Source organism: Falco rusticolus, chromosome 2 (assembly GCF_015220075.1).
Source record: "Falco rusticolus isolate bFalRus1 chromosome 2, bFalRus1.pri, whole genome shotgun sequence".
NCBI classification, from domain to species: domain Eukaryota; kingdom Metazoa; phylum Chordata; class Aves; order Falconiformes; family Falconidae; genus Falco; species Falco rusticolus.
In genome coordinates this window covers 84,499,008-84,571,096 of record NC_051188.1, presented here as the reverse complement: position 1 = coordinate 84,571,096, position 72,089 = coordinate 84,499,008, and the positions used below count along the sequence as shown (strand labels likewise).

Here is a 72,089-nt window from a genome sequence, read left to right as displayed (position 1 = left end):
CTTTTACTGCTCCATTGTACACCTTGTTTAATAGCACTCTTTTGAGGGTGGTTCAAGAACTCAGTCTTCTAGCCTTTTCAAAGAAAAGTGGATGAATCACTCTAACACCATAAAAACCTACAGAGAAGACAATTTCCTTCCCCATTCCCAGAAAATCAGTGTGCAGATGACACCAGGAATAGGTATTCTGAGCAGTTACTGACATCTTGGCATTTGAGCTTACTACAGATATTCACAACATATGGGGTCAAATATAATCTTCCCCCCTTCTCTTAACTATTGGATCTATAACAAAGATGTGGTTAAGCCATAGCAGCTTTCTTTTAATCTGGCACTTATAGAACATGCTAAGCAGAAGTAGGATTTGGCTTGTTTCAAGATAGGAAGTGCAAGAAATCCATTGTGTGATATCTTAGTGGGAAATTTTAAAAGTAGATATAGATCTGAAGGTGCAGCCCATGACGCAATGAAATACTCAAGATATTTAAGTTTTACTTTTCTGATACATAGCATGAAAGGGAATTAAAGGTTTGATCTATTCTTTATCGTTGTTGAAGAGACACTAAAGAGAAAGCAAATTTAAGGCCAGAGTGTAGCCTACACTGACAATTAAGGTGATTGATTTTGTGCCATTTGCAAGTACTTATGTTTGAACCCCAAATTATATCTTGAGGTGAGGGGCTTTCATTGACTTTATTCTTGTCTGACAAGGCTGTCCATGTAGCATGACTGATGGCAGTGTGCTGGAAGAAAGGTACAAGCCAGCAGCGACAAAGGGCTTCTGTGCAGAGAAAAGTGATAAAATGCAGCTTTGTGACAGGTTGTATAAATCTGACCATATTTCTAATTTCTTAGCAGCTCTGGCAAGAGGAGTAGCATCAGAACCTGAAGAGAGGATATTGCCCAGTCTTCCTGAAAAAGCTTTGCCAGTGCCACCCACAGCCCTGCTGAAAACCAGCTCTGAAACGCAATCACTCATCTTGCCAAAAGCATCCTTTTTTCCACATTAGTTCAAACCTTCCTTCTCTCTCTCCTTGTCATTAAGGGAACATTACGAGCCTATTCAGCATTTTCTATTGTTCCCAGAAGTGCATTTCTACTACTGAGTTACACAGCAGAAGAAGTACAAGTAGCCACATGCTCATCAACCATCTTAATTTACACTCCCTCCAAAAAAAGCGCGTATCTGAAACCTCATCATTTTCTAAAACAAATTACACATCACTTCTGAGTTATATCAAAATTGAAGCAAAGCTCAGCAGGACTCATCAATTCTCAGCAAAGTCTAAAAGCATAGTGAGAGATTTCTAATGCCTGTTTAATGGTTTGGTTTTTGTTTTTTGGGTTTTTTGATATGCATATGGACTCTAGCATATTTCATCATAAGTAACTAAAGGCAAACTGCAGTTGTCAAAATCAGTGAACAAAGAACATCTTTGTGATATGTTAATGTTTTGTGACAGATTTGTCACTAGCACACAGCGTACTAAATTGTACCATATAATACACAGGCCAAATTGTACCATATAGGAGCTCAACTCCACCGTCATTCTTTGTGTCCCTTCAAGTATCAGGAGAAATCTGTCCTGCTGCTCTGGTGTACAAAGAATTGTCCAGTACCTTGAAATAAAAGTGGAAAAAAAGGGGAAAGAGCTTTCATGGTATTTGTGCATGTATTTCAAAGAAGAATCTGTAATTTTGATTCAAGTTACTGCTCATGAGAATCAGATCCAACTGGAAGTGAAGTTCAGTAGCTCTTCCAAACATTACCTACTCTGCATTTTCCCTTAAAAAAAAAACAAACAAACAAACAAAAAAACCCCAACCCTCAAAAAACCCCAATTACTTTAAAATATCAATGGAACAAAAAGATATAGAGCACATATTTAAAATCAGTGTCTCCACAATCAGCATTCATTCCCAATTGCCTATACTTTGACATGGGAGATCTTGTATTTTCTTTTGGTTTTTTACCTTTAGACTCTTCAAACACTGATGAAAGAGGCTGAGAAGAAGCAATTTCTGCCTGGTGGAGATGTTCCAGCCAGACTCAGTCACAGGAAAAAGGGTACCCCATCTGATGTCCTTCATCTCTTTTCCAGCATCTGGTGCTCGGTCTTCCCAAAAGGATGTTTTTCTCTTCAACTATACCCGAGTGTTGCTACTGCAAAGCATAATCCATTGGGTACCATTCAGATTAGTATTTAAGGTTACAGTAATTTTAGGGTTACACCCCTATCTGTGAAGTGTTGTCCCAAGATGGTAGACAAAATTCCCATCTAGCATGTAACCATTTCTGCCCAAAATTTATTTTTTTAAGTCCATATTCTATAGGCAGTCCTGAAAGTCAAGGTGGGAGGATACATGCACACACATGTCTCTATGGGCACACACAGACGGGATGCAACCTTTCCTACCTGAGATGATCTGTTAAATTGAAGACTGTAGTTTTGTTCTACATTATTAGGTTCATGGAAGAAAAGGTATCATAGCTTAACCCCAGCTGGCAACTAAGCACCGCACAGCTTCTTGCTCACTCCCCTTCCCAGTGGGACATGGGAAAAAATCAGAAGAGTAAAAGTGAAGAAAACGTGTGGGTAGAGATAAAGACAGTTTAATAGGTAAAGCAAAAGCTGTGCGTGCAAGTAAAGCAAAACAAGGAATTCATTTGCTACTTCCCATCAACAGGCAGGTGTTCTGCCATTTCCAGGAAAGCAGGGCTCCATCAGGTGTAATGGTTACTTGGGAAGAAAATAAGATCACTCCTAACATCCCCCCTTCCTTCTCCTCCCGGCTTTATATACTGAGCATGACATTCTATGGTATGGAATATCCCTTCAGCTAGTTCAGGTCAGCTGTCCTGACTCAGCTCCCTCTCAAGTTCTTGTGCACCTGCTCACTGGCAAAGCATAGGAAACTTGAAAATTCTCTGATTTAGAGTAAGCACTACTTAAAAACAACTCAAATATCAGCGTGTTATCAACATTATTTTCATACCAAACCGAAAACATAGCATTGTACCAGCTACTAAGATGAAAATTATCCCAGTCGAAAGCAGGACAAAAGGCTAGGAAGTAGCTATGGTTCGTTTGGGCCAGACAGAGAATATGCTTCACTTTGGTTCAGGACTGTGTAACCTATTCGCACTGATTGTGCAACTTATACTTCACAGATGTAAGCGGCTCTAAAAGCCTCGAAGTCAGAAGAAATCTTTCCACTGACTTTAGTGGCTTTGAATCCAGTTCGTACTCTACAGTACAATCTGTATTTCCTCCTCAGATCAATAAAACGCAGAACGAAATATTCACTATGTAGTGTAATCCATCCTGCTCCAGCTTTGCAGCAGACAAATGAGATGCCCTTTATTGAAGCTCACAATGAATAAATGAGACTTTCTGCAAGTTTTATATGTTCATCAATGTTCATTACTTCTCAATTGATTTTCTAAGGTCTGAAATATTCTTCTACCTGCATTTAATACATGCCCTTACTTTAGTTTCTTTGACTGCAATTGGAAGTCTCCTGGTTCTGATTCCAAGCTGAAAGTTCTCTATTTTTTTTATGTCTATAAGACAAAATAGTGCTAATTGCATCCTTCACTAAAGAAGGGTGGATACCTTATAACTCATCAAGAACTCATCATGAAGAATGAGTAGAGAACTTACGGGTAAAGATTAAAGGGCAGGCCAACATGAAATATACTGCAGTGGGTGTTTGCTACAGGCCACCTAATCAGGAAGAGGAAGCCGATGAGACCTTCTACAGGCAATTGGAGCTAGCCTCACGATCACAGGTCCTGGTTCTCATGGGGGATTTCAACCTCCCTGATACCTGCTGGATAGACAATACAGCTAGGCTCATGCAGTCCAAGAGGTTCCTGCAAGAACATTGATGATAACTTCTTGACACAGGTGGTGGAAGAGCCAATGAGGCAAGGTGTACTTCTACACCAGGGGTCCTCAAACTTTTTAAACAGGGGGCCGGCGCACGGATGAAGTGGCAGGCAGTCATCTGTGGCTGCTTGGGGGGGGGCGGGGGTGGTGGTTCTGTAAATACCGGGGGCCAGACTGAGGACCCTGGGGGGCCGTATCTGGCCCACAGGCCATAGTTTGAGGACCCCTGCCTTATACTCACAAACAAGGAAGGACTGGTTGGGGATGTTAAGGCTGGGGGCAGCCTTGGCTGCAGTGACCATGAGATTGTGGAGGTCAGGATCCTGCATGAAGGAAGGACAGTATGTATGACTTCAACCCTGCACTTCAGGAGAGCTTATTTTGACCTCTTCAAAGACCTGCATTTGGAGGAATCCAATGGGTTAGCGTTCTGGAAAGTAGAGGGGTCCAAGACAGCTGGCTGATATTAAAGCTGCACTTCCTCCAAGCTTAAGATAGCTGCATAAATATCAGTAAGAAAACAAGCAAAGGGAGCAGGAGGCCTGTATGGATGACCAAGAGGCTTCTGGCAAAAGTCTAAAATAAGAAGGAAGTTTACAGGATGTGGGAAAAGGGACAGGGCATTTGGAAGGAATATAGGGATGCTGCCAGAACATGCAGTGAGGCAAAAAGAAAAGCTAAGGTCCATCTGGAATTAGATCTAGCCAGGGGGATCAATAACAAGAAAAAGGGCTTCTTCAAGCACATCAGCAGGAAAAGGATGACTAGGGAAAATGTGGGCCTGCGGCTGAATGACATGGGTGCCCTTGTAAACAAAGGACACAGAGAAGGTGGAGCTACTGAATGCCTTCTTTGCCTCAGTCTTTACTGCCAAGGCTGGCCCCTCGGTTTCTCAGAGCCTGGAGGCAAGAGAGGAAGTCTAGAGAAGACTTTCCTATAGTTGAGGAATATTGGGTTAGAGACCATTTAGAAAAAACTGACACCCACAAACCCATGGGCCCTGAGGGGATGCACCTCCGTGTGTTGAGGGAGCTGGCAGATGTTATTGCCAAACCACTCTCCATCATCTTTGAAAGCTGCTGGAGGACAGGAGAGGTGCCTGATAGTGGAGGAAAACCAATGTCACTCCAGTCTTCAAAAGGGGAAAGAGGGACGACCTAAGAAACAACAGACTGGTCAGCCTCACATCCATCCCTGGAAAAGTGATGGAATAGCTCATTTTGGAGATTACCTTGAAGCATGCGGAGGAAAAGAAGGTCATCAGGAACAGTCAACATGGATTCATTAAGGGGACATCATGCCTGACCAACCTAATGGCCTTCTAAGATGGAACGACTGGCTGGCTAGATGACAGAAGAGTGGTGGGTGTTGTCTACCTTGACCTCAGCAAAGTCTTTGACACTGTCTCCTGTAACATCCTCACAGGTAAGCTCAGGAAGTGTGGGTTAGATGAGTGGGCAGTGAGGTGGACTGAGAACTGACTAAAGGCAGAGCTCCAACAGTTGTAATCAACGGTGCAAAGTCGAGCTGAAGGCCTGTAGCTAGTGGTGTTCCCCGGGGGTCACTGATGGGTCCAGTCCTGTTCAACTTACCTGGATGAAGGGACTCAGCAAGTTTGCTGATGATACCAAACTGGGAGGAGTAGCTGATTCACCAGGAGGCTGCGCTGCCATTCAGTGAGACCTGGACAGGCTGGAGAGTTGGGCAGACAGAAACCTCACGGAGTTCAGTAAAAGCAAGTGTGAGGTCCTGCACCTGGGGAGGGACAACCCCCCCATGCACCAGTACAGGCTGGGGGCTGACCTGCTGGATGGAAGGCAGCTCTGCAGAGAAGGACATGGCAGTTCTGGGGGACAGCAAGTTGCCCATGAGCCAGCAGTGTGCCCTGGTGGCCAAGGTGGCCAGTGGGATCCTGGGGTGCATTAGGAGGATCACGGCCAGCAGGTCGAGGGAGATGATCCTGCCCCTCTGCTCTGCCCTAGTGAGGCCCGACCTGGAGTGCTGTGTCCAGTGCTGGGCTCCCCAGTTCAGGAGAGACAGGGAACTGCTGGAGAGGGTCCAGCAGAGGACTACAAAGGTGATGAGGGACCTGGGGCATCTTCCTCTGGTGGAAAGGCTGAGAGAGCTGGGCCTGATTAGCCTGCAGAAGAGAAGACTGAGAGGGGATCTTATCAATGTCTACAGATATCTTAAGGGCAAGTGTGTCTAGAGGACAGGACCAGGCTCTTTTCAGCTGGGCCCAGAGTCAGGACAAGGGGCAATGGGCACAAACTGCAGCACAGGCAGTTCTGTCTGAGTATGAGGAAGAACTTCTTTACCCTGAGGGTGACCGAGCACCAGAACAGGCTGCCCAGAGAGGCTGTGGATTCTTCTTCCGTGGAGACATTCAAAACCCACGTGGACGTGATTCTGTGCAACCTCTTCAGGTGAACCTGCTTTAGCACAGGGTTGGACCAGATGATCTCAAGACATCCCTTCCAACCCTGACCATTCTGTGATTCTGTGATTCTGTAATGTATAGGCCAATGAGTTTACTGAATTGAATATCTCCAGCAATGAAAAATTTCCAGTATATTACAGAATATTCACAGAAAACAGAATTTGAATCCAACCTTAGGGCTGCATTTTAGAAATCTCTTTTTATGATTTATGTGCTTTGAATCTGGGTATGAAAATGGCAGCAGTATGAGTCACACAGTTAATTGAAATTGTCTTGATATTTCAAAGCCGAACAGTCAGGATGGCTTTTCAGACCAACGTTTAGCTGCAAGAATTACTAATTAATTATTTTGAAGGTTAAGCTAGATTCTACATTTTCATTCACTGTGCAGTTTGTGAGGACTACTGAGTCAGTAGGGTATCAGTAAGGAAAATGACAGGTTTTGATATGAAGTATATGAACCTTTCCGGAGAGTATGTAGTTGCCTGCAGACATTTAAAGACAGTCGTGACAGGTCTTTAAACGTGTGGCTCACACAGCCATTCCTGCCACAGGTTGCAATATCTTCAGGCATCTTACAAGCTCCCAGAGCTGCTGCTTGCTGAGGATTGTGTTTCAGCCAGTCACCCTCCCGGGGGTGCAGAGACCTTGCCTGAGGGAACTACCTGCAAAACACCAGGCTCCTCACCAGCCGTACATTGACACTCCTGGCCCTCCTTTCCTTCGGCTGTGACCAAGCTCAAATCTTTAAGACACATGGGATGTGGCTTCACGCTGACTCCAGGCCTTGTCTTAACCTAAGCAAGAGCCCTGCTGAAATCTAGTGGCTGCACGTTTCAGCCTCTCTAGGGGTGGCTGCAGCAGCCTCCCAGGCGCACAGACACACAGAGACAAAATGTGGGCACACAAGAAGGTGACTGAACATGTGCCCACTCCTTGATGGGAACTGACCATGTGGCAGGAAATGAAGATTTAAGCTGATCATAAGACTACAAGGAAGGAAGACACTGCAAGGTTGAGCCAAAGCCACTGTGAGCAATGCAGAGGCTAGAGGCAGTGTTCAAAGAGAATTTAAGTAATTGCTGCAAAAATTATTGGGGGCTTTAGGAGGTCAGACTATGTCAGAATAGTTTACTCTTGCTTCAGACTGTCTGATTTTTGCTTTTTAACATTTTCCAGGGCTTCTGGTTCATCTGGCCCAGAAAGCAGATTTTATTTGGGACTGGCAAAAGCAGCAATGAAGAGACTATCTATTCTTTTAAGTAAGGGATAGCAATACAGAGACTGATGGCACAACAGTGTGGTGCCTTGGCCGCAGCAATGCAGCTCCTTCCAGTTCTCCCTTGTCTGCTTGCTGGTGCTCAGCCCTACTGGGCTGTCGCTGAAATGGTCTGGGCTGAGAATAATTGCATCCCAACCACTTCAGTGTGTAGTGCACCACTTCTATGACTGAAATTTATCATGCAGTGCTGGAAAAATATTGTATTACAACAATGGAAATTGTGGACATAGGTATGGCAAGCGGGAACAAGAAGCCAACTGTAGAGCACCCTGTATCATTACACCTTCAGAAACAAAATCTGCCTCAAAAAAACAAGGAAGACCAGAGGCCCATTTTGCATATTTTCTCTTTTAGCCTGAAATGAATTTTTCTCTTCAGATGGTGACTAGTTAATACCAAGTAAATGTCAATAAAGGTAGCTAGAATGCTTTCTGGAGCAGCCAATCTACATACAAGTCATCCTTTTCTCTTCATCCAGTACTGCTCTGCTTAGAGAACAAATCTCATGGCCATCTTAATTATGAAGCTTTGACTGGAAACCCACAGTACAGAGGGACTGGAAGTTTTCAGGGGCTCGCCTTTGGTGTTGGCTTAGTGCTAGCACACTAGAGTCCTAGTGTCAGCTGGAATTTTAAGCTATGATGAATATACAAGTTACTATAAAAACATTAATTTCAGTAATAATAGTACCCTTATTCTGACTGACCTCAATACAAGTCCCAAAGATACCAGAGGAAAATTTTTAAACAGTGCTGTTTTGTCCTGAAAATAAACTCCCACCGATACTAAAAATACATCCAGCATAAGGCTGTAGCATAATGGTCAACAGTTTCTAGCATTGCTTTGTGAATCATTTTGCTATGCTGCTGACTCCTAAAAGTGAGACCAAATTAATTTTAATTTTACTTAATTTTGCTTGGAAAGGATTTTCAATATAAGGTTTGGAGTTTTGTTTTGTTTGTTTGTTTTCCTCTTTTTTTTTTTTTTCTTTTTTCTTTTTTTCTTTAAAGCACTGCTGTTTCAGTTTTTGCTGGCAAATAGTGCTGAATAGTCATTCAATTTGTTTGCCAGAGTTAAGGTCACTGAAGCTTTAGTTTTACAAAGAACACTATTTTTCTGTTTCTCTGTTAATCTTGGCCTGAAAAGACCACACATTACCCTTCCCAATTGAACAGTTTAGCCTTTGTTCCTTTGTTTGGGTTATACTATTAATCTGCTAGGTTGATAGCAAAAATGTGTGAACTGCTAGTGTGCCCGATGATTGACAGGCAATTAGCAGGTTCTAGAGAACCCTGCTTTGAATTCTGCAGATATGTGACTGCACTGGGAGGCAAAGGCTGCTGATCTGACTTTTTTGTAAACTTTCGCTGCAATACTAAAAATGGGATCTTTAAAAGAACTAGTGTAACTGTTCTCAGGAGCTGGGGCTGCAGGAGACCCACAAAATTGAATCAAAGGTGTGGAGAGCTTCACTGCAAGCAAATAATTAACCTGTATCTATTCAGATCTCTCAGAAAACAAGGTTTGCAAAGCAGCATTTTACCTGATGAGCAAGAAAACTTCCTAATTAAAATACAAAATTGAGAAAACATTACTCTCAATTTGCCAGTTTTTGTGGGAAAGATGTTTAGCCCATGAATAATGAAACTTTTGGGCTTGCTAGGTTTTTTGTGAGGTTCCCATTGTTTTCTCCCTGTCCTTTATTTCTTACTAAGATGGCCATCTACTTTGTCTTTTGTTAAGCTCTGCTAAAAAATAAGTGTTAACAGCATCCTAGAACAGTGTCCCTACACTCCCCATTGTTATATATTCTGATTTTGTAAGTTTATACATTGAAAGCATGAATGAGTGCTTAATGGTATTCCAGTTCTCTGTTTATAGAATAAGTCTAGAATATGAGAGTTACATATCCTTGCCTGCCAACATTAAGCTTTTTGCACAGGCAAAATCTTCTCAGGAAATAAAATATAATCTTCAGCGTGGGAGTGTAGCTCCTTTATTACAGGCACACATGCACCAGAGCACTGCCCACTTAGTGACAATTTCAAGGACTTGGTCAACCACCACCAGGATAGCTGGTTACACCTTCACTTATTCACATCTTGTGCACATAAATCTTCAATGAGGCAAGCAGGGAAAAACCAGATACTCCTTAGTTGACAGTTACTTTGACAGTGTGAGCAGCTGGTCAAAGCACTTCGGTAGCAGTGGTGCTGGGCTGCACACCCCTCTGATTTGGAGTTGTTGCCCACAAAAATGCACAGGTCCAAGTATAACTGCCGGGAGGGAGAGCTTGTAAGAAAATTGAAATGGCTCCTTCCCAGCCCCCCTTCCCACATCTGCTGCAAAGACTTTTGTATAGACACAGAACAGTCAAAATCTAGGGGATTTTAGCTTTTGTCCACCAGACTTGAGAATCACAAGCTGCAAATAGCATCAAATGCACTTTGCCAGGATGAAGGTATGAACTGAGTGTAGTTTGGATTTGTACCTTCGGTTCCCAAGAGAACTGGCATTTTAAAACCTGAGGCCGAAACCACCATGTTGTCACACTCCTACAGCTTTAAAAACAACCATAAAAATAAGCATGTTAAAATTACAAGATGTTTGGTTGGGAGTATAATGGGCATTGCACTTCAGTCAGGTAAGGGTTGTTTTCAAACAAATGGAGTGCAATCTGTTCACGCTTATGCTCCTCAGAATATCTTTGCCTGTTCCTTTTGCAAGTTGCATGATCTTTTCTGTTAAAATGTCCATGTGTTAAAAATTCAGAATATTTCAGTAGTTTGTCCTTTAATTCATCAGCTGCAAAGCTTTTCGGATGTTCTGCAGGGAAAATAGTTTTCTCCGGCTAGGACTTCTTATTTCATTACATGAATCCCTTTTGGCTTTCCCTCAAGCAAATTTTATTGATGTAATAATTTAAGTTGCTTCCAATTAGTCCTTGGAAATTAGGTATTCTAAACATTTCCATTAGAAAGTCTCGATATTAGTTTAACAAGTACTTTGTTATATAGCTTTACAGCAGGCATACTTACTTCAAAAGATGATAAACAGGAAAAATCCTGAAATAAATATTTCTTTTCTTGCAGCATCAAGGGGAGAAATGGGAACAGATAGAAACAAAGTTTGTATGTGTAGGAAAGAGGGTCCATATTTCTCAGTTGCTATTAATTTCACTTTTTCTCAGACATTTTCATTACTGAGCCAGCAGCTGATAGAGCTGAAATTAGTCCCCCCACAGTCCTGTTATTCCAAGATGAGTATAATATTCAGCCTTGCTTTCCTATTCTCTTAGCTTCCAAATGGCTCAGATCGGAAAAAGAAAGCTAAACTGTTGATGAGAAAAATAGATAAGCACTTGAAAGGGGAAAAAAAAGAAACCAAACCCTAAACCAGATGTAGCTGCTAAGAAATTATTTTAAAAGAGTTGAAGCTTCGCACCTGAATACATTTAAGTATTTTCAATAATTCTAATATCATAAAATTACCTGAGAAAAACCACAAATTGTTTTCAATGAAAAGAATTTAAGATAATGGCTTTGATTCTGCCTCCTGTGCTAGCTCTTAGAAGAGCAGCCTGCAGATAAAGGTAAGTATTTTGGCCCGCAGCAGCTTTGAGTCAGAAAATACTGCTCTTATTTAGGAAGGCATTTATGAATTCATTCATCATTGTTATATACCAAGGCTTGTCTGCTACTGCAGAAATTCTTTTGTACCCCACTGTACTGTTATGATTTATCTCAGTTACAGCTGGTTTCATATTCACCAAGAGACACAGCTGTCTGTCTGCATATAGTCTTGAAGTGTGGCAGGACTGAGGACCACCCCGTGTCCTGCCCAGCTAAGTTTCATTGCACAGTGGGCCACATCTCCCTTCAGGACACACTTTTAGTTATGGTGCACAGTACAGTACACAGAGATACTCAGAAGGTACGTAGTGACTAAAGGCACCTACAAGGGCAAAATCACTGCTGAAAGCTTACGTTTGGTTTGAATGTGTTCAGCGTTTGAGTTAACAAAAGCCTCCAAACCTGCTTTGCAGTCCAGCACCTCTCAGGGAATTGAAACTAACTCTACAGAACTTTTGGGAGTCTTGTAGTATATGTCAAGCTTGAAGTTTGGCTCAGACTCAAGTTTCTTCTGCAGGTGGGAAGGTCAATTACCTCTCCCAGGTGTCTCTCACCTTGGTGTGGGACAATGGGCTCCCTGTTTACTGCTCACTCATGCTCTCACTCTCTCTTTGTTCATTTTACCCTAAAATCCAAAAGCTTATTCATGTCAAGAGCGCCTGGTTGACCCCAGGGAAGAGTAGTCTCCTTTCAGATGAGGATTAGATCCCATCCAGAGTGCAAAAGGTAGACGACAGCTCTCCCTGATGCCATGTTGTACCACATCTTCAGCGTGACATAACGTACGTGGCACCACTACAGTAACCACAACTGGATATACAAACCAGTTCTGCTGATTGTCCCAGTACTCACACTTCAGGTGTTTCAGCCATCACTCGTCAGCACCTTTGGCAGAAAGGTGCCGAATTCTTACCTTCCCTCTCATAGGTGAGGGGGAGGAAGACGTAGGGCAGAGGACCTGCTTTGCAGCCAGGAACCAAACCCAACTCCGACACCATTCCTGAAACAAAGTCACCATTCATCTGTCTTGGGATATGCTGCTTCCACCAAGATGAACACATCACCAGTGATAACATGCCCCTGATTCCCATCTGCCAGAACATATGCTGTCTAGCTGTGTCATTTAGATATTGTCTTGCGGTGGCAGGCCTAACATATTCATTCATTTATGTATCAAAACTTACAGTTCAATAGTATGATATCATGGGTTTAAAAAAGCAAGAGAAAATGGACCAAGAAAGGAAGGCAGGAAAAATAAAATAAGCAATAGCAAATGGCAGATCTTGTTGAATACACCTTTTGTGATATTGCTATTACAATTCCAAACTTAGTTGCATATCTGTATTTCACTCACTAACAATTTATACATTCCTCATAGAAGTCACAAGTTTCTAAATACCAATGAAATCAGTCACTCTAAGACTAGGCAATGGCCTACTGGATGGCAGACCCATCTGGTTTGTTGTGGAGGAACCACGTACAAACCACACTTAATGAGACACTGAACTACTTTTTCCCACCTGGTTCCCTGTATCCAGTGTTTTCCTCACAAATCAAAAAACTTGCCATAAGTAGTAATTATACAAAAGACAAATTTCAAACCTCAGCCCTCCTGTAGGCTGCTATGCTTCTTGCATCAAATTCCAGCCACTCGGCTTTTTAGATAACTGGAAGATTTAAAGTTCTCTTAGAAGCTACTGCATGTTGGAAAAGCCCAAGAGCACTGCTTTCCATCAAGAGTGCCAGGAAGTCACTAACACAGCAGAAAAATCTTCCTTATCTCCAAAACCCCACCACACCTACACGTTTATGTACACAAAAATGTTGACTTGGGAAGCACTCCTTCAAGGTACAGAAACAAGCAAGCATTACAACTCCCTGCTCACAGATAGAACACCAAAATACCAACTTAAAAGATTTTGTAAAGTCCCAAACAGTTTTGCTTTGGCAGTGTTTTCCTGAATTTGTACACTGGAGTTTTCAGTGTCACTTGCTGACCTCAGACCATTTGTTTCCACCAACTGTTCTGTGGCTTGCTCATCCTCAAACTGAATTTTGGTAGGAACAAACTTGGGCTCATACACCATATTCCACCCATTTCCTCTTGTTCACATGCCATACATCCAGCCACACTTCATTTGATTCAGCAGCAGAGTGCAGGCTTACTTTTATGGTGGATATGAAACACGTTGTGAGATACCACTCAAGACAGCCAAGCTTGCTGCAATGTCTTTCGTAGACTGAGGGCATGCCAGCTCCCATCAGCATGCTTGGACAGACAAGGTTTGACTAAGGCACCCCCAACCTATGCTGGCAAGCCAGTGGGGCGCTCTGACCGTGTGCCATCGTGTGGCACACAGATCACCTAAAATCTGGGCATTAAGCCCAGGTCAAACCTTTGGAGAATATGCCCTCTAAAGCCACACCCATTACAATCAGAATTTAATGTGGCTTTCAAGAAATATGTCTTCCACTACCTCTGGCTTGCTCCCTCACTCTCCGGTGGCTGTGGATTCACAGTTCCCTGTGAACTTCCTCCCACATTGTACTTGCATTTAAAAAACCCCCAAATCTTCAGATACTCTCCATCCTTCTGCACCCCCACCATATTCACTCTCTGCTCTGAATTCCTTTTCCATTACTTGATTTGCGCTCTGTGTACCCCACCCTTGCGCCTGTACTCCCTCATTACAAAAGTTCACTGAAGCCAAGGCTTCTGCCCTCCACGCCGCTGCCTGCTCACAAGAGGTACCCAGCAATGCAGAGGATGACAGTACGCTACCAAATGGTAGAAACAACTTGTTATCATGGCTTTAGTCATGGTTTTCCATTTTTGCAACACCAGGTTTCAGGTTCAAAAACAGTATCTGGTCTTTTTCAGCATAAAAAAGTAATCCAGCTTTCAGAATCAAAATGGAAAAAAACTATTAGTTATTGGAAATGTGAAAAAGAAACCTGTATATAATGAATAAATTTCCACACTAGAACAAGGTACTCCGTATAGATCCACATTTCAACACATGCCCTTGTTATTTACCACATTAAAAGCACTTTGGTTTTCTGATGTTACAATACCTGTACTTTTATAAAGGCAGTATGGGCTCTGTGACACCCAGACATCTACCCTGTGCTCTGTTCCATGGCCAGGTGAAATGGAAGGGGTTACATCGGCAAGATCCTGCATCTCTCCCCCTGCGTATTTTGGTAAGACTCCTTCAGTATGGTAACTAAATACCAGGCACATTCATTAGCTTAAGCAAACTATTCCTTCTCAGTCTGCCCAACAGAAAACCACGCCAGTTCAGCTGTATACATAATTCTACTCAGAGCAAAACAGGCACATTTGGTTAGTGTAACAATTCTTTTATTTCAGTTACTTTTTCACATAAAACTTTATGTAAGCTACAAAAATCGTGAATGCAGAAATGGTATTAAAACTGCAAACTTATAAGTTTTGATTAAAAAAAAAGAAGTGTCTTTCACTGCTAACAATGACCATTTAAAATGAATCGTATGTTGATGGATTAATTTAATAAACTTACCATACACTTCTCAAAAATAAATAAAGGAAAACGTCAGAAAACCCAATACCATCAACAACATGAAGCATTTAGTTGTCTTTTTTTTTTTCTTTTAAAGACAGAAATTAAATTTCTAGGCACAGTTTGAGGCATTATAGAGGACACAGAGGCAATAGGTTAGTGTGCACTGAGCTGTACAAAAATACAGTCTGAATAAATTACATTGCTAGCCATAAGATTAGACTTCACTTACCAGTCAGTTCATCGCATGTTTAATAATATACAGTTACATGCTAATCCATATATATCATTTATATTTCAAACACATAGGTCTCTCTATATTTGTTTTTAAAATTTACAAAAGCTAAACGAAGTTGTGCAAGAAATCCAGAAGAGGTGCTAGGTACTTGTCAGCACCGGACGGTATACTTTAAGCTTAAAAAATACAAATAACTAGCCCTGCTTGCAAGTTTGCTATACATATATATATTTAATCGCATATATTTGGAAGAAAAACAACGCATTTGTTGAGTGAAAGAATCATCCTCCCAGTGAGATAAAGCCAAACAACAGAAATAATGGGGGCATGACACAAGTACAACGTACAAAATGATTGATTTGTCATACATACACTCAAGACACAGGTATGCATCCTTTTTGTGGCTAGAAAAAAAAAAAACCCCAAAGCAAAAAACACCCCCCAAACAACAGCATAATGTTCTATTTACTTTTAGTCTGAGAAACAGACTGCTTACTAAAATTGGCAATGGTAAGGGGGGGGAGGGGAAATCAGAAACTGCAGTAGCAATGTAAGCTGAAGGCAGGTACCTAAACCCATATGCTAGATGCCCAAATGCAAAGGACCCGAGGAGTCCGAGAGATGGGTCCTAATAGACTTCGTTATCTTCAAAAGGAAAAGCAGGTGTTGAGACTGAAAATCAGATCTCTGACTCAAATATGAAGAACCTTGTCTTTAGGCATTCACATCTCTAAATTTTTTTTGCCTGAATGCCTTTCATATTAACAGTCTGGTGACTTTCAGAGCGCATGCCGTTAATTTGCACAGGCCTTAGGCCTGACAGTTGTGTTCACTCAAACTCTACATAAAGAAAAATGATTTGATAAATTAGTGGATACGATATGGGTTCAGCACTGTACCTTCTTGTCAGCATAGGTAAATTGCCACACAATATCAGCACCAGAACATCGTCCTCCTAGAAAAGTACAGACATCATCTCACAGTGGGCTTCTCTAGCTAACCTAATTCCCATGCCAAAATACCACGTTCTCCATGCTGCTAAATAAAACCAGAACTACACAGCTGTTTAGAAAGATACAGAGTTAACTATCTACTGAATATCCACCTTAAGACAGTCTCAGGAAAAAATGCAACAACTAAACAAACAACAAAGTTACAAACGCTCTGCGGTACCTGTGAAACAAGTGGACATAATTTTTCCTCTCATCCTCTTTGTTCTCCAGGCATTGCCATACAATCCCTTCCAAGTCAAGCTATCATTTTGCTCCACCTAATCTAAATAATCACCACTGGCCCTGGAATCTACCCACCTAATCTAATTAATCACCACTGATACGGAACAGTTTGCCATACTAGTAAAAATTTAACTCCAGAGAGCCCTACAGTTTTGTAAACTGTCTCCATACATCAGCAACACTTTCACAACAACCTCCTCAAAAGGCAGCTGTGTGGTCACACAGTCACTGGAGAACCTCTGTGACCTGCAAACTGTGGCACAAGCATTAACACTGTAGACGCGGTCTTAACTTTGAGTAACTCAGCAGTCTTTTCCGTGGAACCAGCAAAACCATTGGTGTAGAGGTGGATGTGCAACCCCAGCATATCTGCTTTTGCAGAGGTCCACATAGAATATATTTTTAATTTCTCCGTTAAAAAAAATAGTTATTTCTAAAGAGTAGAATTGTATAAAAATATGTTCATAATTAATTGAAACTATCCAAATAAGCAAATTGTAAACAAAAATAAAAGTGATCCCGATTAAATTCATGTGAAAGTTCTTCCTACTTTATCTTGGATTTCATTGCATAAGTACAGGCTTGGGATGTTTTAAGTGGGAAACGTACTAAGCAAGGAGTAATTAGATGTACATAATCATCAGCCAGTCCATTATAAACTCAGCTTTTAAAAACAAGAGATTACCTCCTGAAGTGCTAATGTTTCAATATGGACATGATGGGGTCTCAGCTGTATTCTTGATGATCAGAGACACTCACAACCTAACTAGATTTTTAGAAAAAGGCATTTTGTTTCTTTGCAACAGCCTTAGAAAAGATTTTTTTTTAGTAAGTATTAGACTATACGTGGAATAGCAAGTAGTTATTTTGTCCAGTTCTACGTTAACTTGACGTGAACTTCTAAGCATTTCCCATAACACAGAGTCTGTACAAGGGCACATACAGAAGACAAACCATTTTACGTTTATTCTGTAACATCAACCAAAAGTGGGGTACCAATCCAATGCTTTCAAGAATGTGTACAAAGTTAGTATTTTAACCACTGCATCACAGCTCATACTACAATTTTAAGACAAATCATCTCTCTCTCTCTCTGCATTTATATTTGTATTATATATATTCATTTATACTAACAAATACCTTTCAAAAATATAACTGAACTTGTTCCATATGCACTCTTTTCATGATGATGTTCAGAGGTTAAATGAGTGCTCAGGACAACTGCAATTCATTCAATTCATACATTTTAGATGCCTCATGGACAGATAAGATTTTTTTCTGCTACCCCTTATCTCTATCCTCCCAGCAAAATAGTCAGACCCCAGACAACTTCCAACTACACAGTCAGAAGCACATGTCTCCAGGTTTGGACTTCCTTCAACAATCTGTTACAGCTGGCACAGTGATGTTAATTACCAATTCATGAAATCCTGCGTGACTGGTGGCTTGGTTTTTTGTTTTTTGCCTTTTTAAAATTTTTTTATTATTCTCCCAGAAGACTGTTGAATGCAGATATTAGACAAGTCATTAACCAGTTACATTCACTGCCCTCAACACAGTCACTTACAACTAATTCCTTAAGAGCTTTTTTCGAGCGAGTAACGAGGGGCCAACACAGCCTATTATACAAGATGCCATTGCCTGCTTATCAGACATCTGAATCCTCTATGATACAGGGAAACTTCTAAATGGACCCTATGCCAGCTGCTCCCCTGAAGGCAATAGCAGATGCTGGCATTGCATTCTCATTCCAACTAGTTTTCTCACAATGATCGCCGTCACGTAGATCCTTTTGCTTGTTGTCAGGAAAAATGAAGCTTATGTATCAGCAGCTTGCAGCATCTGCCTATGTATGATCAGCAATCTTAAGTGTTTGCAGTTCTTTTAAATGGTTGTAAAAGCTGGTTATAGTGTTCACACCCAAAAGGCAAAGGCTATTTTATCAACAGAGCAGACTGTTTGGTGCTCCACAAGTGTTCTAAAAAAACTGTGAGTTAGAAAAGATGGAGTAATCCTTTTGTTATTTTTCTTTTTATTAAATGATTCTAGTAATAGTCTTCATAGTTCTTAGGGTTCAGGCAATAAAGAATGGCACCCCCAAATGAAAATATAGTTGCACCCCAAGCCAGGCCATAGCCCCAGTTGAACTCATGGTATATTTTCAAGCTGACCGTTTCAATGAACTTGATTGGATAAAGGACTAAGCTGCACACCTGAAGAACAACTGAAAAAAAAAAAGAAAAAAGAAAAAAGTCAGAAGAAGCCTTAATTCATTTCCATAAAACAAGGAAAACATCACATTACTGAAATTCACATTTTAAATGCTCTCGGTGCATTTTTAGCTTGTAAGTACTGCTCTTTTTTTTTTTTTTTTTTTTTAAAAAAAAAAAAAAGATCACCTTCATTTCATTCACAGAGAACACAGCAGTTCTTAGATATTCCCTGGCTGATAAACAAATGTTATTCCTATGGTATAATGATGATCCTTCAGATGTCCATGAAACTAACAGTGAAAGCAATCTTTTCCCAATTCTTTTCTCTCTCTCCCTTGTATTTTAGTTTGTAGTCATTATTTCTTCCATAATAACAAAACTAACATCAATTGTTCTATCGCTATTATAAATAAGTCAGAACAAGAAGCAAGAACAAACAAATATTAAGAAATATAGCTCAGAATCAAATCATTTACTTAGCCTAGAAATAATTCATTGTAGTAGGCAATACATATTTATGTTCAGTAGACACTCACTGAATTACATATTTCATATGAATTATTGTGTACTGTAATCAGAATTAATGATATTGTTACACAGAATACCAAGGAATCTATAAAGTTTGATCAGCCACTAAACTTCCAACTGGCAAAACATTGCCTTGCATTATGAATTTAGGGGGTGGGTCAGAAATGCTTCATGATGAAAAAAAGCTAATAAAACAGATAAATCCAATGCAGTAAGAAACTTAAAAATTATTACTTTCTACAGCACTCTCTCAGACAGCCAGATCTCCTGCAGCCTGATCCACATGTCTGCAGTGGAATTCAGCAAACCTGTTAATTATTGTGCTACATCAAAAAAAAACCCACATACAGTAACCTGAAAGGGAAAATACACAGATGAAGAAGCCAAATTTTCACAAGAAGATTTCAGTTTCATCAGCAGCCATTCTCCTTTAAATTCAGGAGCAGCGTTAACATCAAATTGGGACAACAGTTTCCAAGGTAAGCAGGTGAAAATTAAGCTGGTTTGAAGACAAGAACAAGCTGTATGATGTAATGATTCTAGGCCTCTAGTTCTGGCATTCACAAAAGACTAAACATCACAGGGACGTACAAAACATCATTTTTACCCCTTAAACACATGAGACAGCCTTATCACTATGCTCCTTTCCAGCATTTAAGATGAGCAGTTTTTAAAGACTTCAACACACGACTGCCTCTGCAAACTACCCTGGCACCCTGATCACAGGCAGGTGGGCAAATCCACCCAGTTAAGCACACGCTTAAGTATTTGCAGGCTTGAGACATACTCTGATGAAAGTTCAATGGTATGCAATATAATGCCGTAACAACTACTTTCTTTAACATTAACTGGGTCATTTTTCACCATTTATTAGGTACTGTAAGAAGAACAAACACTATTTATTATAAGAATTCTTACAAAGCCAGTACTAATATAAAATGCCACTGGGTAACAGAGGAAAGACTGCTTTGGACTACAGAGGCCCTTCTGAAATTACACTGAGAAATTACAGGAAAATAAAATAATGTTAATCATATTCTCCTATTGCTTGAACACTTTGCACACTCAGAATTTTTCTTTTGCCTTTTCTTTCCCACACACGCTCTTTGGTGTTGTCAAACTGGCACTTTTCATTAGCCCTGGTGACTAATGCTCACCTGTCCTCTGGATGGGACTGGTACCGGGAGATGATTTCCAATGTTCATTACAATCTTGGTGACAACACTTTACCAAACCCTCAGTGGAAGTTTCTCCCCACCCCCACCCCACCTCTTTAGCCTACAGACTAGTCTTTGGACTCTTGCTTGAGACTGCAAATCTGATAAATGTTTGGATAGTGGATTTTCTGACATGGATACCAAAATCCACAAGATTTTTTTAACCCTAAAGTTATTGAAGTGTTACTTTGTGTTATTCCATTTTAATATAATTTTTGTCTGTCAGCTCATAAAACACTGCAACACTGCAGAAATTTTGACAGGTATGCAGTGGAAGCACCTACTCTTAGGAAAAGATTATGCCTTCCAATTCTGTATAATGAGAGCATCATTATACCCAAAACTGCCTGAATATATGCTCAGGTTTCAGACACATCTTTAGGACCATTCAAAGTTAAAAAGGATTTCCCAAGGTGAATGGAAACATGCAAGGTTTTTAGTGGCTTCCTGAACTGGGGATGCAGCATCTCTGCTGAGTCAGTACAGGAACCGCTCTGTGTGTGCATGCGCATCAAGTGCCAACCAAGGAAGCTCTCCACCTTCCCTCAATCCAACACATGAAGTATGCTGAATTTTAATCTGCAGATCAGACTTGCCAAAATAAAACAAAAAAGTTGTTATTTTTGAAAATGGTCACGTTGATAAAGCAGCAACACCCACAACAGGTATTTTAGATATTTTTATAGTGAGGGTTTCCTGCTTTTGCTACTACTTGTCCAGCTACACTACTGTAAAACTCCAAAAGTGCTGGCAGCAACTGGACAGTGGAAACAGCCACACTGCATAACACTGTCATCACTTCCCGCTATTTTTGCCTCCTATCATTCTTTCTCCCTGTAGAGTGGGAAGAGACTTGTGTGGCCTAGAAACAACAGTTAGTGAAGTTATGAAAAATGACCAGTATGACCCAAAAAGATGTTAAGACCCATGCTGCCAACTACTGAAACGCTTCCAATGAATTTAAATGAACTAACTCTGTGCTATGTTGACATACTTATGGGAAGTGTAAGCTCTTATCCTTTCCTGTAGAAAAAAAAAAGGCTGCAAAAGGAATCTTAAAAAAATATATTCCACTTCAAAATGCTATTCAAAACAAACTAGTTACCTCAAACTAGATTATTCACTTCAGGTTTAGACCCATTTTTATGACTAGCACTATGATGCTTGCAAGACGATTGCACAGGAACAGGAATACTAGTTTTATTCCATTTACATGAAATACATACAGTTATATGTACCCACCATATTAAACATGCAGAAATCACAGCAAATGCTTTAAAACTAGGAACATATAATTACAGTCATCTTTTTATCTTGTTCAAATGTTTGAGTATAACAGTTTTGCCATCAAAAAAAGACTTATGGTGTGCCTTTCCAATTGGTCTGTATTTGAAAATGGTGGTGCTGACTAGTAAGTTCTGTATTTCTGTTCTCTACACCAGCACTCCTGATTGTTCACATGAGTAAAGCACTTCATTTATAACGAATGGGTGTTGCAGTTTATAAGATTAACACACATGCAACTGCTCTCTAGGAAGTATTTTTGTACTTAATACAACCTGTGCAATTAATTGGAAAGCAGCATGAAGAGAAAGGAGGTCCATGACAATTTTTAAAATATTGCTAGCTCAAGAACAGACCACCCTGCTATACAGGAAGACCAGAAATTTCAGCAGGAGGTCCAGCTGGCCAAATGGGGAGTTTCTCAATGAATGTGCAAGAAAGGGGCATAAACCTGCAGGAAACAAGGATAGACTGACAGGAGTATAAAAGCACTATTTTGATACTTAGATACAAAATCAGGAAGGCTGAAGCCCAGCTGGAGCCCACCATCAAGCATGTACGTTAGTTGCAAAATGAAGTTCAGCAAATATATTCATACAATGATAGACAGGAAAGCCAGTCTAGTGACAGATGATGCAAGTGATGCCTTCTCCAAGACCTCTCAGTGACACGGTTTGGGAAGGTGTCAGCAGTGCAGGAACAATTCAGAGATGACTCAGAGTTGCATCCATAACTATGGAGACAGACAAGATTGATCCAAGGGTGATGTAAGAGTTGGCTAATGTAATTCTGAGCCCCCTTTCATCTATGAAAAATCACAGGGATTGGAAGATATTCAGATGACTGGGAAAATGTTAATATTGTGTCCATCTTTAAAAAGTCTAGAAGTCCACAGAATTATAGGCTGGTCAGCCTCAACTCAGTCCCTGGAGTACATCTTCTTGGAAGTCCACCTCCAAGCACATGCAGAACAAAGTAGCAATCAGTAGTGAATACGGATTCACCAACCAAAGGACAAGGGTCCAGAGGACTGCCAAGATAATCAGAATCCTGAAGCAAATTATCCTTAAGAGAGGATGAGGGAGCTATGTTTGTTTAGACTTATGAAGAGGTGACTAAGGACCAATTTCAAACCAGCCTACAGTTACCTGAAAATGTAGCTGCAATGACGACAGAAAAAAAAAACCCAACCTCTTCTGTATATTGCCAGGCAATGTAAGATAATGGCAAATAACACAAAACTCAGTTTAAGAGATTCAGGTTGGACATCCGGAAAGAAAAATATATTATAAGGAGGGTAGTACGGCACCAGGACAACATGTCTGAGAGGCTGTGGAATCTTCATCCTTGGAATTCTTCAAGACTGGTCCAGGCAAAGCTGCAGCTGATTGACCTAGTGTTAGCGATTGTCCTGCCTCAACAAGAAGGTTGGACTACATGACCTACAGAGTAGCTTTCCTATCAATAGTTCTTTGATGCTGTGACTCTTTTTGACCGCCCTGTAGCAACTTGCATTACATCCTACTGAAGTCAGTCCTACTTTTTCAGACTATTCCATGAATTTCTCAAAATCAAATTCTGTCTTCCAATTATCTGCATTTTTTTTCTAGCTTCACTGTAAAATTTGACAAACAGATTTTTATTCTATCTTCCACATCATTATGAAAATAGGTAATAGCACAGAACTCAGGACGCAGTCCAGCCAGACTGTGCTATGACTCTGTCAGAACAGAAAGATACATCCTCTAAGGATTCTCCAAATATTATCTGCCATAATTTTTTTTACTCTCTCTCGTAATACTTTCACTTAGCCACTGTTTCCCTAGCTTACATGTAAAAGCATCCTGTGAAAAGGGTTAAAAAGCTTACTAACCTCAACAGGTTATTCTTTTAAACATTGTTAAAATTGTTAAAACATAGCCCCAGAACGCAAACAACTTTTACATTATCTTCTTAATTTTCTTTAATGGACTTTCAGCAAATACACTTTCTCTGTCTATCTTTAAATTAAGACTCAGTTAGCACTCAGTTATCAGCCAACTGTATCATGAGACTCATACATTGACAAGTTTGTGAACTTTTGCTTTGAGGATACAGCTTTCAGGGCCAGTTTGGTTCATGAGCACTGAAGATACCCCAGCAAGCATGTAAGCTAGTGAACCCCACTAGACCAAACAGCTGGGAAGAGCTGTATGAGCCAAGGTGGCTCCACACAAGAGTGTTCTGCAACTGTCTCTCTGTAGGCTCCACATTCTTCCATCACCTAAGGTATTCCTGCTTCTCTCCCCGTTATACAGAACCGACAGTATGCATTTTAAACACATTCACATCTGTTGATCACTTGCTGGCTTATTCTCAGTAGCTAGGTTGAATTATTTTTTTTTGTCTCTGCTTTCTTATCTCTTCTAGTCTTAGTCAATCTTTTTCCTCACCTACAGATTTTGCCAACTGAACCCTGAAGCCAAGGAAAAAAAAAAGATAAAAAGAATAAAAACTAGAAAAAAAAATATGCCTAGAGCCAATTGTTTGGACTTTAAAGTGCCTGGATACTACTTTCCCATTTTGTTCTTTCTCCCACACAGCAATGTTTTCTACCTGACACCCACACAGATCAGTAAATGTCTCTGGGCAATTCATCCTGTGTCCTTCTTCCAGAGGCAGCTGGTAGACTCCTAACCAGAGTCATACAGAATATTTGCTCTTGTTGACAGATTCACAGGTCATGGTGGGATTTATCCTCAAAGATCTTCTGTGAAATCCACAGGTGAAGGTTTGAATCCACGGGCAGTTGCACAAGGCAAAAATTCCAGTGCTGCAATCTTAACTTTCCCCTCTTCAGTAGGGGATTCTTTCCATAATTCTTTCAAGATATGCCAGTCCATACTCACCTCTAAAAATAGCTGACATCAACGATAAAATCTGTAGGAAATGACACTAACAATGTCAGCATCAAATCCCAAAAGGATTCTCCTCAGATTTGCCAGATAATGAAGAAGAATGGGGCAGGCTGTCTTGGCCTCATCATCTCTCTTCTTCCTATATGCTTCAGTTCATGGCTATTTCAAATGCACGTGCGCACACACACACAGAGGCAAAGGAAAGAGGTGAACACCACTCATGAGCTAAAGCACCAATATATTTCCCTTTTTGATGCAAGTAAGCATTAAATCCCCCCTACCCCAAATCTTTTGTAATTTTCTGCAGAAGAGAATAGATTAAGCTTTATGCAAAACAGCAGGACTTGGGGAAATTTTTTCTTGGGGAAAGTTGTGGGTTTTTTAGTACAAAGTTAACTATATACTAAATAAGCAATATGGCAAGATAGGCAGCGTATGGCTGAATAATTACTAAGTTACTACATAATGTTATGAGAAATTAAGTCAAAAGCCAAATAAGAAACCACTACAGAAATTCAGTAATCCCATTTCCTTCAAAGTTAACTGCCCAGCACGCTTTATAATCTCAGATATATTACTACATTTTAAAGTAACGGCATCAGTGCCTTTATTCATTCAACCAAGCAAGCAACGAGACACACAGAACAAGAAGATATGATTTCCACTCAGGAAATCTGATCCTAGGTTGCATTCATTTCCTAAAAGCAAATGAAATATAACCTACCCATACCTCTTGAGCAAATAAAAGTGCATCTTGAAGTGCTGCGGCTCAATCAAGGTAAGGTTAGCAGCAGAGGGCAGCAGGAGCCTTCCCCGGAGCTCTACTCTTGTTTCTGAATACCCTGCAAATTCTGCACTCTTTTCATATCCTTGTAAGTGGCTTTTTTTAATACATCACAAAGACTAGGTTCTATTGTCCTCTTCATTATGGGCTATCAGAAGGGGTTAAAGCAGCTGGCTCCAATGCAGATACCAGTGACAGGATGGAGGTAAAACCATGCTTAGTGAATCTCAGGGGAACTGGGAACATGCTAAGCCCCAAAACACCAGAATGTACAAAAGGAAATTATTTGATATTGTAAATGTACCTCACTGGATCAGTCTTATGGACAATTCAGATTCATAGGTCTCCTTTAAGATTCTGTGATAATTTACACAAGCTGTTCCGTTTTCATGTTTTTAAAACCAGATAGGGACTACATGGTGACAACATGTTAAGTTAATAACTAAGTAAGCAAGCTGACACAATGAAATTAATTCCTCATGGCACAGGGGCATATATAAACACCTTGAGCATAATCCTATTTGGGCACTGTTTTTCCTGTTTTAAAATTGTAAAAGAAAGAACGTTAAAATAACAGAAATGGCTTTGCATGAAGAATAAAACCGGGGACATTAAGCAGTACAAAGTCACAGATTAAAAATGGTACTTTGAGATTTATCCCCTGTAGTTTCCCCTGCTGCATGTACTTCACAAAACAATAAATATAATGCAAATAAATGTTTATGAACTAAGAATAGCATGACTGCAAAAATAATCAACGCCATGCAGAACACCAGTATCCTAAAAAACTTCACCAGAATTAACACAGAAGTAAACCAAATGCCTCTGAATTAGTATGCAGAACAAGGCATGTCTTCCTTCACAAAAGTGAAGCTGCTCCCATGAAATTTTTGGGATGGTGCTGGCAATCCGCTTACCTGCAGCAAAGAGCATGACTGCAACTGGTCTGTAGAACCGCCTCCGAGATCCCACGCAGATAGAGATCAACCCAACCAGGAAAGCTATGAGAATAATGGCAGCACCACCCAACAGCAAAGCAAGAGTAGCTATCTGCCAGTCTAGGGGGGGAAAAAAAGAGAGGGGAAAAAAGGAGCAATACAATTTCAGTAAAACAAGCCCACAGGCCTGACAGAAACAGCAGAATATGAGGAACATACAGGCTGCACCAAGGCTCAGGCAAGTAAACAGCTGTGCTTTGGGTTTCTTTTCTCCTCATTAGCGAAACACCTTTATACAACAGATGCAACTCAGGAGCAAAGTGCCACAACCTGCCACACTTTTTCAAGGCTTAGTTGGCCTCATTGGGATTTTGGCTCCAGTAAGACTGAATAATTTGGTCCCCTATTTTTTGTCCAATTTAGAATGAGAAATTGAGGCCGGGTCAGGATTAGCTAGTGCACGTTAGCTGAACCCCAGTCTGTTGTAACTTTCTCACACAGGACAGTGCAAGTCAGACATCTGCTTGAGCTGATTAGGGTGTCATATGAAGGGAAATGCATGGAGGTTCACCATATACACTTGTCACTTGGGAGCTACCAAGGCCACGTAATATGAATAGCAAAACAAAAATAAAAGGAGATGCTCAAAGAAATAATAATCATTAAAAAAATTTCAACAGTGAAAAAAAAAAAAAAAGGTGGAGGTCAAGCCCTTATAAAGGCAGTAACGATCAGTAGATGCAGACCGAGTCAAATCTGAAGTCCATTTTAAAACATTTTATCCTAAAGTGCCAGTTTTTCTTTTCTTCCCCCAAAAGCAACTTCTGGATTTGACCCAGAGTATTTTCTAGTTATTTTCATACATAATGGATGCAATTATAAAAAACATCCTTGCAGTCTTAAATCACATAAAACAAGAAACATTTGCAAGCTGATAGCTATCATGGGTCTATACAAGTTCTAACTGAAGAGCTTCTATAGGTTTTAGAAAGGCATGGGCTTTGCCCTGTCTCTGCAAAACAGTATGTAAGACCTTCTCTCTGTCCAATAACAGGCATCAAGAAAAAGAATCAGATCACTATTTACTGTTTAGTACTACTATTTAGTAGTCCAAGGAAAATTATCTAAAATCAGCTTGTGGGAAAAGGACCTATGTATGCAATGCATCTCTCATCACTTTGAGAATGCTATAGCACTCATATGATATTCAGAATAAAATGTCCAAACGCATTTCATAGTTCAAAGGAAATAAGCATAATCATTTCAAAAATAAATTTTGAGATCTCAAGGTTACTAAAATAGGAACAACAAAAATCCACATTCTCTTCTTGTAAAAAGCAAAAGTCCATGTTTTTTAAAACAGTACATCCAGTTTCAAGAGGGATCTAATCTGCTGAAGATACCAGCAGTGCAGCTGTGGGGTTTGGGAATGGAAGGCTGGCAGCTATTATCACCAAAAAGCCTTCATATACTATATGAAAAAGGATGAAGGAGATTAAAAGAAGAAAGTGAATAGAGAAGCTATAAAAGCATTGCTAAAAAAGGCATGTTTGTGCAAGTACACACATTTATTTTCATTCTTTTTAGAAATCCAGACATGTTGTTTACTTATGTTTTAATTACTAAGTACTCAACCTTCCAAGGTATTTCACCTCGTTTCCTTACTAGACTAAAACCCAAGGCTGGAAACAATCTCTCATTCTCCTACCATCAGCACGCAATCTGTAATGTCAGTTTGCTGTGTGTCCCACTGCTTTACTATTATTGGGATGGAAATACGATTTTAGTTATGGATGGGAGTGTTATGAAGAGTGCTTTTTAATGTTGACATGATCCTTCAGAAACACCAAGTTGTTAGTGTACTGATGATTTAGAAAGTATTCTTCCAATATCAGAGTGCATTACAGATATAAAATACAGAAATAAATAAACAGAATGAACCACTTTGGAACAACATGAAAGGAATCCTTGCACTAGAAAACTACGCAGATACAAAGACTAGACACATAAATCCATATCGTCCCAAAGTTAAAAGCCATAAAAAATTGGCAAAATAAATCAAAGTGCCAGATGGGAAATCTCAGAAACTAAGATTTTTGAAAGCCACTGCAAATAATAAAATATTAAATGTTATCTTTTTATTGATCAGATGCCAAAGTCTAATGCAAACAAAAGGTGTGCAACACTGGAGAAGCAACTAAATGGAGGAAAAAAAAATAAAAAAAATAGTATCCTATTGCTTGCCAAAACCACATTGGCAAGACCACCAAACAACTGAAAGTAAGTAAGGCAAAAATGACATAAACACAGGGTTAGAATACAGTTTAACTTCCAGGACTGATATATCTGTGCATTTTGGAAAGGTTAAAAAATAAACTCCCTTACTATAGTACTGATGTAGGAGGTAAAACGACAAATGAATGTTGGAAGACACCTACACTCCCAACTAAAAAACAACTGACTTAGTTAAACAAAATTGATTTCCTGAGTAAAAGAACCTACTCTGTGATGCTGACAGCAGGACAAAACTGAGACCCTTAATGCTGCTCACTACTAGCTGAGAATTGGGTATTGAATGTTGTGCTCTGGGCCACAACGTCTGGAACTGCCTCTATTTTAGCTCCAGCCTCCACTCCCAGGAGCATACAATGCTACCAGACTTTGCCTCAAGCTGCAGCTGAGAGGGATTCTGGTTAAAGAAAATCACGAAGGTCAGACATGAGTGCACAAAGAATACTGGACTGAATTTTCCTATATTGACTACCATGGAAATTACGTGTCTAAATCTTGTCATCTCAGAAAAACCTTAACTTGCAAGTCTGGTGACAAAATGAAGCTTATGTTGGATTAAGAAAGTAAAATCTTCTGCATTGGCCTTCTACTTAAGAACAATTATTTTTTAAGAAAAAAATCCAGGCCACTGGACTTTATACGAAAGAAAAAGAAACATCCAAAGATTGAATCACTACCTCTGAAGAAAGAACACCCTGTAAGTTAGATAGCTACAACAATGTAACCACATACAGCAAAGGCAGATTTCTACAACAAAAATCTGTAGCGCTCCTCAGACTACCCAGGAGTGATTTATAACACACCACATCAAAATGGGAACAGCAGATTGTTACATAGTGTTACTGGTACACAGAACACAAACATCAAAAGCCTACTTTAGAGCATCCAAAATATGCTTGCACCATTTCTAGGCACGCAGAAATCTTGCAAATAAGTTACTATACTGAGTTCAGGAGCCTCAGCAGTACAGTGAGACTGCTTGTTCTCACAGAGATAGAAACATGCATAAACATGAGCAAAACAGGACCTTATAGACGATGATTATTAGTTTCCTGGATTTAAAACACAATTTGGTTACACTTCAAGAATGCACATCAGTATTTTTCACTGCACATTGCTACAGTTTATTTATATTACATATCTACTACCTAAGAAAAAGTTCGGAACTAGTAAAATTGCACTCCCGCAAATCTTAATACATTTTTAGATTTTAAAAAGCACTGTGATCTCACAGTCATGCCCAATTTAAGTTGTTTTGTTGGTTTATAACTGTAGACTCAACAGAAAGCATAACTTTAGATTTTTTCAGTGTTCCCCCATATTAGCAATATATTAAGAATTACACTGAAAATGCCACCTATCCCTTCCAAACAACTAGAATTAACATATTTTTGACAATCATTAAGTAACTTGAGGCAGATTTCTTAAAAGAAGCCTCACTTAATGTACACTGGTTTTAGGTCTGAAAATCCAAACATGTTTTTGCATTGCACAAGAAGCATGACAATGTCTATAAGCATGGGAAATATATACTGCAGTTCTGACAGTGATGATAGTGTTTGCTTAGTTTTTATTATAACAATCTGCCTATTAGTTTAGGAATGTGGATTGCAATATGTGGAAATTATATAAATACGAACGTAGGTACTCAACACATATTTGGTGTAAAATTTATTAAAATTACCATCTTCAGTTAAAAAAACCCAACAAAACAACAACAACAAAAAAAAGCAAACAACCCCCCAAACCATGATGATAATGTTTCTTTTCAGCTAATTCTTCATACATAAGTCAGTGTCTTTTTTTAAGGATAGCTTGATCTCATTGCCCTTTGGAAATTCAGCCTGTTCTTTAATGATAACAGAAGCACAATGTGTTAATTGCACACTGAAATGTGTGACTCTCCTCCCTTCTTCCCCCCAAATGAAATGACCTGGGGCTTTAAGTGGTATATTCATTTTTAATTAAGAATAGCTATCTGCTCTATTTCTTGGGCAAAATAAAATCAGGAAAAGCCATAAAAGGAGAAAACATCTCACAGTTCTGAAATGTTTAAAAACTAGGTAATTTTTTAACATGAGAATAAGTAACACAAAAGGCAAGCGCTGTCATAGATTTCATGTTTTCAGCAAGTTCCCCCCAAAATAAATATTTTATCTACACGGTATTCTACAGCAAAACAAGCGATGGACATAAAAACATACTGTGGAATATGTGAAACATTTGTGTGTAGGGCTCTTTCAGATAATGCAAGTGAACTGAATTAATCTCTTAAGAAACAATCAAGTATTCCTTTCTTTCATACAATGGTCCTCTACAGAGTCCTCTTCCCACAGAGGCTGAAGTAAGAAAAGGCATGCAGTGTTACATGATGAAGGTAATTCTAGCCACCTTCTAGCATTAAACAGAACCTTGGCAAGAAAACACAACCCTCTTAGTTAAGTTCTTCTGATTCATTGCAAAGCTTCCACTTACCACGTACCTGCTCTCAGCCAATATCCTTAGAAATTGTAATATAGCATTTAAATTCGAGAATAATGAATTTGAAAGAACATGTCAAGTAAAGCATAAAAAGTTGAGGCACCCACACATAAGAAATTAAATATAACCCAGTGAATGTCATAACAATCAACTAAGATGGCTACAGATATTCCTAATTGATTCATATTCAAAACCATTTTAAAGTTTATAAACACTCATCAACTTAGCCATCAGATAGCCCACAAAAAAGCATAGTGACTATATAAAAACATGAAGGTAGAATCTAGTTTCTAGAAGTGCATTTGTCACACAATCAGTAAGATTTCCTCTTTCTTCAGCACGCTCAGATTCACAGGTGTCTGTGGAAGGCCAAGCTCCACTGAATTCAGGGAAAATACAGAGGTGAAATTAGTAGTGCAGTGTCCATTAGATTCTCACATAAGATTATTCCATGGAGAAGTCAGTGCTTTGGAACCTCACCTGAGCCTTAAAGATGGGGTTTAAGGAGCTGCTCAGATGAAGGGAATATTGGCTAAAGCTGGGAAACCCAGTGTCCATAAGTTACTCAGTCCATACTCCTCTGTTCTTGTACAGTCAGCACCACAAATCTGAGACTCTGTAGCATACACTTCTGCAAACTGCAGAGAAGCTCTTCCTAGCAAGACCTATACCAAACCTCCAGTAAGTTGCTCTAGCCACAGCTTTCCACACTGGAGTCTTGTACAAAAATTGCAATGAACAAACATTTTCTGGTCATTGTCAGTTTGCATATATGCTTATTACTGCTGGCTGCTGCACAGACATACTCTGGCTTTTACATTTTCTTTTTATTTTTACGGATTGAGAAAAAGATTTTTCTGAAGTATGAATATTACTTGTGCACGTGGATCCTCAAGTCACTTACGACACTTAAAAAGCATTACCTAAGCTCTGGGAACCAGACAGTTGTGGCTGAATGCATAATTTCCTTAAGACATAATTCAAACACTCTACGCCAAGGCTTTCTTCTGAAAGCCATGAATTTGAACACATGCAATTACTATGTGACATCACAAGTATGTTAAAAAGAAGCTGTTTGTGGTAGAGACAAAACTATTTTCTGCTGCTTCTTCAACAGATTTACGTACTGAGCTTTCCCTAAGAAACTGGTCTTCATCCACACAAAACAGCACGTGGGACAAAGCCCTTGATAAACCAAATCTTGCACAACACAGGTAGGCTTAAGAGTGAGGCATTCCCATACCTCTAATTCCCCAGGATTTGGACAACACCCACACAGAATTTTGAGCATTTTATACTGGGTGCCAAAATCTCTGAATGCATCCCTAAGGAGCCCCTGCTCCACATAAGGCATCAGTCACTTTCTATTTACTGTACCAGACACAGGATGATTTAGTGTTCCTGACGCGCTGAGTGGAGAGTCATTTAGAGCCAGTCAAAGAAAAGAGAATGAGCACAGGGATGTGTGCAAAAAACCCCAGCTAACTGAGGCAAACCCAGGTACGCCTGTGCCTTGCTGAGAAGCAGAACGCTAATGGTAATGATGGCAGCTGACTAATGAAGGAGGAAAGGCAGGCTGCCGCCTTAGCTGCAGTATACCAGGGGCCAGAGGGCTCCTCAGGAACTGCAACATCTTTGCTTCCCAGCTCCAGCCTCGAACCTCTGCTCCCATTTCCCAGAAGAATCTCTTAACCACAAGGGTAGACTGAAACCGCTCTCCTCCTCCATTTGCTAAACCTGTAATGGGAAGAGACAAGCAGGAGATCTGTGAGGTCTGTGAACAAACAGGTACAAGGGAATCCAAATCCAAATCCAAGTCTTGCTTTGAAGTGCCTCTTACCTAACCGGTCCCTTCCAGCCTTCTCGTGCTGTTTATGCACCTTTCCACTGACAAACAAAAACGCTGAGCGTTACTTTAAGGCAGCCCAGATTCAGGGCTTTCTCACCTTTGAGGGAAAACATTCTTAACAGTCACTTACAGAGTTGCATCCCTCTCACCTAGGCTCCTCCTATGGACTTCCTTTTCTCCACAGCAAGATAACCATGATCAGAGGGAAAGAGGCCAGCTCCATTCCAGGCAAGGTAACATCCTGCTGGCAGGATGCTCCAGGCAGTAGGTGTTCCACCACCACCACAGCCCAGGAAGGACACAGTGGAATAATTAGGCAGCTATTGTGCAGACTCCGCTCACTTTTCAATGACAAGCAGAGCTCCCCTGCCTTCCACCCGAAGGTGCCACTGAGCATGCAGGAGACAGACTGGTCCCCAGAGAAGTGAGCAGCACACAAGACAGAAATGGTCTCAATTTGCCAGGATGGTCTCTACAGCACTTTTGCATAAAATACAGACTGCGTTAATCTGCCTGATGTCTCCATTTCAGCTGCTCTGTTCATCAGACCATGTGCAGCCCTGAGACTGCTAGACTCAAACTTTCTGTGCGCTTCCATACCACTGCAAGTTTTATCTCCCCTCCCTACAGGAGATCACACTGAACAACAAAAGCAATAAAAATATGGTAAGCAACTCTGCTGTTGTGCAAAGACAACTGATTTTGCAAGACAACTAGACGGCCTAAAGCCTGAGGGGGTTACAAATGTATAAGCAACTTGAAACATAGCAGGTGCTTGCTCATCTGCCCATTGACACATGTCTCCTGAAGATTAAAGCTTACACTCCCTATTTATACAAAACACATACACTTTGGGGGGGGGGGGGGGGGGGGGGGGAGGTGTACAGAATCACAAAATCATTTAGGTTGGAAAAGACAGCTGCTCTCTGAGCCATGGCCTGCCTTTATTTCTAAAATCACAGAGTAAAATCCTTTAAATGCAGTGTGTCTTCAAATAAAAGAGTTAAGTGGTACCATTATGTAGATCTTTATTTTATTATTTAAAGGCAACATGCATTGCACATCACTTTTGCCAACAGAGGACTTCAAGACAAGCACAGCATTACAGAAAATCATGTAATCTATAATTCATTCACAGAATAGTACAGCATGTACTCAGGCATTTCTTCCATTGAATACACAGCATTCTTCTGAGATTAGCTCACTACTATGGCATTTAATTATTGGATATTCATTCATTCAACAACAACAACAACAAAAAAAAAAAAACCCAAACACAAAACACACACACCCACAACTCTAAGAACCTCACAAAACCCTGGAAATCTTAGAATTATGTCATTAGGAGCAAAGTGTGGGAGATGTGTTACACACGCTTTTCAAGAAAAGCTCACCTTTTCTGGCCTCTTCTATATATACTACTACATTTTAGCAGTCTGAAGAAGGAATAAGTAAACTTCACATTGGAACAGGAATGCAATTATTTCCCACAGTTACTGATGTTCTTCAAGCACACTGGCAATCTTTTCCAATTTTCAAAACTCATTCCATTGTTCCTTGAGAAAAACAATTAGCATTTAAAATAGTTCCAGGAGCACTTCCCATCAAAATGATAGCCTTTATATTATAGAACTGAAACAAGTAAAAACATACAAAGCAATACAGCTGGACAGACTTCACCCCACCTCCTGCTTGTTACCTTGAATCTTACGTGGTCATCTTTGGCCACGGATCAGTAACAGAGGCAAGGTTACCCTCTATGTGATTCTAAATATAAAATCTCATCAAATATTTAAGCTACATATATTATCCCTAACCCAAGCAACATCTTTTAACTTACTGGTGCAAGACTTCTTTATTTAATAAACAAAACTTGAGGCAACAGGATACATAACTGATTTAAAAATTGCAATGAACAACAGCAGTAGCAATAACCCATTATGGCTAAAAGTCTAGCCTGTTGTTTTGTTGTTGGGTTTTGGTTTTTTTTGGGTTTTTTTTTGATAAGGCGTGTGGTGCTCTTGACCTGATCAGATAAACTCACACACACTTTCAGGTATTACACACAAATGTGCTGTAACCATGTCTCTTAGCTGCTTGGAGAAGAGTGTCTAAAATGGTAGCCTCCGTCATACTAAAAGGTCCAGGCTACCTAAACAGGAAGGAGCCTTAGATCTACTGCTCCCACAGAGCATGGCCTTGGGAAGTCTGAGACTAAAATAACTGGTTCCATTTGTAAAAGATGGCGAATACCTTAAAATATTCTATCTGGGGCTACCATAAGGGGTAGTTCACAAATTCAAGGCAATTTGAACACACTGAAGGAACCAGGTAGACATCAGGCATAAACAGAGTATCAGTCATCATAGAATCACAGAATAATTTAGGTTGGGAAAGACCTCTGAAGGTCATCTAGTCCATCTCCCCATGGAAAGCAGGGCCAATCTCCAAGTCAAACTCAACTTCAAAGTTAGCTCAGCTTGCTCAGGTTCTTAAGATGCAGAGTCTGAAGTACTATTGCTTTTGATTGTAAATCCACCTTTCGATAAAGTGTTGGGGATTACTATTAAATAGAGTAATATGCAAAATGACAGACTACAGTTTTCAAAACCAGAAGGAATGTTTTATTAATTCCTCCTTCCATTGCATAAGCCACTTTCTTTAGATTTAGTAAAATTGCATTCGTTCTTATGTTATTTTACAGCAAACTTAACAGCCTCCCTGAGCTTTTTACAAATATGTGTCAACATCAACTCTGAGCAATGATCCAGATCTTCTAATGAGGAAGCTGCTTTTGAGCTAGCAATTTCCCCTTGGAACAATTCCTTATATTCAAAACAAGCAGAAACCACCCAAGACTACTGAACCATGTCAATTCAGATATCTGCATCTAATGTATAATTAAAGGTTAAACCCCTTCAAGTGCTATTGAGTGAGCAGTCTCTGATGCTTTACAAATTAGAACAGGATCATAAGCACAAAACTAGACTCAAGTTGTATTACTGCACTATGTTGTAAGTTAAAGCTTTCTTTATGGTTTGTTCACCACTATGTTTAAACAAATACAGAGAACCTGTTGCACTTATTTCCCTGAGAATGTTTTGTCTTTCAAACATTCATCAAAAATTCTTAAAGAGAACTCAACATTACATAAATAAATATACATGTTGTTAAGTAAGAAAGACATATATCCCTGTTCACCAGAATAAATACATTTAATTGGTATGAAACCATTCAAATGTATTTTTATATACACTGTTTTCACAATATACTGAAATGTTGCAAAGCAGCCATTGTTTTCTATGAATAGCATATACATATTGAAGCCAAAATACACGTTTACCTGCAGATCAGATTTGATGGGACCATTTATGTCTTCCACATCATATTTTTGTATTTTTGATTTAAAGAACTAGAATGGCTGAGGTCCATTGCAGGAATTCAAATTTACTGTTATTAATTCTGTGGGAAGAAAACAACTACCTGTACAGGTACAGACAACCAGGCAGTTGTACATAAGATGCATCTAGTTTTAGGCAGATGCTGTGATAGAAATAAATACTCATACCTAATTCTTAACTCCTGATAAATCTGTAAATGAACCATCAAAAGTTAGACATAATCCACTTCAAATGAAGTATAAAACCAAATATTTTTTTAAAGACAGCAAAGGAACACTCTCAACCCCCTAAGTTTTTTCATTTTAGTTTAGCACATGAGTAAAATACAGCTGACTTAAAGATGACTTGTGCATTAGCCAAGTAAAGCTTTGATCATAGAAAATAATTTTATGCCCAGATAGCTGCTAAAACTGTAAAGCAGCATTGCTGGATCTCAAGATTTTATCATGAAGCTTTCCATACTGGCAACTGTGTTAGTTTTTCAGCTCCTGAAGTTGCTGTTACTGAGAATTTTAGAAGGGGAGATGAGGTATATGCAACAATACCTTTCTAGCTCCTGCAATTACAGGGGGGCAAAACTGAACCGATGATTTACATAGACCCTAAAGACTCAAAAAGAAGAAAAGCAAATTAAGATATTTTATAATCTTCAGATGTCAAAAAATTAATTTGACTCACTATTTTACGTACTTGAAGCATGGATATTGTGAATTACTTACACAACTTTAAAAGCCGTTTGAGAGCAAAGGATTGCTTGCAAGCTATTAAGAAAAAGCCCTCAAAGCAGTGAGTGAATGAATGCAAGCACACATACTCCAAGCAACAGCAACACTTGGTGAAAACTGAGGTATTATTTCCTGCTATAACAGCCAATGTAATCATGCTCTGTACATTTCCTTCTGCTCTCCACTACTAAGTTGCCCTTTTGATAGCAGTGAGGGGTCCTACATCTAATTACAACAAAGGTTTTTAATTAAACCTCAAATATGCTTTAACAGCTTCTAGCATGAGATTGCCCTTGATGGTGCCACTTGAGGTGCTCTCCTTCAAGGGATGATGAAGTAAATCTCTTAAAACCATGGATGAAGATGCCTTTTTCCTGTGTGTACTAGTGCTTTTCACAGCTAGCCAGCTACAAAGCTGCTTGCACCGGTATCAAGCTAAAAGAGCTTTCCCTGTGGGAGCTCTCCACTGTCTCCAAAATATACCACTTGCTAGATTCTCAGTGCGGGAGGAAAGTGCACTTGAAATATTAAGGCAAGCACACAAAATGGTCTCAAATAGAGCCCAATCCAGCTTGGCGAACTTACTGGTAGCCTTCCTATTGACTTTAATGGAAATTGTAACACACTAGCAGAAGGCAAAGGCAGAACAGTACAGTTTCTCGTATTTCAGGTCTCCTCAGTGTGCAGCATTGTGCCAAACACAAGGTAAGTGAAGGGTTTATTCCAGTCACCTCAAGTAAAATGATCGTTTACTTCTTCCCAGTAGCTTGTGAAACCTGGCTCCACTAGACTGGAAAGTATGTGGGGAAAATGAGTAAAGCTAATTCAAGGAACCTGAATAAAACTGGACAGACAGGAATTCTTGCACAGGATAAAAGAAAGCACGAGGAGAGGCCAAGTTTTCAACATGCAGCATCCAACAAAACTACATTTCATTCCTATCCATCCTCACCTATTCATCTTCCACCTTCCCATAAACAGACAGGTGACCAATAAAGCGATGAGAGAGATGAGTGTCCTTTTATGCTGTTCCATAAGCTGTCCTACTTTTCTTTAACGCACTTGTGTGTGCGTGTGTGTGTGTATACATGCATGCGTGCTGGGGAGATGGATTGAGGGGGGAGTCCAATAAATCATGCATGGAGGTGGGAGGGGACTTGAAGCAGGTTCTCATTCAAGCCATCTGAAAAGTCTTTCTGCAATCAAGGGGATACTATTTCAGGAGACAGGGAGAAGGGGCAAAGGATTCACGTTGCTAAGGAGACACTTAGAAGCTGACATTCCTACATAAATTTCCATTTATACTGGGGAAGGAAAAGAAAGCTCTCCAAAGTTTGTGTAGATACCCTGGTAACTGATTGAAACTGACATTTCTTTACAATTTGTTTTGGCATTACATGATTTAAAACAAACCCCCAAACAACCTGCAAATATTACTCCACACAATGACAAGAAAAAAATAAATAGTCACAGCAGCAAAGGAACCTGTGCAATTTCTACTGAAGCAGCGACTAGTTGTTTCCCAGAACCTATACAAGGATTTCTGAGAAGCAAGGAAAAAGGAAAGCACCTAGAATACACAGTCAGCCCCTTGCCTTCCCTTCTTTTTCAAAACAAACATATTGTGCCTGGATTTACCTCGTTAAAAAAAAATACCTTGTCCTTGGATTTACCTTGATTTATCTTGTCTTGTACCTGGATTTACCCAACCGGAGAGCACAGCGATCCAAATGGATGGTTTAGCAATGCAAGTGTGTGTGTCAGGAGGACAGGGATGCAGATAAAAATGGGCTGGGGGTGTGGGAAGAGGCTGGCTTCATTTGTCAGTGTTTCTATTGGGACTCCAGAAGTTGCTATTAGGCATAAAGTAAATAACCCATGAAAACCAAAACAATTATGGTTCTAAAAAAGCAATTTATTGAAAAATATTCAACAGGCAGCTTGTTTATATCATTCACAACCTGGTTTTTAAATACTCCAAGCAACAGTGAAATGGCATTAAAAAAAATATTTTAAAAATCTGTGACCAAAGACCTAGAAAGCGGAAGAATGAATGAGCATCAGAAATCAAAACAGGGAGTGTGGCAAGAAGGCGAAGGAGTATGAAAGCCGATGGGAAGATCGGCACCTGCTAGAGGAAAGACACACACACAAGCACAGCCAGGGGGATGGAGAGCCAGAGCCCAGGCATCCTCACTCGGGACAAAACAGCAATCGGTTTTGGTTTAGGCAGCCCCAACTTTCCCAGACTAGTGGCTTCGGGGGTGGAATTGGAAGACACTTGATTCCCAACAGCTTTTCACTGTATGAGAATAGCTGCCGCACAGAAAAATAATCAAAACTAGTCCGAACTCGGGATCTCTCGTGGAAACACAAAGGCAGACAGAAAATCAGTCCCCCCTCTCGCTCGCAGAAGCCCACCTCGCGTCTGCGCTGCACCCCCGACCACCCGGCAGGCGGAGGGACGCGCCGCGCGCGGGCTGCCCCCTCCAGCACGCCCTGGGCACAGGGGCCGCCGCCGCCCTCGCCCCGAGCCGCCAGGCGGGGGGATGCGGGGCCGGGGCCGCGCAGCGCGGGGGGCAACCACCGGGCCCGGGGAGACAGGGAGGAGGAGGAGGAGGAGGAAGATGGGGAGGGACGCCGCGGCTGGGGAAGGCGAGGGGTGCGGAGGGCGGGAGGACAAAGGTGCCGGAGACTCCCGCGGCGGCGGCCGGAGCCGGGAGCCGGGGCGGCAGCGGGCGAGGCGGGGAGCGCGGAGGGGCAGCGGGGGGCGGCGGGGCAGGGCCCAGGGCACCGCTCCGGAGGAGACAAGGGCGAAGGAGAGGTGGCTCGGGGGGTGCTGGCAGGGCAGCCGGGGCGCGGGGCGGGGGTCTGCCTCGGTGCCCGGGGGGCAGCCGGGGAGCGGGAGGAGGCCGAGGTGGGGGACACGGCAGGAAGGGACGAAGGAGGGACGGGGCAGGGACCAGGCTGGGGGCGGCTGCGCGGCGGGGGTGCCGCCGGCGGAGGGGAGCGGAGCTGGGGGGTTGGGGGTGCCGGGGCAGGCCCCGGGGCAGCCGTGTCTCACCGCTGTGCAGCGTCGACTCGCAGAGCCAGCTGTCCAAGTTGCCGGGCTTGCGGCAGGACTCCCAGAGGGACAGGTAGTACTGGTGGTCCGCCGTCACCCAGGCGGGGCTCAGCACGGCTCCCAGGTCCAGGCACAGCGCCAGAAAGATGCACACCAGCCCCACGAGCTTCAGCGGGGTCAGCACCGAGACGCGCACCTCCTCCATGCCGCTGCCGGCCGAAGCCATGGGGCCCGAGGGGAAAAGCGGAGGAGGAAGAGGACGCGCTGCAGCCGGCCCCGAGGGGAACGGGAGCGAGAGCCCAGCTCCGCGCAGAAGGGGCGGCAAGAGGCAGAAGCAGCGCGACCAGCGCTGACTAACGGCGGGGAGAGGCTCTCGCCGGCAGCGGGCAGCGCCGCTCCCTCCCTCGCCGCGCTCCCGCCCCGGTGTATCAGGTGCAGCAGCTCCCCCTAGCCCCTCCGGCGCCGCCCGGCCCGGCCCGGCGCGCTCCTCCCCCTGCCCGCCCCTGCCGGGGGAGGTGGCGGCCGCGGCCCGGCCCGCGCTCCCCCGGGGAAGGGGCGGGAGCTGCCGCGCCGTGCGGCGGGGGCCCTGCCGGCTCCGCCCCGCCCCGCCGGGCCGAACTTCGCGGAACTTCACCCCCGCCGCAGGCCACGCCGGCCGCCGCTCGCCGGGTCCCCCGAGCGGCCTGACCCCAGCGGCCCGGACCGACTCGGCCGTGCCGCCGCCCTGGGCCGCGCCGCGGGGGCGGGAGGGGGCTCCGGTGCGCCCGGCCGGCCCCTGGTCGTGCGCGGTGTGACCCCGCGCCGGTGGCCGGGCGTCACGCCGGGAAGCGCCGGGCGTCCCGGGCCGGGAGGGCCGCGGGGGCTCGGCAACACGGCCCCGCCCGCCCCTCCCAGCTCCGCCGGAACGCGCCGCGACGGGGAGAGGGGAGAAACGCGAGGCGGCCTGGGGTGCGGGGGCAGCGGTGACTGACCTTGATTCGCTCGCTGAAGTGACATTTACATCGCCAGTTACGGGTGGGAGATTTAAAAAATAATTCGGCCTTTCGTTGTTTGTGCACGGACGTACTTGCAACTCCGCTTCCCTCTCCCGGCAGTGGCGTTTCTGATCCCAAACTAAATCTTAAGGAAGAATAAGCACTTGCCTGGTTTTAATTTAATCTCTGTTTATTTTGCTTAATTAGCATGTTAGATAATAGTAGCGAGCGTGTCACGGGCAAATGTTTTGTTAGTTAGTGAGCACGGGCACAAGTGTAACTCCCCCACCAAAGCAGCTTTCCCTCCCAAGACAGAAACGCACACTGACACCAAGATACAGGATAATGTCCATTAAGGATTATTAAACAAGGAGAGGAGGCAGATTCAACCGACAGATTAACAGTAAGTGCTGCTGCTTTCACTTGAGGGAAAAAATGAGAAAAATCAAGCCAGGAAAGCCATCATCTAGTGAAGAAATGGAAAAATCCATCTGTTCAATAATATCTCTATTAATATAATTTAGCTCCCCCCCCCCCCCCCCCCGCTTCAGTTCTCTTCAGTTCTCTTTCTCGGATCCTGATCTTTCTTCTAACTATAGGAATGTTCTCATTACTTTCAAAAGGTGCAGGATTAAGTTCTAATATTTACACAACTTTCTTCCAAGTTCCATTTCACTCCATTCATACTCCTTTATGGCTGAAACAGAAAGAGAGAATATTATTTACATTGCAAACCCCTCGAAGCACAAACAGCTTTGCTCTTACAGCTGTTCAGAGGAGTTAGCACATGAAGTCTAGCCTTGGTTTCCCAGTGCTAGAGAACGCTTAATGTATCATGCAACAATTTCTCCTTAAGTACTTAGGGTGCCTCCTCTGTTAAAAACACAGTCGAAGCTCAGTGCCCTGACACTGTAGTAGGTGTATCGGAGAGCATATACAAACTCTGTGTTGTTAGCATCAATTAAGGTGTATTTCTAAGGGTTCTTAGCCATAGGTATCTGTGAATCAACTAGCACCAATCTGTCATTAATACTGAGTAAGAAATGCACTTCCTTGACCTGTTACTGCTTGAACTTTTAAGGAAATTGGGTGTTTGTGTTTAGGGTTTCGTGGGTTTTTTCGTTTTGTAGGTTTTTTAATGTCTGGTATTACTTCAGTAGGTGTGTACCAGATTGTGTTAGCCAATTAGTTTGAGTCATGATTCTATTGTCTCCCAATTGTAAATGTTAATTATTGGAAGAACATAGCAAATATAATTTAAAAAATCAGAAAGGATTTTAAAATTGTTAAAAAGCATAGGTGTACCAAGCTAAACACACTATCTTAAAACTGTATGAAATGCAGAATCGTGGTTCTGTTTTAGTATTTCATAAAAACGAGGAGAAAATGTCAACAGTTTACTGGTATATATGAAAACTTGGGATGCTATATACAAAAATAGCACTGGTGCCTGTAGTTAATGTTGCTAGCACTTTCTATGCAAGACTCAAACTTGTTTTTACTTTATTAAACCTTGGCTCTTTGAGCTGAATTTGCCTCTGCAAGATACCTGCCTGAGGTTGATTTTTATTTTTTAAAGTTCCAGCTAAAGTTCAGTCCTATGTAGTCTGAAAAACAGATATTTTCACAGTCTAAAAAAAAAAAAAAACACCAAACAAAAACAAAAACAAAAACAAAAACAAAAAAAAAAACACCAAACAAAAAAGACTTCAACAGGTTTCTCAGTGAGGTTGACATACAGCGCCCCCCAAACACAAACACAAACACAGACACAAGCACAAACACAACTGCAACCTGCACATCACACTGCAGCTTTCTATGCTCCAGAGGTGTGTTTGCATCTTAAATGCTCCAAAGATTTAATCTGTAGTGATTGCACTGCATCTATTTACAGTCTGAAAGAATGGTGTATCAGCAAATGGGTGCTTGGGCATGCTCCAGCCTCTGCCTTCTGGCCACCTGCTGTTCCTGAAGTACCTGGGAGAGCCTGCTCTGGCCATGAAAAGGAACAGGAAGATGCCCACCCACCTCAGAGATGTTCTGCTCAAGCAACACAGGAGAAACGGCCCACGTGGCGAGACCACTTGCTCCTAAGGCACCATCAGACATCAAGAGTTCAAGGGTTAAGGAGGCAGCCTGGGCTTCACAGAGGGCAAGGAGTGCTGAAAGGAAGAATGCAGAAAGCATAAATGCACAAGCAAAGATTAAGTGAACAGAGGTAAAATAGGAAAAGACAGCATGGAAAAGCAGAAATAGCAGAGTTTGTAACAAAGTAACAAGCACCATTGCCTTGGAAATTTGTCTGTGACTTCAGGAGTACTGTGAGCATCTCTTTTCCTTTAGTGAATGGATATGAAATCAACTGGAAAAGTCTCTGCCTTCTCTCCCTGGAGAGTCAGTCCGCAGAAGGAACAGCTACTGAAACTATTAGCTCAAGCAATAAGGATCTCCCCTGTATCACTATGAAGACCTGACCTTTGCTGATGACATAAGTTGCGGGTCAATGTAATTTCACACAATGTGCATTTCCACTGTACAAATTACTAATTTTCGAAATGTCTGAATGACTTACCTGGATTCAGGCTTGGAGCTCATGTTGACAAAATCAATTACAAGGTTGTTCTTGACATGTAAGATATTACAAGCTTGTTAAATTTTCCACAATATCAGGTGCAAAGCACCCAAATTTTTCTTACCATCAGCGGGCAGTTTTGATGAATCTTGATCAGTCTGTACATGAAGTCCCTTTTGGGAAACAGGAAAAAAAAACAAAAACAAAAACATCTCCAAATCTGACAGAGATGTTTATTACTGTTTATGAGAACCCATATGCTAAAGTCATAAAGACCACAGGACTATCCCAAGAGAATTAATACTGTTGTAGTCAATAAAAAGTCAGTATGGAGGTAAAATGCAATAAATAAACAGTAAAGGTTCTATGAAGTACTAACTGCCTGCTGTATTTCCTTGGAGAGGCAGGGATCCTCTGGAAACATAGCTCATGCTCATGTATTAAGTTAGTATGTCACCATTAATGTTATTCCGTACATAGGTAGAAACAGCTGAATTAAATCAGTCTAAATCTTGTAATTTCTAAACTTCTAAGTGCTACACTTACTTTGGAACAACAATATCTTTTAAAGTACAATATATTAGTACATATAACTTCAAATAGAACAATTCTAATTTAAAGTGTTTCCAATTATTAGTATTTTTCTAACATACTTAAGAACGTTAGAAAAGTGAACATTGCAGTAGTTCATTTCTAAAATGACACCCCATTTCTCAACAGAGCTATTTTTCCTTTGGGTATCACCACAGCAGCAGCATTTAACCTTATTTTAGTTGGGTTTTTTTCTCCAGTTTGTGTTTTGACTATTATAACTTTTGTTTTATCCTTTCTTTCTGACTTCTCTATTTTTATTCTGACTCTGTCTCTTGTCCATTGTACCACTACCTGCATAGACCATAAGTTCAAAGCATAATTTAGTCTGGAAGGGGACCTTCAGTGGTCATCTAGGCCAACCTGCTGCTCAAAACAAAGTCTAATCAGACTGGGTTGCTCAGGGACATGTCCACCCGAGGCCTGAACATCTCCAAGGATGGAAATCCCACAGTCTCTCTGGGCCCTGGTGCCACGTTTTTTGAATGCCCTCCTGGTAAAAAAGCTTCTAATATCTAATCAGAATGTATTGTGTTCCAACTTTTCCCTGTTGCCTTGCGTCCCATCACCATGCACCTCTGTGAAGAGTCTGGCACCACTGTTTCTGTGTCCTCTGGTCAGGAAGTACTGAGATCTTGAGCCTTTACCTCTTTGGGCTCAGGAAACCTCTCTCTCTCAGCTTCTTCTCATATATCGAGTGTTCTGAGCATACTCATTGCCCTGTGCAGGACTCTCTCCGGTATGTCAATGTCTTTCCTGCACTGGGGAGCCACAATTCTGGACTGAGCACTCCAGAAATGGTCTTGCAAGTACTGAATAGAGGTGGCAGATCACCCTCCTCAACCTGCTGGTTGCATTCTTGCTAAGACAGCCCAAGATGCTGTTGGCTTTCTTTGCTGCATGGGTACGTTGCTGGATTCTTTTCAGCTTGCTGCCTGCCTTCATCACCAGCTCATTTTGTGCAGAGCTGCTACCCACCTGGTCATACCCCAGTCTGTACTGGTGCATGGTATAATCCTACCCAAGGTACAAGATTTGAATTTTCATTCTTGAACATTCTGAGGTTCCTGCCAGACCTTTACTTCAACCTGTCTTTCAGAATCACAGTCCTACCCTCCAGTGCATTGGCTGCTCCCCCTCCAGCTCAGTGGCGTCTGCAGATTTGCAGAGTAGTCCTCATGCTGTCCTAAGTCAGAACTTCAGCAACTGCATACCTAGTTAAGGGTCCATCCGGGTCAAGGAGCTGAAGAGACTGACCTGGATGTGATAGGCACTGCATAAGGAAAACTGAGGGAGACGAGCCTTTTCCCCCTTCAGTCCGGATCAAGACTCTTACATGAGAGCAGTTACAGGCAGTTGAAGCCCAGTCCCATATGTGCCAAGCTGTCTGATACCTCTATGGTCAATTCTTTGCAGAGTCACTAGGAAGAGCTGTGTGGCAGAGGTCCCCTGAGAAGGTTCCAGCCCTGCAACCTTTAGATGAGTATCTGTGCAAGCAAGATGTTGATTTCTGAGTGACTTCTTCCATTATGCATAGTATCTTAGGACTAGACCCTGCAATAATAGCAGTAGTACTGAGGCAGCAGTTCAGTTATCTTTCCCTGAAGTGGGTTAGGGTCTGAATTATGCATGGGTTGAGGTTGCTGCTGCTAGCACACTTGGTTTTAAATTAGATTCTAAAGCCAAATGGCACCCAAACTGGGAAGTACATCACCACCTAAGAGCTGCTGCATTTTCCTTGACCACAGTGAACCTGTCACAATGCAGCAGAAGAAAACCCTTAGTTTCTCAGTAGTGGTTTAATACTGGCTGGGCCACAAAGTGCACAGTTGCTGAGGAAAAAAAACCCGAGGTAGATACTGAAAAAGCATAAGAAAAGTTTATCTTAGGAAGAATGGAAAATAGTGTTATTTCCATACAAGAAAACAAAATGTAATTTGGAGACTGTGATGAAGCTGAATATGACGTACTGAAGAAAATAAAAAAGGTAAGTAGAAACTACTTCTTGCAACAGGCGGTAGAGATAGCAAGGGAAAATGTGTGGTTAAGCTAGCAACACATAGAAAATTAATGTGACTGATTTATCCAAAACTAAGAAGATGAGCATCATTACTGCGAATTTTAATATCCTTTCTTTCTGCAGTGGCTGGGATTGTAAAAACATTGTCTCCTGATATATCATCACCTCATATGGTCAAATGAGCTACTGCGAAACCTCCCAGACATCATATCTGAGAAAGTGTGTTTTTTCTGCTTGCTGATGCCTGTTGGAATTTCTTTCACAATGTTTTGAATCTTTCCCCAAATCGTTGTCATTTGTACATCTGACTGAGTGCATTTCCTCACTCATATATTTTAACACTTCTCATATGCCCTCGAGCATAAACAGAAATGCATTTTTCATTGGCTGGATTGATGTTGCTGTTTTTTTCATTGTATTTGTAACGTGACATTCGTTTTTGTTTTGTTTTGTGGGTTTTTTTCCTCCTAATACTCCACTTAAAATGGCAAAGTAGAGAGAGCAAGCTGGTTCATTTTATTCTTCTGTATTAAGAGAATGCCTCTAACTGCAGTGTTGAAGCTAATCTAATTAAAGTTAATGACAAAAATCAGCATTTGAAAACTGGGGTACATGGGAATTTACAAAACATGCAAGAAGTGAGGATTTGCGCTGTATCTATGCACCTTGGTTACTTTGTTTAATGTGAAGATCACCTAGAAAGCCATTCCTACCCAGCGTCCGTACTATGGATCCAGCTCCCCTGCTCGTGGGAAGGACAGCCAAGGCTGGAAGTTTCACTGCTGTTCCAGGTGTGAGACTGATCCCAGGCCTGTGCTCCCTCAGGCTTTTACCTTCCTGTGGTCCATTTGGCACGACAAATACCAGGCACAAGATGTCCCCAGCAGCAGAGCAGTCCTGCAGTTCCCTCCTCTGAAGCTCCAGCCCTTTCGTCTCCTTTTGTTTCCTCTCTTTCTGTGTTGCCCTTAAGTAGAAATGCAGATGAGGAAAGGCAGCTAATGCTTGTTGAGGACAATCCTGGAGGCACCCCAACCCCCCCAACCCCCAACCCCCCCCCCCCTCCCCCTTTTTCCCCCTCCTATTAGTAGTCTAGCAAAGCTATTGTTTTATTATTGTATGGGAGAATTACAGTCGTACTCTTTGTACTGCCTTCAAGCAAATATTTCAGATCATTCTCTTAAATGAGGGAAAGTACAGTCTCCTGGCTGGGTTGTTCTTTGGTTGGCTTTTTTTTTTTTTTTTTTTTTTTTTTTTTTTTGTAAGGCTCTAAGTTGTATTTTTGGATACCCTGAGACTCTATAACACATGTTTTAGACTCATCCTATTTCTTGTAATCTCCTCTTCTATCAGATTAACTTCATGCATGTTTAACATTTAAGAAAAAGAAAACTGAGACCTAGCAGTTCCCTTTCCCCCTGCTCCCTCCTCCACATTGTACAGTCACCACTGGGTTTTAGCCAAGAAGTGGTGCTCTGCAGCTCCAGTTGCTTTGTTGTTCATATTAAGACTGCCAGTAAAAGATTTTCATTTGGCTTCTCCCAGTCATGTAAGAAGTAGTAAAAATAAAAGTAAAGGGAAGCTTGCAGTCAGAAATACAGCCAAGAAAGGCTTGCAGTGAGCAGTCTTAAGAACTTAAAATAAATTCTTCAGAGAATCGAAGACAAAACTTCAGCAAATAAGGCAAATTTTTTGAAGATTGAGAAAATAGTGGATGTTAATTAGGACATTTCTTTACATTATTTTTAAGAGTTTTGTTCATCAAAATCCTTCATTTTCAAAACAAAACTACACACAAAATCAGGTTTCAAAATTACTTTAAAACCAGAAAAATGAATTTAAGTTTGAGCCAAAAAAAAAAAAAAAATCTCTCATGGAAAATGACTGTTACCTTTACTTTTAATGTGTGCTTCTGTCCGCTAGCTGGCTAGGTGAATTGCTCAATCCTCTAGTCCACTTAATCTGGGTAATGAATATCCACTGGTAACATCACTGAAAAAACAATGAGTCACTTCTTCTAAATCTGTTTACCACAGTCTTGAGTTTCTTCCTTCACTGGATGTCTCCACATTAAAAAATATGGAAAATGAAGGAGGCTGTCATGGTCTATTGAGAATGTCAAGGCACCTTTGATGTCTTCAATATCCTTGTTCTCTTGAAGTAAAACATTAGTGATGAAATGAGGGACCAAAGAGCTGGAGAAGAATGTGAAATTAGTAGAGACAATAGTACAATGCAACTTACAAAAATTAAATTTGTCATTCAAAAGACAAAACCAGCTCACAACAATGTCCAGTGTATTAAATCTACCTTCACTGAAGCACAAAACATGTAGCAGTCAATCACTGATTGAGAGAAAAGCCATATGTCAAATACAGTATTTGATAGATTGAAGAAAAATCACTTTGACCAGCATGAAAATTAAACCCAGCCCCAGATTCTTTGCATACTCCAAACTCTTATTTATTTGAGTAGATGAATATGTTAGGAATACAGACTAGGTGCAGAACTAGCACTGGTACTAAATATCTCATACCTTTTTGCAGTATCATTTCAGTTTCCTTTCTGCCCTTCACAGCCCCTTGAAACATTTGTGTTTGGGTAGTGTTTTCTAAAAATCAATAAATAAAAAAAATCAAGTTCCTTTTCCATTTCAGGAGTGCAGGGGTGTGTTGAGTTTTTCCCTTTTCTTTTGTCGCTTGCAGAAACATTATGTAATCCCTACAGCTTTATGTTCTTGTGGGACCACAGTGGGATGACAGCCAACTGCTGGCACCAGTGCTGCTGGTTTTGCCCTGCTGCTGGAGTCTTGGCTGTAAGCAGCATATGCAGAGGCACAGTCAGCACAGATGTCTGTGGTATGCCGCTCATTTTAAGATGAACCGTTACAGACCTTTTGCTCCGTGCATCCCTCTGTCTTCAAAATGTGGGTTAGAAATTGCCTTTCTGTTTTCAGTAGGATTCAGCTGTTTGAAGACCTCATCGGTGTGAAGAATGAAGGACCTGATTCACAAATGGATGCAGCCTGAATGCACAAGGAGCATTAGGAAGCGGGGGAGCTGTGTGCTGGGTGCTGGCCTTTGCATGAAGGCAACTGCAGGTTGGCAGTGCAGGTCTGGGGTGTGAGAAGAACGGATTCCTTGGCCATGTTCCACCTTGTGTCTATCTCTAAAAATGGCATTTGGGATCCAAAAACTGACTAGAAACAGTGGCACTATACCAAACCCAAATTGATTCCCAGCACTGAGAAAGAAGGGTGTGAGACAGGAGCTGGTTAGAAGAGTTTGTTCTTCTTTTTAGCTTCCACCAACTCTTATCCCACTATTCTGCCTCCTCCTGAAATAGCGTGCCTGACAGGGAAGTTCTCCGTGTGAATGCCAATGATTTTACAGCAGTGTTGGGTCAGCCTTTCATCTGTAGCAATTCACTTTACATTGTTTTGGGAGAGCACAATGACATAAAGGTATCCTGATATGAAGGAAAAATGATGCCTAGCCTCTTTTGTGCTTTATAGCACCAGTTCCCACTCTGGAAGGAGTGCTCACACACTTCAGGTTAGACATGTCTTCAGTGCCCTGGCAGACGGAGGCAGATGTTTCCCTCTTTGTGCTCCATCTGGCAGAGAACAGGGCTGGAACCAGTCTCGCAGGCTGCCAGAAGGAGGTTAGCAAAAAGCAGAAACTTTTAAACACACAGAATTTGGCCTGACTATTACCAATGAAAATACAAATGAATTTCAAAATATTTACCCATAGTTCTCTACTCCTTGCTATTTTAAGTGATTTACTCCATTTTTTCTAAAAACACCCAAAGTTTTAAATTTATGGTTTGTTTGAGGTTTTTTTGGTTTTGTTTTTTTGGGTTTTTTTTTTTGTTGTTGTTTGTTTGGGGTTTTTTTGAGGTTTTTTTTAAGATTCAGCTTTATGGAAATGGTGTGACATCCTTGAGGTTTGGGATCAGATCCAAACTGTCTGTGCCATAATTATTTCAAACCTTGCTGAATTGTGTGACAGCTTTAGTTTAATGCCAGTATTTCTGTTTAGCACATAAGCATCAGATGGTGCTGTGTGTGAACAAGTGTACATGGACATGATAAACTAGCATCTCTGTATTGACTTGGAATGACTCCATGTCCCTGGCTTCAGAACTATGCAAATTCAGGTTTGTCATACTGAATTTGTCTCCTTCTCCCACTCCAAGAAAGAAACAAGAAGAATGTGAATTTCAAAATATAGTAGCAAAATGTTTGGGGTTTTTTTTTTTTTTTCAAATTGTTTTCTTAATTAAAATCAATGAATTCTGCAGCAAGAACAGTACTTCCCAGTGAAGGTAGGACACAAAAGATTGTTGTGAGAATTAGAAATAGCTATGCAATTTGGAGACAATAATTTCTGTCGAATATTTAGCAGCCTTCCTATCTCAAAGCACTTTAAAATGATGGTTCTGACTTTCACTCTATGCATTGGTTTATTTCTTGTATTGTATTAATAAGCTATATGCATTTGTTCTTGCTGTTGGTGGCTGTTATATTTGCATTTGGGAACTTTAGAAGACAATGTAATGTGTAGCAGGAGTTTAATAAGTTTTTCTGAAAGTTCCTGGATCAGGCTGACCTTTCCTTTCTCTGCCTTTTCCTTGCTTCAGAGCTATGTGGTTTTTCTTCAAAAAGAGAGTACAGAGAAATTAAAAAAAACACAAAAAACAACAGCTTCCAAATCCCTTTGCACTGCTAGCTATGAGGAAAGCTGATGAAAAGTTGAGGAACTAATAGGTAGAAATGCAATGGGAAGGTAAGAAGGCTGGTGTGGAAGCTGAAAAAGGGTGGGGATTAAATGTCAAGGATCCTGAACAGAAATGGTAAAAATAAAAGAAATAGAACATCAGGAATATCTACAAAATGATGAAAAGAATGATTATGTACAAGGAGTTATTCAGAATGTGGAAGAAGCAGCAGCAAGGTTGAATTGCTAAACTGAAACTGCAGAAATGTCAATGCAGTACAATGGGATTTGTAATCCCTATGGAAATGTTAAGAATAATCAATTGTGGAAACTCATGTATTAGTGAATTCAAAGGTTTGTATACCTGATAGTCTATGTGCTATCTGTGATTGACATGGAAAAGATGGATTACACATAAAGACGCAAAAATTTGATGCTCATTTAATAGGCATACGGGATTAAAAAAAAAATAACATTTAAAGGAGAATGGAAAGAGCAAAAGGAAACGTGGAGTTTATTTTTCATGCAGTCATAGTGTGATCAAACTGTGAATACAGGGCTTTAAGAAGACTATAGGCTGGGATAGATAATAGATGCAAGGCATCCTAAGTTGTCAGAGCAAAGTCTAATACCAGTGAAAGCTATAACTCAATTCAAAGCATAAAAACCCCCAGCCCATATAAAAGCAGCACGAGAATGTATATGCTAGCATCAGAGGAGATACCACATCCAATAACACCGATACTGTAAATATGAGAATGACAAAACTGAGAGAAGCAATGGGACTAATCTCATACCATGACAATGAAGAGCCATAAAGTGAGAGGACAAATAATATTTATAGAAGGAAAGACACTGAAAACTGCAAAAGATATGGGAAGACATCAGCCTACAGTTTAAATAATATATATGTCAAGCAAAGGAGGCAGAATGAAGGAGATGAAATATCATGCAATAATGCATCCAGGTCACCTAGAAACCCACTGAACAGTCTTGAATAAAATGCTGTTACTGGGGAATTATTCTATATTTCTTCATGTGGTATCAGCAATAAAGAAGGATGACAAAATTGAGCCTGCATCTAGGTAAAAATTATTAAATTCTATTTTAAATATAAAATTGCAAGTGGAACAGCTGTTACCACTTTTAAAAATACCATCACACAAGGAAGAAAATATGCAAAACCACAGTGTGACTATTCACTAGCCCATTAACAAATCCAACATTTTTTTAGGTCAGGCTTTCAGAATAAGTAGGCAATGTGGCATTGTCTATGGGATTATCAGCCATACAAATCCTTCCCATAGCCACCAAAGAAGCTAAAAGACAGTATAAAGCAAATATCCAGGTAGTATATTTGCAAATCTTTCAAGGCTCTGAAAGCAGAAGTACAAAACAAAGGTGATGATACCAGCACTTTCTTTGCTTTAAACTTGCTTGATGTTTAGAATAAACACACTTAGAGTAGCAGTTTAGTACTAAGAAATTAAATATCTTAAAAAATATTTAATTAAAACCATTATTTTAATGCATTTGAATATCTGAGGACTTAAAAAAAATTAATTAAATTGTAAAATTTAAAGGCCTTCAGGTCCTTGGAAGATAATTTAATATTGATAGATATGGATAGAGTGAGGGTTAGGAAGAAACCCATTCCAAAAATAGGAAGTTTTTTTTTCAGGGGAACAACAGCTACAGACTGTTTCCAGTAATTTCTTATCTTATGAGAATGAGGCCAAAAATAAAGACCAATCTTTTACCAGAAGAGTCATCTCACTGTTTTAAGCAGCCAAAGAAGACAAAAAGGCAGAGTAGTAGGAAGTGCAGAATATTACTCTTAGCATTCTGTACGTTGCATATGCCAAATTTCTCAAAGGCACATTTAGGCTCTTTCTATATGCTGAAGAGATCAATGTAATGAACACTTGATTTCCTCCTGGAGGGACTCTGAAGTCTAAACGACATTTTTAGCCATCTTGTAGCTTGTATAGTCTCTGACAATAGCCAGCTAGAAGATGATGAATTGAAACAATAAACATTTTATACAGCCAGAGAAGAGGATAATGCAGCAGAAACATTTAATTAAGATTATTTTATATTGTATTAACAACTTGGTTGAGTAATTATGAGTTCTTATATTTCATAAACTGAGACTGCAATATTGTCCATATTTTGCTATATTATCCATTTTATTGCTGTCACAGAAATACAGTGACAATATCCAGTCCTGATTGGCTGGTACAAAATCATTCCACAGCAGATTATGAGCTGAATGTTGACTCTGGTCTAAAAAGAGACTTGCAAAAAATCCCGGTAATTAGGCATTTCTTCTACTGACTGTATACTCTAAGAAGCTCATGTTTGTTATTTACTGCTACCTGCATACTGAATAATTACACTCAATAAATTGTTTCCTGCTATGCCTTTCTCAGATGGTTGGATAAGATTAGTCACAGCAGAAGGTACCTTCATCCTTTTAAAAAGGTAATCTATTTTTTTCCAGAAACATAGGCATTCATTTAGACGAGGGAACTGCCTGATAATCTATTCTGAGTTGCAGTGGTTTTTTAATCAGCTTTTTCACATACCTATTGGTTGTGGAAATCAATTTAAATAAAGGCAAAATTTCTTTTTTCATGGTTTCACTTTACCTTCAAATATATGTATGCACACACATATAAAACACATATAAAATACATGTAGTATGCTTAAATATAATCTGCTTATAAATAAGTATGTATACCACACATATTTAGGTGGAGGAATAAAAGAGTAACTGTCAGAAATTCATATCCTTCTGTCTTGGTAAAGCCCCAGATGTATGCATAATGTAGAAATAATATGAATAGCGTTGATCCCCACTGTTCTCTCCAATTTACTTTATTGTGGTGCAGAATCAAACATTTAATTTAAACATTGGTAAAAATTAATGTCTGCACTGTCACAGGGAGGTTCTAATATAGCAACATGTATCCAGCGGCAGGACCTGCTGAAGGCTCCTGTTTATCTACATGTCCAGTTTTGGGTAATTGCATTCACAGGCAATGAATTTTAGTACAACTCTATTAACCTTGATATAGCTCAGGATAGGTAAATCAGAAGACATAGGTCTGCATATAAATGACAAAACTTTTCATGATTTACTATAAATTGTATAACTTTGTGTATTAACATGGAATTTCTAAAACAAGTAAGATCAGATACCTCAGGGACCTTGGAATGCCTATGCTCACTTTGAAACGAAAGCAATCTTTTGTTTTCTTGCAAGTGGCATTATCATTGGGTTGCTACTATGCCTGCTCATTTTAAAGACATGGGGTGAAAAGCATATTCCTTGGGGCAAGCTGAGGAGGACTTCAGTGCCTTAAATTAATCATTATTAGTATACCTTCTTGTGAACACCCTGGTACTCTAGTCCCACTGTGATAAGTTTAGCCACATGAAGTACAACTATTAGCAGGAATCCTGGTATTGCTATCTTCTATCAGACTTTGTCTGTCAGCCAAACTTATTTTGTAATAGTTGATGTAATAGCTTTTGACTTGAGTGTTGTACATACCTTGCTATCAAATGGTTACAATAAAGAAATAGTGTTTAGCTATGATATTTGGTGTAGAAAAATGAATTTTCATTTTTGATAACCATTAATTTCTGAAACAGTTATGTCTGTCTGACCAGAGTCCTTTATAAATGCTTTCCCCTTGTTAGAATTCAGTAAGTCACAGATGTAACAAAAAGTACTTTGATCAGAGGTAAAGAGGGTTTCAACATTGGCTCATCAGCACTTGTTTAATGGCAGTAATTTTGCTTAGATAAGAGGGTGTACATATGTTTTTATGTACCAGTGGTAGTTATATATACTACCAATGGCAGGCTTATTAATATATCTTTTTCAAGATTTGTAGTGTTCTACATCTTTTAGCAGCTTCACACATCTGCCATTTAATTAAAAAACAACCACTTACTGGAGGAATATTTCATTCTTTCATCCCCCAGCATTAATGATCTCTTCAGACGTTTACCTTGTCTGAAGCCAAGGCTGGGTAATGCTGTATCAATCTTCAGCACTGTGCAGTTGGTTTGGGTTGGGTTTTTTTAGGTTGACTGAACACCTGACATCTGCAGCTCATCTGGGTTCTTTAACCCAGGTGGCATCAATCCACCCTGCAATAATAAGCGTAATGCCTCTGGAAGCAAATTCATTTCCAGTCTCCAGCTAGATCTGAGCTTCAGAGGTCTCTGGGTATCTTGATTTAAAATAATTTGGTTGGTGTCAAATACTCATTCATATAGTTGAAGAGACTTAAGAACATTACTTATTTAAAATCTTCCTTGTAGTTATGTACAGTTTGACTCATTGTAATTAGGGGCCTAAGTCTGCTCAAGCTAATTTTAATGGCAAACCCCCAATTAACATCACTAGAAAGAATACCAAGTCCTGGTGGCTTTGCTAGTGCCTGTGTATACATGCATGGAAATTGCTCCATTCATCACTGACACTCAGCTGTCACTGTCTGTCTAGAATAGGCATCATCACCAGTAAAATGTTGTTTTATTATTTGCCTTTCAGAGCAATCCCCAGACTTCTTGCTGGATTTGTGGTTGCCGTTTTATTTCCAGTGTTATAATGTCCTTAAGCGTGCATCTTCCAATTTGAGATATGCTGGTTTATCTGAAAAACTAAAATAAAATTAACCTCTTCTGGAAAAAGAATGCTATTTTCTTTCAGTGGATGAAAAGAAATACAAATAAAGTAACCATGTCTGATTATATGAATTCGAATGCTGGCAGACAAGGGGTCTATTTAGTTCCCTGTAGAACGACGATAAATGTGGTCAAAGGAATTGCTCTGAACATCTTCTACATGTTGGGGTTCTCCACTATCCCTCTGGGCAGCTTTACAGTTACAGGTTTAGTCTTGTGTCAAATAGAAAGAGGGAAAAATCGTCTGAGAATACTGCTAGGTGAAGACATCCCCATCTAGCCATACAGACTGTTGTTACTTAAAGGAGAAGATGGAGATGCTAGTTATTGAGCTGGTGACTATGGCTGCAGCCTCTGCTGAGGCTCAGGGTGTCACATATGTGAAGGAGGCATAAATCCACTTTGCCATTGCTAAAGACAGCTTTTTGTTAGAGGCACAATGCAGAGCATCCTATAGCAGAAGGGCGAGGAGATGTGCCCCTCATGCAAACCCCAGCACGGGGCTCTTAGGCAAGCAGGCAACCCAGCTCTGGGAAAGCGGCTCTTGTGGAAGCATCTGGCAACACAGAGGTTGCAGGGTGAAACCTCTCAGAGCAGCAGGCAGGACTTTCACTCCTTGGAAAGGAAGACCTGTTTTAAAAATCCAGCTGTGACCAAACTAAAGGGGTGTTTCTCTACAGTCACTTTTCTATTCTCTCAGTTCTCATGTTGCAACTTTACTTGTTATTTTCTTCAGTTTGAACCTTGCTGTGTAATAATTATCCTTCATCTGAAAATTAGAAAGGAGCTTTTAAGCTCTCAACCTCAGCTCCACAGCATTAGGTATTATCACTTACTGTTCTGAAGTCTATTTCAAATATTTCTTTTTTCTTTCAGACTTCCCTTCTTTGCAACCAAAGGAGACACTCTTGACATCATTTTCCCCACCACTAAATGAAGAGTAAACCAGTTAAGATTAACTGTATGTGAGGTCAGGCAGAGTAGCCAACATTCTCTGACTTTGGACACCAGATGGTCTCTAGGAAAACATTATGACTTACTGGCACATTTTAGTCCCAACTATAATGAGTTTAGGGAAAATAGTGTGATATAAGTCTGGGACTTAAAAGGACAGAGGAGTAGAGTATAAACCACCACGCTGGCTGCTGACATCAGGCAATGCTCATAATCACTCACTGAGATGGGAATTTGCAATGTTCTCCAGCAGAAAACCTTAATTTCCTGCCTATCATTTAAAAGGTTTCCTGTAAAAGTTTGAACTTGCATCACAATGAAAACCAGCCGTAAGAGATACTTACTATTTCCTCATTTGATGTCTTCTTTCATTTGCTATTTACAACACACATTTCAAAGACATGGTACAGGATTTGGATTAAAGGTTGGTTATATGTTTTCTAATTCCTGCTTTGTACAGGTAGCGTTCAAATGGATTTGAGGGCTTATCATGAGATTTTGGGCTAGTAAATCTAATTTAGTAATACGTTCTTCAGTGCAAATACATACTTTAGATTTCCAGTATTTTGCCTGCCAGAACATTTTGAAAGTACCCACTCAGATCTAACAAAAGCTAAATGTATCCCTCATTTCAGTAGGAAATACATTATTTTTAAAAGGTTTGGTTTTGTTCCTGTGTCCAGTATTTTGGCTACTCAGGAGATCTTTTTTTTAAGCCCTTTTTTTTTTTCTTTTTTTTTTTTTCAAACCAAGTACCTATCTAAGTTGCCTCTTTTTTTGGTCTCATTTGAAACACAGCCATGGAAAAGGTGATCATATATTATGGAGCACTGAGGTGGCATTATTTGGTTGTCTTTGAAGCTATTTACTAGTTGCTTACGTCTGAGGAGAAAGCTAAAGGAATAACTACTTGCTTACATTTTAGAAAACAAATCAGAATTAATGGTTTAAAATTAAGAGATCAGAACTAGATAAAAGGAAACATTTCTTAGCAGACAAGCAATTAGATAATGGAGAAATGCTTTCTACTGATGAACCTGAGTCACCTTCATTAATGGTATTCAAAAAAAAGTTAGATACATTTCTTGTTGGCTTACTGTACAGGAACATCATGCTCCACACAGGAGGCCATACCGCATGATCTGAGAGATCTTCTCCAGCTGAATAATCAAAGTTTTTACAAGAAACAGAAGTCATTACAGATCAGTGAGTTTTCTTCATTATTGTTCAACTGGAATACAGTGATTTTCCACAAATACTATTTAAAATAATCTCAGCATCTCTCATGTAGCTAAGTAAAAACTTTTGCAGTCCTTCTACATGAGCTCACTACTTTCACCCAAATTCCTGACATAAATTAAGGGGTGCCACTAACTGTGGTACGTGCATACTACTAGTGGTACAGAGCCAGTTCAGAGATGGAATATGGCCTGACATGAAAAGCCTCACCATGCTGCATGCTGCCTGCTACCATCGATACTTCTAATGGTGAGAGTTTGCAAAAAAAGTCTGCGAAGAGGTTACAGTTGATATTTCATATACTAGCAATTCCTTTTATTAACAACTCCTACATTATAAAAAGTGCTATAATATATTTGCTAATATCCCATACATTTAGAAATGGAAAAAATGGAATATTGGAGACTCAAGAAATTTTCCTATTCTTTTTGTTAACGTAGGTTCTACATTAGTGACTTAAAGCCTTTCTGTTAGCAAGAATATACTAAAATGACACAGAATAACATTTCCTTGTGATGACACTGACACAGGTTTTTGTGTGTTACAGTGATACAACATCATTAGATTTCTAAAAGTTACATATCTCTTTTTCTTTCCTGAAGCTTTCATATCTATACATTTTACAGCCTGGTATCATGCTTAGAAAAATGAATTGTGTGTACTAGCCTGCTTACTCACTCTTTTCTGATACTTGGTTAGCAAGAATTCAAACTTGGACTCCTATGTGAACATGCAGGTTTTCTCTTCAGACTGGGGGGAATCCTTTTTAAACATTTACCTCTGGGACTGTGAGTTTATGTAAAGGAAAATCCAGATACTTTTGCAAAAATATGAGCTTTCCTCCCCCAGTATTTTATAAGATAGCAATTACTTGACTGCCTGACACCATTTTCTCATGTTCATTTGTTGTATATGATACGTTACAACTCCATTAACTCTTACAGCAGATACAACATGAGTGCGAAGAAGAGTAAGACATAATCAGAGCTAAGTTTTCACTTAAAACAGGGCTATATATTTAACAACTCAAGCAAAATTTAGAAGCTTTTCTCAGTTTTGATTTTTATATGCAAGATTGTCTTCCTGTTTTTATCTGCCTTTGTGATTTGCAGGAGCGTAGGAGATATATGTATATATTTCTTAGACCAAACTGCGTACTGTGTTGTGCCAAGCAAGGAAGATCTGCTCCATTTGAAGACTGAGAAAGTGCATGGAAACTTCAAAAGACTGTTATTTCTACTGCTTCGCTATGTAAAATATAAAATTGTCTAAAATGCTGTATCCACTGTTGGAACTGAGTAGCCAAGCTGGCACTGGAAGGAAAGTCAAGGCAAAGCAAAGTGAAGGACTGAATTTATCCAGCAGGAACACCAGTTCTGGGGAAATGAGGAAATAATTTTATCATCTCAGCCACCGAAGGAGACTGGGAACCTCCTGACCCTGGGCTGCTGGCTCTGGTTGGAGACAGGGACTTAATGCAGCTACCTGTCAGACTCGTCCCTCTTCCAAGTCCTACATCCCCTACACAGGCTTCACGTTCTGCTTCTGCTTTTGCAGCACAACCACTGCTACTTACTGAGGGAAGACTGCTGCCCCAAGCCATGGACTGGGGGTAGAAGCCTCTTTCCTTTTTTCTAGATCAGCCCCAGCTTAAGAAGCTACTCAAAGCAATGAAACTCCCTATCTGATAAATATTCTGTGCCTCCTGTGCACATACCTGCAGTTTGCTTGCCCTTGTGTTTGTACAGTATAGGAAACTGCACCAAGAAGCAGAATCAATGTTCAGTTGCTCATTAAACCTGGGGTTTTTTTGATGCACACATAACATTTTTATAGGCAAATGTGTTATTTATGTGGTTCTAAGAGTGAGCTGTATTATTTGATCTATACTATACACATTGCCTTGCAATACCTAGAGTTGCAGATGCTTTAGCAGCTCTGCTGAATCTGTACTTGAACATGGTTATTTCTGTTTTCTCTTCAATCTGAGGGATATTTTAGGATAGGAATTACATATGATTTCTTCAGTTGGACTGGCAGTTCACCTAAGGTCAGCCCTAGAGAACAGAGCAAACCAGTGCAGCCTTTAATGCCCAAAGCTTGAAACAGAAGAGCTCAAAAAGCAAATATTCTAAAAAAACCCCCGCACCAAAACCAAACCAAATCAAACCAAAACCCCAAAAAGAACCCCAAAAAATCCACCCCAAACCAATCTGAATAGATGTGCTGGTTTTGGCTAGGGTAGAGTTTATTTTCTTCATAGTAGTTAGTATGGGGCTGTGTCTTGGATTTGTGCTGGAAACAGTGTTGATAAAACAGAGATGTTTTTGTTATTGTTGAGCAGTGATCATACAGCATGAAGAGCTTTTGTGCCTCTCACCCCACCCCACCAACGAGCAGGCTGGGGGTGCACAAGAAGCTGGGAAGGGGACCCAGCTGGGACAGCTGACCCAAACTGACCAAAGGGATATCCCATACCATATGATGTCATTCTCAGCGTATAAAATTTGGGGAAAATCGGTGGGGGGCTGCTGCTTGGGAACTGGCTGGGCATCAGTTTGTTCATGATGAGCAATTGTTTTTCATTTGCATCACTTGTCTTGGTGGTGAGAAAATGGTTTTCATTTGCATCATATGTCTTTCTTGGGGTTTATTACTCTCTTTTATTTGTTTGTTTGTTATCTTCCTTTTAATTTAAATTTTTCCCCAATTATTAAAATATTCTTATCTCAGCCCATGGCTTTTCTTATTTTTACCCTTCTGATACTCTTCCATTTCATCCTGCTGGGGCTGGAGAGGGGCAGGGGAGTGAGCAAGTAGTTGTGTGGTGACTGGTGTTAAACCACAACAGTCTTTTCTGGTGCCTGACTTTGGGCTTGAAGGGTTCAAGATAACAACAGATTGATCACAGCATATTAGAAAGGATTTATAACTGTTAACAGTGATATTGATTCATCTGTTCTCGATATTAGTTTATCTGATCTGTGCCATACTCTTTTTTTCTTTTTTTTTTTTTTTTTTTTTTCTTTTTTTCTTTTTTATTCTGTACCTGTTAAAGATTGGTGTTGGCTTTTGTAGTTTGCTGTGCTCTGTAGTTATTAGTGATGTTTTGCCTGGGAGATTTGTTACTAAAACACTGACCTTGAGTTTAATCTGGTATTTGGGCCCTGTACTGAAGCCATTAGTACAGGTACCATTTCCTGGAGACAGTTAACAATTATACTTCTTCCTCTCAGAGGTTTTTTGGGGAGGAAATACAGAACAGCATCTTTGCTACCTTCTTCTGTGATGTTTTCCTCCACACTACAATAACTTCTCAGTATCTTGAATATCCTTGGGTAGTTAAAATACTTCTATTAGTATCTCTTAGAAATGTTGCTTTGGTTTTGTCTAAGGTTAACAAGCAATTTAGGAATGTGATCCAGGCTCCATGAGGGTATGGTCATAGGTAGCACCACATGTGGGAGAACATGGGCAGGTATCTAAAGAACTTCTCACCTCCAATGGTCTGGAACTTAAGTCCCAAACAACCACAGGATCCTGATGAAGTGATAGAATTTTTGGAAAAAATTAATACTGTGCTTATTCCAAGGAGACACAACTTACCACATTGTGCTTGGCCCTGACTAGTACCTGCCAAACAGTGCCCAATACTATGCAGCACCCTAAGGAAGAAGAGAGGGAAAACAAACGAACACTGTGGCTAAACCAGACACTATATCAATCACCCCTTTAATGAAAAAGAAATCATGGAAAAGGATGTCAGCTTGTTTAGTAGGGGATGAAGCAGCTTCTTCTAAGAGGGAGCAGGAGAAAGAATCCAAAAAGTCAGCCTATTCTGCAGCAGAGCAGTCACAAGAACAGGAGGAAGAAGAGGATGAAAGCATGAGACAGAAACCACCCAATCCCTGTCTGTGAGCTGTGAGATATGTGAAAGGATTTTAGCTGTCAAACAGGTGAGCTAATTCTCAGCTGGTTACTCTGATGCTGGGATATTGGGCCCAGTAATCAGGAATTAGAGGGTAAGAAAGCCTGGCAGCTAGGATCCTTTGCTAAGGATAAGGTCATTGACAAAGGAATTGGAAAAAGGCAGGAGTCCTCAGTCTTTGGAAGAGACTCCTGTCAAAGGAAGAACTTGAAAACTCCTGAAGCAAACGGACCAGCATTGAGGGAGGTACCCAGCATCTGAGGCAATTAGCCATGTTGGAGGTGATCTATAATGACCTGGCATCCAAAGACTCAGATGAAATACGGTTCATGCAGTTCATGTGGCAAAAAGTTTGTATGAAATGCACCAAGGTCCTGGTGATAACGAGCTGGACAGACACAGAGGCACCAACTATAGATGAAGTGGCCTGACAACTCCGGGAATGCAAAGATAATCTCACTCCTTCCATGTGTGCCTCTCAGCTGTGGATAGACTGACCCAGCTGCACTGGAGTCAAAGGCTGACAAATGGTATGCAACAACTGATATCACCAACATGTTTTTCTTGATCCCTCTGGCAGCAGAGTGCAGTCTACAATTTGCTTTCACATGGAGGGCTATCCAGTACACCTGGAATCGACTGCCACAGGAGTGGAAACATAGTCCTGCCATTTATTGTGGATTGTTACAGACTGCACTGGGGTGAAGCTCCTGAACACCTGCAGTACATTGATGACTTCATTGTGTGCGGAAATACAGTGGAGTAAATGTTTGAGAAGGGGAGAAGAATAATCCAGACTCTTTCAAAAGCTCGTTTGGCTATAAAACAAAATAAGGTCAAAGGACCTGCACAGGAAATTCTGGGTTTAGGAATAAAATTGCAAGATGGGCATCATCATATCCCAATGGATGTGATCACGAAAACAACAGCTATGCCTCTACCAACTAAAAAAAAAGAAACACAAGCTTTCTTAGGTGTCATCGGTTTTTGGAGAATGCCTATTCCATGTTATAGTCTGATCATAAGCCCTCTCTGCCAAGTGACCCAGGAGGAGAGTGACTGAATGGGGCATTGAGCAGCAGCAAGCCTTTGAACAAATTAAATGGAAGATAGTTTGTGCAGTAGCACTCGGGCCAGTCTGGTCAGCACAAGATGTGAAAAATGTGCTTTACATCTCAGCCAGGGATAACTGCCCCACCTGGAACCTCCAGCAGAAAGCACCTGGAGAGACTCAAGGTTAATGTCTAGGGTTTTAGAGCTTGGGATGTAGGAGATCTGAAGCCTGTTACACTCCAACTGAAAAAGAAATATTAGAAGCATATGAAGGAATTCAAGCTGGTTCAGAAGTAATTGGTACTGAAGCACAGGTCTTTTTGACACCTTGATTGCCTGAGCTCAGTGGGATGTTCAAAGGGAGGGTTCTCTCTACACATCATGCAGCTGACGCTACGTGGAGTAAGTGGGTTGCATTCATAATGCAATGGGCTTGAGTGGGAAACCCTGACTGCCTGGGAATCCTGGAAGTGATCATGATCTGGCTAGAGGGCCAAAACTTCGGAGTGTCACCAGAGGAGGTGACTCATGCTGAAGAGGCCCCTCTGTATAATAAATTACCAGAAAACAAAGAGCAATATGCCCTATTTACAGCTGGATCCTGTTGTATTGTGGGAAAACACTGAAGGTGGGAAGCTGCTGTGTGGAGTCCTACTTGACAAGTCATAGAAACTGCTGAAGAAGAAGGTGAGTCAAGTCATTTTATAGAGGTGAAAGCCATCCAGCTGGCTTTAGGTGTTGCTGAGCAAGGAAAATGGCCAGTACTTTATCTCTATACTGACTCATGGAGGGTGGAAAATGCTCTGGGAGTCTGGCTACAGCAATGGAAGCAGAGCGACTAGTAGTGCAGAGGTAAACCCATCTGGGCTGCTGAATTATGCCAAGATATTGCTGCTCAGGTAGAGAACCTGGTTGTAAAAGTACATCACAGAGATGCTTACATACCCAAGAGTTGTGCTGCTGGTGAACATTGAGACAATGAGTGGCAGACCAGGCTGCCGGAATTGAAGTGGGTCAGGTTGATCTGTGTTGGGAACGTAAGGGTGAATTAGTTGTAGTGCGATGGGCCCATGACACACACATCAGAACATTTAGGAAGGGATGCAACATACAAACGGCATCGTGATCAAGAGGTAGACTTGACTATTGAAGCTATTGCTCAGGTTATCCATGAATGCCAAATGTGCACCATAATCAAACAAGCTAAGTGACTAAAGCTTATTTGTGGTATAGAGGACAGTGGCTGAAATATAGATACGGGGAAGCCTGGCAGGTTGATTATATCACACTGCCACGAACCTACCATGCCAAGCACCATGTGCTTACGATAGTGGAAGTGACTACTGGGTGTTTGGAAACATACCCTGTGCCCTATGCCACTGCCTGGAATACTGTCCTGGGCCTTGAAAAGCAAGTTTTATGGTGACACGGTACCCCTGAAATAATTGAATCTGACAATGGGATCCATTTCTGAAACAACCTGGGCCAAGGAGCATGGCATTGACTGGGTGTATCATATCTCTATCATGCACCAGCTTCTGGGGAAATCAAATGATACAATGGACTATTAAAAACTACACTGAGAGAGCAATGGGTGCTGTGACATTCAGGCATTGGGATACACATCTAGCAGAAGCCACTTGCCTAATTAACACTAGAGGACCTGCCAGTGGCTTGGTCCTGCCCAACCAAAACCCCTAAACACTGTAGAAAGAAGTAAGATCACTGTAGTACATATAAGGAACTTGTTGTGAAAAACAGTCTGGGTTATTCCTTCCTCAGGAAAGAGTAAACCTATTCATGGGATTGTTTTTGCTCAAGGTCCTGGGTGCACTTGGTGGGTAATGCAGAGGGATGGGGGAGTCCAATGCGTACCTCAAGGTGATTTAATCCTGGGTGAAAATAATACATTATTTAAGTGGCATGTTAGCAGGAACCCCTTGTTGCTAGCCAGACTAGGAGCAGGGGAGTTGTTCATTGCAATATCAAACCCTATAACCTGGCCCAAAGGGACCAGGGGTGGAAACTGTAATGGATATACCTTTAAATTGTTGTAATCCACGATCTGGGTTTCATGTTATAGGAATTAGTATAGCAGGAACCACCTGAACCAATAGAGAACAAGCTTTACAAGAAGTGGTGCAAGTGCAGCAGTGACCTGACCTGAGCTGGCTTTGGCACCCAGTACCTCCACGCAACACACCATCTCTCCTGTCACCACCATAAGAGATGGAGCAAAGTAATGAACTAAATTAACTCTGTGGACATTTTGTGGACATTTAGGGACATTTTATCAACTTTTCACAGGGGTGGTCCATAGACTAAGGGAACGGTATCTGTGTATTATATCAAAGGATGGGAAGTGGGGTAGTGGTTTATAAGAATGTACTGGAAAGTGAGCATGATACTGAGCATGACAGAAATGGTATGGAATAAGGGGTGGAGAACTCTACCCCAGACAAAACCATCACAACAGAATTCCTGAAATAAAATGTATTAAGCTAGCTGTACTTTTAAGGACAAGTGTGAACTACTTTCTGCTAAGCATATCTAAGGATATTTTGTTTCTTTTACCCAGGTTATGCTGGGGCAGGATGATAAAATCAAACACAAATATTATTCATGTACAAATATGGAAGATTAATCTCTGAATCAAAACCTTTAGCTCCATATTTAGAATATAATCAACATTTTCAGATATTCTTCATAAGCATATATACAAACACACACATTCATGCGTGTACATGCGCACGTGCACAAAATTAGTATCCATAAATATTTAAGAATGTCTATATTTAGATAAGGATTTGCCATATAACACTTTGCAAGCCATGTATATAGAATTACATCTACAACGTAACCTGCAGCAGGACTGCTAATCAAGTAGGAAAAGAAACCATCTAATATTTGGTGATGAAAATTGCTTTAGAGTGACTGATTGTGCTAATCAATCTTTGCCAAGTAAATCACCACTTAAAGATAGTCGATAATTATAGGATTTTTCCCTGTAACTGAGTAAGAACAGAAATAAAAATAAACTATCACAGCAAAGCTGTCCTCTTCAGTAAACACAGCAGTTTGCTTTGCTTCCAACATGTTGGAAAGAAGTTTGGATGATGTGTCCAAGTTGTCTTAGCTTTCAGAAATACAATTCTTGTGCTGATTGAGCTAACAGTGGTAAAATTGGCTATTAAAACTAATGTATTCAATGCTCCTCACAAGCCATCTGCAAACAGGTTGCAGTCACTAATTTCTTCATGATTCACAAAACTTAGACAACTTTTATAAAAAATGTGGCCTCTTATGGCATTTTAAGCTTTAAAAGAAAGGATTTTTCCTTTCTCCACCATTCACAAAATTCTCAGATAAAAGCAATTTTTGGAAGCCAGTTCCAGTAGGAATCAAATATGTTCATAAATTTATTATTATGCAGATTATGATGAATAAATATAGATAGATAGGTCATTGAGGTGGTAAGCTTAGCAAAGCAAATTCACAGGTTTCAGCCACAGGAAGTAGTTCAAGAAAAATAATTAATTGGATTGTCATTAGAAGTATAGGATACCAGTACAGTGTATGAACCTATACAAACGAGAGCAGAACCTCATGTGGGCAGGAAAGAAGCACTAAGAACTGGACCAGAGCAATAGTCTGAAGGAGTTGTGCCTGTGCTCTTTGCGAACAGTATTAGTGAGGGTTATGCACAGCTCCAGGATTTTGTCTTTCACTTAGCACAGACAAAAGTCTCTTGGCTGAGGCCGCTGGAAGGGCCTCACAGATCCCCATCCAAGTCCGTGTCCCAGCGTCAGAAGTCCCAAATTGGGTCATGGCACTTACCGTATCAGGCATGAAAGTGGAAGCACGTTGGTACGTGGCCTGTCAATGGTCCAGGCCACTGCTGTGCTTTGAATGCTCTGCAAGCTTCTTGCAGATTTTTAATGCCAACGTAAGGTTCACTTTCAACACTTCCAGCAAAGTTAGGGTCCAACAACCAAGTCTTTGGCTGTAATCTGTCAAGGTGGTTGCAATCTTGTGGGAAAAGGTAAGCTAAAGAGTCTGCATCAAAGTATGCAACAGCAGGAAAGACATATTCCAGCTGAAATATTTAGCTGAGAAATGAACTTCCAGACTAATGATGACATTCAGGGTGCACTGCAGGAGCCTCTGAGAGAAGCTTTCTTACCATCATTAAATTAATGGGGGATGGAGAAGAGCGAAAATGCCGTGTTTACCCAGAGCAAAACCTCCTAAACTAGGAAGCAGGCTCCCAGTAAGAAACCCATCATGCATATCTAATCAACCAGAGGATACTTAGATACTGCAGTGATGTGTGCCACAAAAACTCTGGGAAAGAAAAAGCTCAGAAAAACCTGCAGGCTGTATTTACCCAACTTTATGTAAGTATCACTACCAAGCATTGTTATAGCTGTGACTTTATTGTGTAGTCATCCATTACAATGAAGTGGCAAAACTTCCAAAACTTATTTTCTTAAACCAGCTTCAAAGGTTGCTACCACCCATAATATTAAAATGCAGATAACATTTTTCTGGATGAATAGCTCACAGTGCACCTTTGTGTCGCTCCATTAGCCCACTTCACTGATCTATCATTCCTGAAGATGACAGGAAGCTCATATATCTTATTTGCAGCTTCAGAACAAATGCTTCTATGGCATCTTTGGACCTTTTCTGTCTCCTCTTGTAATTTGTAGCTCCTGAATTCCACCGTGAAAATACCACGCTGCTATGCGAGGGGAAATTTCAAGTAGTCATGAGAGATGTTTTCCACAAGTGAACTCTCTGTGGTGAAAATCTTGAAGAAGATGGTCCCGTTCAGCCATTTGAATGTTATGAAGTGTATTGAACATGAAAGGGCATAGCACATGTTTGATTCTTTTAGATGAAAGTGCTGTTTTAATAGATGGGTGCAAAAAATTGTGCCGGCTTATTTCTGAGAAAACTACTTCTCTGCTCTTTCACATTTTCATTTGTGAAGGTGAGAGAAGTAAGGCACGGTTATTCCTTTTTTTTTTTTTTTTTTATCCTGAAGTTTAAAGCCTGAACTTTCCCTTCAAAAAATAGCAGAATTTGCCATTTCTCTTCAGCCTGGGATATGAGCAGGATGCCTATTTCCCCTTTGTCCTCGTGGAACAAGCCAAAAATCATGTTTAAAAGCAATGCCAGTGTTGACGAGACCTTTTTTTCCATACTGCATTCTCAACTGTCATCGGATACAAAATCCTGGTTACTGCTTTTGGATGACAGCACTGACACTTTTGTGGAGGCACCTGTTCTGCTCTTGAGTTTCTGTTGCTGCTCACTGTTCTTTGTCAAAGCGGCTGCTGAAAACTGGGTCTGCAGAAATGGTATTTTGCCAGCAATTTATAGCTAACATACAGCTCATATTTTATTTTCCTCATTGGGCCTTTTTTTGTCCTCCTTCAGCTAGCCCTTGACAATGCCTTAAATACCAAATTTCATCCTTCAAAGCCAAAACAACTTACATTTTTAGAGATCAAAACCCACAGTTTCTGAAGGCACTTCTCTCAGTGTACACAATAATAAGTGGTACATTTCCACCTGTGACCATCAATTACATACCCTTGTCAATTATCAAGCTCATCCTGCTGAGGTTGGCAACTAATCAAAAAGAACATTAAGCCAGGCATCATTGGATGCATTAAAATAAAAATTGTTAATGTGCAACAGATGGTTGATGTTGACTTGTTATTATTTACCCACCAAAGAGGTACATGAAAAGAGTATTAAGAGTCTGTTTGACACAAAACAAAAAATAAAAGAAATGCATAGCTAAGCCTGGGCCAAACATAAGTGTAACTTCACAGACTTCTCCACCTGCTTCAATTTATTTACATGGTCAGATTTTAACTCTTAAGTCTCCAAATTTTCCTGTATCTTGTGTCATGTCCTTATATGACTGCATAAAATATAATCTCAGGTAGATTTTGCACTCCCTGTACACAGATCTTGTAGGGCCATCAGGAGCTTTCCTTGTAGGCAATAAAACAATCACTTCAGAGCAGCTAAAACATTTCTCGTCTCAAGGGCTTAGCAAAATCTGGAGTGTCCTTAATGAGATCGGGAGAAAAAGACCTTTCTTATGGCTGCTGAGAATAGTAATCATCCAGGCACTAAAACAATCTTCTAGTTTTTATATTATGCATCAGATTCAGTAAGATACAATATTTTGTTTCATGAAAGGTAACTGTTTTGCAGCTGAGTTCTTTTGGTCTTTGTAAGGGAATTTACTTCAGCCTTGGTCTTCTCTGCACTCAGATTGGATTCTGTTTTCTCAACACAAGCACATAATTCCCAGTAAAAATTTTCCCATTCTGTGTTTGAATGTTCCCCTTTCCCTAATATACTGACTGATGAAAAAAATTCAAATGCTGCAAATGTGGCAATTAATTCATATTCCAGCTCTGTTTAAAATCACAACTAAGTACCTAATTTTACAATACCTGTATTTGAATATATGGAATAAAAATTGATTTGCAAATTGAAAAGCTAAGAAAGATCTGAAATCTCTTCACCTTTTCCATTCAAATTAAGAATCTAAAGTTAGACTCCCATCTTCCCATTTAAAAGTAGAAGCAAGAGGTTTTAAAAATCAGTGCTTTCCTAGAATTTTCTGTTAAAGTGAACAGGGCATTCATCCATAAGACTAACAACTTCTGTAGATAGTTATCAGTGCTTGTGAAATAAAAAGAGCTGGACACCTGACAAAGAACTCTAGCTCCTGCAGAGCTGGACACTTTTGCACAATACCCTCTCATCATGATTATTCCTAGATTTGATGGTTGAAAAGACCATCTAATCCACACCCTGCATCAGGTTTACATCAAGCCGTTTCAGCTGAAGAAAGCCTTTAGCTGCCTTATGACCTTGTTGTCCCCATCTCCATACAGCAGCAGAGCCTCTCCAAACATGCACGATGCATTTGCAAAGTGGTGGTGAAGTGTTGAGAACATAAAATTTCCCACACCCTAGCCAGGGAGCAGGTGGTATGTTCCTAATAATAGCACCATGTGCCGGTTTTGGTGTGCACACTCTATGATCACCGTCACTGGTTTAGCTGGATTTGCATAACATGGTCTTTCAGCCAGGGATTCCTGCAGCTGTTACTGGACTATCTTGAAATTTGCTTCCAGCTGTTTTTCCACTTGATAAGTATGTCTTTTAATCTGTTTTAATCTAGTTGGATTGTGCAATGCTTCCCTCCAATCTGTTTCTGCAGTGCAGCCATTGCAGGAGGCTGCTTTTCTTTCAATACTGATGAAGCCTTCAGGTACGTATCAGGAGAAGGAAGACCTTTGGCTGCAGTGCGCACACAGTTCTGGAGAGCTTCCAAATGAGACAGGTAATGAAAATGTTGATGCTGTTACGACATCAGTTTATTTTCTAAGAGATCGGGGTGTTGCCACAGAAATACTTGCTTCTAATGAAGATGCTGCGAGTAGTGAATGTGCTGGTATGGCGCATTAATGTTCCCCCAACACAGGCTTTTGCTGAAATCCAGCAGGTGCCAGTGGACCTCCTAGGCTGTGTCGCTCAGGCACTGAGGGAAGCCTGTCAGACGGACCCACTCAGGCGCATGCACTAATATACCAGTGGGTGATACATTTCTTCTGACCAACAGAAATCCTCCAAGCTCACACCAGCTTAAATAGTAGAAAAGGACCTTTGAACACGACATATGCCCTCCTACATAACAAACAAGGGATCAAACTGAGGCTGTTCAGGACACAAAGCTGAGCTATCCCAAATCAAGATAAGAAAGCTAAAGCTTCTGAACCAGGGATGTAAAACATGCACATGAATTTTGTACTGAGCATGTAGGCAATCTAAACACACATTCTTCGATGTCTTATATTGGCAACTGGTTAGGAGAGCATCAGACGCATTTCAGATTCCGATTTGAGTAGAAGAAGCCTGACTTTCCTACTTTGGATATTTCCATGAGTCATTTATGAGGTGTCAGAGTGTGTGGTTACTAGCCCTGTGTCCCTCAGACATCGGAAAAAGAGGATGACAATCTAACAATGCTGATGTTCCTTACTTGGGAATCCAGCAGCAACAGTGGGTACAGTGGTCACCTGATGTATGAGGCTGTAAAGTGAAGTGCAAGCAGAGTTACTCCTTAACCACCATTTACTAATGACCAGGATGATTTACAGAGCAGCTTTGCTGGCTGCTTTGTGAGCTTCATCACTCACTGGCACCCTATGTAGCTCAAACCATCACAGGCCACCGCACTGTTAGCCATCCCAGCCTTGGGAGCAGGTGAAAATGAAATCTTGCCATGCTGTGCGTGGGCTTGAAGGGGAAAATAAGATACCTTTGGTTTCCTGCGTTTCCTACTGCATGTGAGAACAACGGTGTGGGCAGGACCCATTTGAGTTCTGGGTGGGGTGTGGAGAGAGGAGAGTGGGGTCGGAGGCTCGGTCTGGTGCCAGCCAGCAACCTGTGGGGAGCTCAGCCTTTAGGTCAGGAAGGGACCCAGTGCCAAGACATAGACTTGCAAACTTTTCTTCTTCTGTGAGGCCGGGCAAAGGCAGGGATCAAAGAACAGTGCAGCCACAATTCAATCTCCAATTTTTTCCTACAAGCAACCATTTCTTGAGGGCATGATATTGTTACCATCCAGCCCACAGAGCAGTTTTAAGGGGAGACAGTGCCCAGAGGGGAGCTGTACCGTGCTGTTCCATGTGGCAGCCTGCAATCATATTTGAAGTTTCCCATACATTCTACTGTACAACTAAGCTAAACGAAAAAATAGAGATCTAAAAAATACTGAAATGTTGTCAGCAATGAACACAAAGACTCCAGTTGAAAATGTAGTGCCTTTTTTGTTTTTTTGTTTTTTTAACAAGTCTAAAACTTTGTACTCAGATATCAAATGCATGTTCTCTTATGGAGAACATACAAGTAGACCTCAGCACAAGGCAAAACCTATTGAAGTCATGGTATGTATGAAGTTCTGCTGAAGTAAATGGGTGCAGAATATGCACTTGCTCATTACTGCACCAGGGCTGAATTTCAAACTAGAGTTTTACTCTTTTTTTAAAAAAAAATATTTTTAGGACAGTTTATATGGAAGCTGATAGTTTTTCTTTTTCTAAAGAAAGTTATAGATTTAAAAAATGTATCCCATATTGAAAGTATGCTATGCTGACAACACAATCTAATGTGATGTTGACCTAATTAGAGCTTGCTTTTACAGATTTAGATACTTCAGTATGACTTTTGCTTAGTGCATTCTACTCTTTCCAGATCCATAGCTTCTCTCGTGCTCTCTTTTCTCATTGTGCTTTTACTCTGCAGTCTAAAAGACATCAAGATATAAATCCACCAACAACTTACCATGCTTCTATGTAGAC

At 40.7% G+C, this 72,089-nt stretch overlaps 1 protein-coding gene across 1 annotated transcript; it reads right to left on the bottom strand.

Moving 5' to 3' along the window:
• Positions 1–14,597: 14,597 nt before the first annotated feature.
• TMEM47 (transmembrane protein 47) lies at positions 14,598–40,441 on the bottom strand. The gene is made up of 3 exons (XM_037377276.1): positions 39,936–40,441; positions 26,103–26,243; positions 14,598–18,486 (listed from the first exon to the last, which is right to left on the bottom strand). Exons 1-3 carry the CDS (start codon positions 40,159–40,161, stop codon positions 18,308–18,310), a joined length of 546 nt encoding a protein of 181 aa, XP_037233173.1. The 5' UTR covers positions 40,162–40,441; the 3' UTR covers positions 14,598–18,307.
• Between the last annotated feature and the right edge of the window lie 31,648 nt (positions 40,442–72,089).

What these genes read in the sequence shown, in the direction of transcription:
- TMEM47 (XM_037377276.1), bottom strand. Translation starts at nt 40,161, where the DNA reads ATGGCTTCGGCCGGCAGCGGCATGGAGGAGGTGCGCGTCTCGGTGCTG. An exon ending in CGAGTCGACGCTGCACAGCG is followed by an intron (nt 26,244 to 39,935) that starts GTGAGACACGGC and finishes TTCCCCCCCTAG; the next exon opens with ACTGGCAGATAGCTACTCTT. An exon ending in AGTCATGCTCTTTGCTGCAG is followed by an intron (nt 18,487 to 26,102) that starts GTAAGCGGATTG and finishes TTTTTTTTTCAG; the next exon opens with TTGTTCTTCAGGTGTGCAGC.